Source organism: Chinchilla lanigera, unplaced genomic scaffold (genome assembly GCF_000276665.1).
Source record: "Chinchilla lanigera isolate Chin_1 unplaced genomic scaffold, ChiLan1.0 scaffold00005, whole genome shotgun sequence".
In the NCBI taxonomy this organism is placed as follows: domain Eukaryota; kingdom Metazoa; phylum Chordata; class Mammalia; order Rodentia; family Chinchillidae; genus Chinchilla; species Chinchilla lanigera.
Genome location: NW_004955406.1, coordinates 42,795,219 through 42,867,307, shown reverse-complemented (window position 1 = coordinate 42,867,307; position 72,089 = coordinate 42,795,219). Strand labels below are relative to the sequence as shown.

Below are 72,089 nucleotides of genomic sequence, written 5' to 3'. Positions count from 1 at the left end.
GCAGACACTAAATTTGGAGGGACATGAACATCTTCTCCCCCAAAATGTTACCTCATCAGGTGCTAGCAGGGTGGAGATCAGTGGCTGCACATAAAACCACCTGAGAGGTTTACAATATTAAAATGGGGTTCACTCAGAGATTTGGGTACAGTTATTTTGAGAGAAGTTCCCTGGGTGATTTTAATATTCAGTCAAATTTGAGAGCCACAGGCTTAGGTGAAGTTGGGTGAAATATCTTTCAATATAATTTCCTTGTCTCTTTCTCGTAATTCCAATTTAAAAGTGACCTTTTGCTGACTACACTTGACCCAGAGAAAGAAGCAGAGGATCTGTGTAGAGGACATGAATATACTATTTCCTGGAAAATTCACATGCTTTGAAAGAACAATTCCTTGGGAATTCTGCTAGTGTGAGTCTCCACTAGACAGTAATGCATGGTCCTTATGCCAATGGAAGCCAGCTTCTAAAAACTGACATCAAGGCTCACGCCCTGGAATATGGGATGCATATATTCACCTTAAGAAATCTCGTCTGAGTGACCAGCCAGCCTGATTTTCCACTGAATTGCTTACATTACTGCTCAAACATGCCAAGTCTCTGAGCTTTTTTTCCCTGAACAAACTCTTCCTTTCCCTAGAATATTCTTTCACCATTTTTGCCTCACATGACACTCATCACTTCTCTTTTGGGTGTCTAACCCTTACCTAATGTCTCAGATTTTTAACCTTAGATTTCACTTCTCCTATGATCCTTTTCTACTCTCCAAGACTAAATTAGTGCTCTTAACTAATGAACTGTTCGAAATGTCAATGTGAGAGAGAAAACCACCTCCTGGGGTGAAACTTGGCAACTCTGGGTTAACTGTCCAGCTAAGCTCCCCGAGGGAACTGACAGTTATGACCCAGCTACCTGCAGGTGCAGGTATGATGTAAAGTCAGCGGTGAGTAGTGGGCTGGGAAAGCTCCGCAGAGCTCCTCCCTCTGCCTTGATCACTGTTCACCTTCTTGAGCACTGTTCTGCTTCTGTAACCTCACTTTGTGCTGATTTCCAAAGGAAAATTGTCCCGTAGAAAAGAAACAATATAAAAATAGAAACAAAGCTTTGCTCAGGGCTCTCAAGGAGATGCTAGTCCCCTGCAGAGACACTGGCAGAGTAAACGTCTCTCTGCTCCTAAACTCCGTGCTCTGTGCGATCCCAGGCGTCTTCCTGCTTCAGCTGGAGTGCGAGTGAAGTGCATAGTGCATGCTAACAGTGTGCGGTCACTTTTCTATCTATTGGGACGGAGATTGTCCTTCCTATCAGCGTTGTTCATGTGAATTGGAGACTCACTCCGTGTCTAGCCATACAGAACTACTTACATTTGCCTAAATGCAAAGTGCTCCCCCTCAAAACTTTCATCTCCTATTTTATCTCTGTCCAAAGTGTTCTTTTCCTCATCTGTGCGTTAGGCAAAAATAAATGAAGAACTTACTCTACTTTAGGCCCTGTTCTCCAAATTGGAAAAATAGCTTTGATAAAGACCATTAATTTCTGTTTATCTTTTAGGCTTCACTCTAGGCCTCATATTATCCAAGAAGGATCTCCAGCTCCTCAGGTCCTGTCATACGCTCCTCTGTCACCTCCCTTAGACTCTGGATGATCCACTGCCAGGACTTCTCACTCAGATTCACTTATTTATTTGACTATATTCCTGTGTTTGTCTTCAGACATTAAAAACCTGTGAAGGTAGCCCTAGTCTGTTTATTGGCATATCCCCACACCTAGTTAGTGTCCACCATCACTTGGCACCATAGTTAGGACTCAAAAATTACTTGTGGAAAGAATAAAATGCTTGTGTAAAGATGAGCAAGGATTTAGACTTTTGAAGGTTGACTTTGAGATATCCAAGTGGGCTTACGCTAACCCAACCAGGCACGTGCAGTCAGAACTCGTGGGAGATGATAGAGTATGAAACGCAGGCTGAAAATGTCTGGCACTTAGATCAATGAGACCGTAAGCAATGAGACGGCTTCTCTTGGCAAATGCACATGGACAGAGAAAAACAAGCACAGAGCTAGTGGCTGGTGGGGTGGCTGTCTTTTTTCCTACAGAAAAGGGACTTGGCAGAAAGTGCTGTGGCCGTAGGTACCCTGCATATTCCACCTCCTCACACTGATGACTGTTCAAGGCAAACATGATGTGGTGGGGAGGGAGGAAGGAGGCTTTTGTTTTCTTACCACCGAGCATGCTGAGCCCTACAGGGTCAGAACTCCTGGAGAATCAGGATCCTATATCTAGTTCTCACCTAATGACATGTGGGGAGTTGGTGGAAAAGCGCCCCCATCTGTGCCCCTCTTTGGGGGTAAATTTGGACTGGGTTTTCCACTGTGCCCCTCAGAGTTCCCTGGTGTCTTGTGCTCGGAGGTGACCAGGGTGATAAAGCACACTTGACTGGTTCCCTTCGCTTCCCTGTCTCACTTCTTCTCCTCCAGTAGCATTTTCTGGAATCACCTCAGGGTAGAGAGACTATTTACACTCAGGTCTGCCTGGGGGAACCCAACTGAGGCAGAGGCCAATGAAGGAAGCGTGTACCAGCTAATTTTAACATTTGCAACACCAAGATGTCTGTGATGCAGGGAAGCATTTTAAAAAAGAGAATGTCCTTCGTCATGTCCAAACTGCACAGGGCTCTCTGGTGGGATCTGCTTGAGTGCTCACCAGGCAGTGCTTCTGCAGACAGAGAGGTAAAATCGAGAACGCAAACACACTCTTTCCCTGCCATACTGATGCCTCTGTTTCAGGAAGTTTCCATTTATCTCGTGCAACAGCCTGATTCTTGATCGTGCCGTCTTCTTCAGCTTTCGCAAACCAGTTTGGAGTTAATTTTCCTGGCTTGGTCAAGTGCTGTCTGAATCATTTACTAATTCTATAGAGTTTCACTAAGACATTCCAGTCTTCCTGCACTTCTGATAAATCATTACTCAGTTACAGCGTTCATTCTCCTTCTGTGTTTTCTTTTCATGAATTGTCATTCTTCCTAAAGATTGTATGGTGTGGTAAAACTGTATCTTATTCATTCGGTTCCTTCTGCCAAACATCTGAATCCTTTCGACCCAGGATTCTGTCTGAATATTTAAAACAAATATTCATTATTTGAACGAATTTTTTACCATAACCCACAAGCCATTCAACTTAAAAACTTTATCTTCCTTAAACATATTCTAAAATATATTTAATCATTTGCCAGACTATGAGTTCATACTACTACTCAAAGAGATGGAATGACTAGTTATATTTAAGACCTACGTCTCTATGGTCTTATTTTACAATAGCTGGTTGTTTCCCAACTTGATTAGGAGACCAAAAACCTAATTTCATTCTTATGTGTGCTGTAATATTACGTGTGCTGTAATAATGTCTTATTAGACACGACTTTATTTGAAATCTTCCAACACATACTCTTGTTTTAAAATTGCCCTACAGCTTTACATGGTTTTCCTGCCAATGGTGTCACACCCCTGTGGTGAGAGACGGGAAGCAGGTGTCTTCTGTGTAGACGTCCTCTCTACCCCACAGTGTGTTTGCTGCGTTGAAGTCTCTTTCTTTACCTTGCTGTCTTTGTACACTACATTCTTGAATCTATTTTTATGTTTTGCTTATAGTGTTAACCTTGTCTTAATAAATACAAATTCAAAAATAACCAGATTAAATTTTCATTGCAATAATCTGAATCTAGCCTCCAGTTACTGTCTTTTTTGCTCTTGAATCACCACTATCACTGATTCCTACCCCTATGTGTGGAGCAGACTGGGGAGGACCACCTGGGCAATTGTCTCCATTTTGGCTGAACCTGGCCCTATTTCCATGTATTGACGGATACAGAGCTGGCTAGGACCTTTCCTTATCCCTTCAATTGGCTTTAAGCAATGCATACTGTTCCTGCCAAGGTGCTGGTGGTAGTCTTTGAAGATGGTGTTTCCCTGGAACCCCACACCCATTGTTCCCTTGTGTGAGCCAGGAGGAGGCGGGATGAAGAGCCAGTGCTCCATGCTGTTGCTGTTGGTTGACCCAGCCTCAAGACAGAGGCTATGACTTCCTGGGCCTTGAAAGATCACATATCAGAGCTGAAGCACCGACCCCAAAATATTAGATACTATCTCAGCTACGTTATGCAGGTTACTCTTTCTGCACATCCTTCTCTGCATATTACAGAGGTGATTTCAGGCCTCCTACCTAGCCCAGCTCATGGCCCTCATCTATTTCCCAAGAGATTCTCACAGTCACTCATCCTCAAGCCACTTCCTTCTTCACAAATTAATAAAACCTAGGTTTGGGCCTGGGTGGAGGCCTTTGTTCTGAGTAGCCACCACTGTGCACCCCTTAGCTCCCCATAACTACAAAAATGCCTTGGCGTCTTTATTCTCACCGTGGGTGGTACTGAAAACGGTGGATTGGAATTAACTCACTAGAATTCCAATAACTTTCCCATGGGATTACAAATATAACTTCCTGGGCCACAGCGAAGACTAGGAAGGTTTGTCTATAGCAGAGCACTGGCCAGGTTTCACTGTTGGCAGAGGACGAGTAAACTGTTAGCAACATCTCCTACGACTGTCGCCTACTCAGTGTACATGGGGCTGCTTGTCCCAAGAGCGGTGTCTAATGAAGGTGCTCTTCAATTTCTTCTCCAGGCTCTCAGATTCCAGTCTAAATTCTATCCCTGTCTAAGGAAAAGGCTTTGGTCAAGTCACATTTGATGATTTAAAAAGTACCAGTGCTCATAGTTATATTTGTGATATTTCTTTGCACCTCTATTTTCTCATTTGTAAAAGCCAGATTGAACTCTATCACCCTTATAAGCTCTTCTGTAGTTGTAGTTTATGATGTGTAAGCCTCTTATCATTTTCAAGGCTAATCTATTGAAAACAAGCCAATAGCTTCATCTGCAGGAACTCTGCCCATGTCTCTGCTTTCTCAGTTCAGCAACCCGTCTCTAAGGAAACAAATTACCCTCCAAAGCCGTGGAGAGGACAGCCAGGGGAACCAGTATTTAGAAGATGGAAACAGCTAGTACAGAAATGATTCTGAGTGTTACTGGCTTATGTTCATGCTGACTAAAAGGACATTCAGGCTTGTGAAATTTTTAATCATAAGCAATTTTTATCTAATATGTTTTTAAATGAGTGCCCATCAGACAGTACAAGTGGACTTTTGGACAAAAGGTCTTTTCTCCCCTCTGGAAAACCCCTACAATAGACCAAAAAACACTGGTGCTTTCTACAGGATGGTAATGGGTGTTACCTTTTACCCTGCACCTCCATGACAACTGACAAACATCATTACCCTCAGTTAACCTCGTAGAGTAATGAAACAATAAACAAACTAGTGTTTGTTTCTTAGTGCTTCCAAATTCTCTCTCAGATTTTTAGGATGTTCTGATAAATTACCTAATAACAATTAAGAAATATGAATTCTCAACCTCATCGAATACTTCATTAGGTAATTTAGCCAGTAGCATTATCATTTGTAAGAATTTGGAATTGAAGATTTGGAATCACATTTTAGAAATAAAGTGATTTTGTGATTTCTGAATATAAAATATCATCCCAACACCAAAGAGCATGTTAAAGGTACAGATTCCTCTGTCAGAACCTAGTCCAAATACCTTAGAAGTCCTCAGTGAATCTGTATTTTCAGTGTTATTCCAATGCAGTCAGGTTCTCACCAATATTTGAAAAACTTTTGAGGATCTGTGAATATTTCACTCTTCAACCTTCTGTAAGACACTGTGCTTCAGTCTTCCCACAAAGAGCTTTACCAGTTCTCTCTGGACTAGAAATTGGATAATGCATTCTGCCTTGACTTGTTTTGGTATAAACCAACATAATTTGCTCTACCTGCTCTTTCCTCCCTCTCTTCTTGCTGGTGATTGAACCCAGGGCCTCATGCATACCACGCTAAGCATGCACTCTACCACTGAGCTACACTCCCAAGTCCCCATCTGCTCTTTTCAGCCAGTGACCCTACTGAGACCTTCCTTCCGGAACTACACAGAATGAATCTTTACATATTTGACAACTGCTAATGTTCTTCTCTTCTATAGATCAAGTATTTTATCCCTTGAATTAATTGCACAATGGATTCAATTCCTGTATTCTTTTTCCACTCACTGTTGGGTAAAACTCACATTGCTCATGCTTCTTCTGAAATAATCTGGGCAAAGATGACCTTAACATGGTGGAGTGGCATCAGCCAAGGGAAGGATAAGATTATCATCTCCCTTTTGCTGAACATTATGCTATATTAATGTGGCCCAAGAAAGCAGAAGTAAATGAGACAGTTTCTCACATGATCAGCTCACATTGGGTGAATTATGTTATTTTCACACGTGCTGCTCTTATATCACCTTAGCTTCCATAGTGAACGTATGTATTTGAACATTTGAAGGTTTAAAAAGTACCAGTGCTCATAGTTATATTTGTGATATTTCTTTGACTTAGAATTGACCTAGCGTTGTCCTAGGTAATATTGCTTTGGACCCTCCAACTAACTCTGGTTGTTGATCCCTACCTCATATTAACCACAAATTTAATATACATGCCAGAAAAATGCTAAGAGTAATGATTTTCCAAGGGCTCAAGTGAAAACAAAATGAATTTAGCTCAAGCACAAACTCAGAAATCGTGCACATACTTCATGGTAGTGTTTCATAGTTGAACTCTTTCTAAATATATGGACTTTAGAAAGATTTAATTTCTTCTCCCTGGAGCTGGGAAACCTTCTGACTATTATACTTAGCTAGTTTCTGGTATACCTGACTTACATCATTAAATTGACTTCCTCTCTCCCCCCATGGGTTTTGTTTGAAACTTTTGTAATAGTTCCCATAGGAAATAGGAACCAAGGTACACTGCACTTGCTTTTCAATTCTTCTTTTTCAGGTCCTTCCTAGGTGAAAAGTTGTGACAATGGCAAGTTTGAAAATTAGTTTTAAGTCTCTAATTTCTTTTTGGTTAAAAATAAACCAATATTAGAAATTATTATATAATTTGAGATTATATAGTGTGTGTGTGTGTACATATATATATGTATTTTTTTTTTCATTGCCAGGGATTGAACTCAGGGCCTCCCAGTGGCAGGCAAGCATTGTACCACTGAGCTATACTCCAAGCTCTAAATATGCTGTTTTAAAACAAAATTAAGAAGCTCTCTACTTTGTGGCACTCCAATAATTTCTGTGGTAGGAAGTTAGGCTTTGCACTCCTATATATATGACAAGATACTATTTATAATTCCAACTTTTTTTTATCCTATTTTATCCATCAGCTTCAAGTTTTTCTTTTCCTTGGATTCTTTTTGCTGCTTTTGGTTTTCCTCCTCCTCCTCTCTAACTTAAGCTTCTAAAGTAGTTCCTAAAGTTTCTCTTTTCTCCATTTCCCAGATTCAGATATGCAAGAGGATATAATGGGAAAGCTTTGAGATGAGCACTGCAACTAAGTATATCATTTTACAGTAAACTATACCATGCAGTTATAATAATGCTATAAATTATCAATGAATGTTAGTCTTGTTATAGAGAAATCGTGAAATAGGTAGTCCCTCCCTTTAAAAGACAACCAGAAGTAAAATAGAATTGTCTCAAATTCCTAATTTATTCCAAATTCCTAAATTAGCTCCACTAAATGTATGGTTTGGCTCTATTTTCTTATAGCTTGTGTCCCCTTCTTCCACTCTGAACTGGGTGCCTAGCTTCAAGAACTGGGAAGTCAGAGGCAGGTTAAGAGAGGAATATCCCCTCATCTCTCAGGGCAATGGCTGTCATTCTGGACCAATTCTCAGATTCACTTGGGAGGCATTTATTTATTCATACATTTAGTTAGTTAATTAGTCTATGGTGCTGGAGACTGAACCCATGGGCCTGCATATGGTAGGCAACTGCTGTACCATTGAGCTCCATCACCCCTCCTCAACCAGGGGAATTTTTTAAATAAACAAATTGCCATGCCTCACCTGAGAACTACTGAATCAGGTTAGTTGTGGGTAGGCTGAGACATTATGTAAGCTCTCTAGGTGATGCTGATGATTAGCCAAGGTTGTGAACCACAGACTGCCTTAGGAAATTCTGGTAAGTGACGATGAGAAATTTGAATGTTATCAAGAGGAAGTGTGCAACCCTAAATATAAATTTTTACAGTTGCTACCAGCTGAAACACATGTAAATGAAGTCAGTGAGAAAGGATTCAGAGACTGAACATGCAAACTTATCCCTACTGGATTTATTTTTTTAAGTAGTATATACCCCCCTGCCAAGGTTAAAAATTATGATTACATGGAGTAAGGTTCAGATTTAGCATGGTATCAAGAAGAAACGTCCGACAAACTGCTTCCTTGGTAACACCCTAGACCTGGATGTCCTAATACTGTACCACCTCCAAAATCATTATATGCATCCTGCTCTTGGTCCACAACCTCCTCTGCATGCAGATCACTCATTTGACCTCATTAGGACCTTCTGCCCCATTTCCACCCATGTTCCTCATCTACTTACCCACTGTGCCCCTCTTCTCTAATGGGTCACAGAGACACGAGCTCAATAACACTCCTCTCTCAGCAAGGCTCCTTTGCTCTTATTATCACCATTTCAAATGGATGCACCACCTGGTGGGATCTTTACAACTGCTTTCCTCTGTTCATGTGCTTTCTCGGCGCTTACTTTATACTTTATTTTCCTTACCCTTCTAATCCTTTCCTGCCTCCTCACCTCTTTCTTCATGAGAAGCCATCAGAGATATATTTTCCCAATTTCCTGCTACCTGTCCTTCATCCGTGCACTCCCTGTACTCCTACTAAAAGATGATTCTTCAACAGGAGTTCTTGGTCCTACTCTTTCCTGATCTTTTCAGGAACATTTTACTACAGTAATCCCTCTCCCTTGTCTGTTTATGCAACTGCTTCCTAACATCAGATCACTCCCAATGACATTTACAGGTGAAAAAGGTGTTTTTAAAGGCTTTTCTCTCTCACTTCTTCTATTCAAATGCTGGTCTAGCTAACATTCAGTGTCCTCACACTCACAGATGGCCTCTCTCCGCAGTGCCTTTCATGAATGTTCAACCTGCTTCAAGTTGGTCTTTGCCTCTCTCGTAGGTCGCCCATCATCCCCTTAGTGCCAGACTCTGGGGACATGTTTTAGTTCTTGATAGCATTTGACTTTTTATTGAAACAATGTTTCCATTTTGGTTCTGTGATTACGATCATCTACTGGGTTTCTACCTAGCTCTATGACCACTAAATCTTTTTGTAGTTTTTTTTTCCTGGTTTAAGATTTATTCTCCTCTATCTGGTTATTAAATGTTAGGTTTCTTAAGACTTAATCCTGGGTTTGTTTCACATTCTATTTATCTCCACAGGCAAGTACACGTGTGACCCAGAAGAATATGACTTGAAGAAATGTGAATCCAGCTCACATTTCTCTTCTGCATCCAAGACTCTGAGTGTCTTGTTCCCCACCTCCACAGGCACGTGTTCATCTCATGTCAAGCATCAAACTCTTATTCTTCTCTTCAAAGTTCGTTCCTTCCAGTGTTCCCCCTCTCACTGAATGGTACCACAGGCATCCAGTTGCACAACATACACATCCCAGAGTCATCCAGGACAGCTCGCTCTTTTTACATTCTAATATTTAATTAGAGATCCATTTATTTTTATTCTAAGCACCTCTTCTACCTGTTTACTTTCTCCATATTTTCTGCCACCATAACCCAAATTACCCATTAGCCCACTTCATCTTGAAATAATTCTGAGATTTTTGAATTAATTGAAATGACTCAGTAGCTTTTAAATTTATTTTTCTTCATTTTGTGTGGTTTTCATTCTAATTCTTTTTTGATGTCACATCAAGAATGATATTTTCAGGGCTGGGGATGTAGCTCATTGGCACAAGCACCTGCCTGAGAAGCACAAAGTTCTGAGTTTGATTCCTGGTACAAAAAAAAAAAAAAAAAGATATTTTCAAAACGCAGTTCCTATTTTGTTCTTCTTGGCTAGGATCATTTCTCCATTGTTTTTGAAATAATGGAAAAAATATTAGTATCTCCCCACTTTTCCAGTCCATGAGCTTTTCTACCCTGCCTTCTTCCATTGCCTTTAAATAAAAGATCAAAATGTTTAACATTCTTAAAATTTTAGTTCCCAGAAGCAGCAGTGTCTGCCCACTGAGTGTCTCTCTGGCTCACATTTGCCACTATCCCCTTAGTTTTCTTTATGTCCTAAGTCATGACACAGGACTGTAATATTTAGAGCAGAGAGGTGGCCAAGGTCCCTACGTGCAGAATTAAAACTAGATTTGAGAGCTGACTTTACCCCAAGTAAAATAAAAAAGGAGCATTAATGGCTTTGCCAAGTGAAAACAAACTGTGTCTGGTGATCTTACTAACAAGTAAAGAAAAAAGTATTTTTCTGTATCAACTGCTCCAGAGCAGATAGGAAGAGTCATTGCAGTCATATTCTTATTAAGCTAATGAGAAACCAATATCATTTGAATGAACGTTTTTCTTTGCAAAGGAGATATGATTGAAGATGTAGAAATTATAAGCTCTAAATGCTTCAGGTCTTTGAGAGTGAAATTAATCTCTACAATTTCCCCAGAAAAGTGGTATTGCTTTTAGTTTAGCCTTTTGGTAAAGAGAGGGCATTCAAAGGGTTTCCACTTGAATGTCCACTTCTGAGAAAATACACTCATTATTGCAAAAAATCAGTGTATTTAATATCTTTCAATACACTAACTTGGAAGGTATTTGGATTCTACAAATAGTGAAGTATGTATATTGCAACTATGTATTCCAGAATTGGCAAAAGGCCTACTTTGGTATAAACCTGAGTCAGAACTCCACTTGAAATTCATCTATCAGTTACAAATAAAATCTTGTCTAGCCAGCACCAGGGATATCTGTGGCCAGCGACCATTCCAATAACTGCTCTGGATATTAATTACAATAACCACATCCATCTAGTCTCCACAAATAAGTGCCATCACTTGGTCTTTCACCACTTCAAGATTCAACTGTCTCCACTGAATTTGAAGAGCATGTTCAGTGGTGGAATTTTCCGGTATCATCTCTTACCTGCATAGAAAATCTATTACAGAAAATTTAAAGAATCCCAGAATGTATTTCTAAACTATTGGGAAGGTTGTGTCCCCTGGACTACCTGGGACAAAATTAGGTGGCTGATAAATAGCTCAAATGAAATCCATTGCAGAATTAATAAATGTTATTAATGATTATTTGCAGAATTCAAATATCCCTTAGTGTTTCAGTAATCAGGAAAAAAATTATTTTTTTTGCTAGGCAAGTGCTGTATCACTAAGCTACATTCCCAGCCTTGTTTTTGTGTTTTCAATAGTGTAATTCTGCCATTGCTAAACCTTGTAAAAACTTTACTCAGACATGTTGAACAGAAACGTGTGTGTAGTGTGGTGGGGAACTCAGGAGTAGGGGCTGGTGATAAGAGGAAATATGCCAGGCACCGTCCAGGTAATCCAGAGCCCGCTGTCCAATAGAACTTCCTGCCATCTTAGGATCTAGATCTTCCCTATCCCATAGGACAGCTACAGCCACATGTGCTTATGGAATCTAGAAATTGGATTTCACTTCAACATAACTAACATACAACTAAATAGTCCTGTAGCTAGTAACTGTAGTATTGGAGAGCACAAAGTATCTATCAGAAGCCAGACAGTGGGTCAAAAATGCATAATCAGAAAAATGTAAGCATGTTCTCTGTCACTCCAAAAACTCAAAAATAGTACAGAGGGCACTAGACCTCTGGAAAACAAGTGAGATGGAAGCTTAAAAGATCTCACTTAGCTGTTAAAGAATGACTCTAGCTAGAATGCTGAAAAGTAACATATGAGCGTATTTTGTGAACACAAAGTACATGTCCGGGCTCAGAGAAAAGATTTGAAAGATATATATCAAAATGTGAACTTTGCAGGGTGTGATTATGATAACTTCTATGTTTATACTTCCTGTGTTTCTCAGATTTTCCCGCTGAACATGTATCAGCTTTAGTTTTTGTTTGTTTTAAATCTGATTGCTTCTCTGGATAGTATACTGAAATATGAGTGATGCTCTCATCCTTCCCGGGCCATTTCCTAATTCCTGCTCCTAATGCTCCTGATTCTTTTCTCCACCAATTTCCCTATTTCCTTCTCTAGTCAGTGATAGCTGGCTGTGATGAGCTTCATGGTTTCTTGAACAATACGACAAACCATATGGTAAAAAAGTAGAAGTTACCTCCAAGATTTCTGGCCTTTTATTTAGGGTATAAAGTGTGCAAGTGTTTTAAAAAATTGGGAGTCTGTAAAAGACAAGGGGAAAGGGGTGTTCAGTCAGCTTTCTCTAGAGAACAAAACAATTACTGGAGGTATGGAGTTTATGTATTCAGAGTACAAGCATTCTTCAGAATCTACGGGACATTGCTCTGAAACCCCCAAAGATCCCCAAATCCTCAGATGCCCAGTCCCCTATAGAAAATGGTGTGGTACTTATATATGACCTTCATACATTTCCAGTAGATTTAAGTTATCTCTAGATTATTGATAGTAAATGCTATGTACATAGCTATTATACTGCATTGCCTAAGAGATGACAGAAGTCCATACATGTTTGATACGGATGGGTTTTTTCCCAAATAGTTTCGATCCAAGGTTGCTTGAATTCACACTTCAGATGCCTCAGATATAGAGCACTAATTGTACGGGAGATCACAGGTGGGTTTTCTGATACTTCTGGGTCTTGCACAACCTCAGAGGGAAATGGCAGCATTCTACATCTGGGGAGCATAATTTACAGGGGCTGGGGTCTCTGCCTTGCAATATTCCCCCATGTCTCAAGTACAGTGTGGAATCACAGAGGCTGTCAACCCTGAAGGTGTCAAACTGGGGCAAGGAGCATTTCTATGATAACTATGGGGACCCAAGTATGTAAACAGCAACGCTCTGTGTTAGTCTCTTGGACTTTGGTACTGCCTTGGGCGACTGTGGAGACATGAGAAGAAAGGAAGTGCAATGTCCCACCATCTGCACAGGAAGAATTTTAAAATTTAAATTAATGAATCTATTAATATTTTTTTTAAAGGGAGAAACTAGCTAGTGGGAAGGAAAAGCAGTGCAGCTGCCATAGAAAGCAGTATGGTAACTCTTCAAATAGAATTATCCTATGGCCCAGCAATTCCACTTTGATGTATATATTCAAAGGAAGTGAAAGGAGAGTCCAACACTGATGTCCACAGTAACAGCACAGTAGCCAAAATGTGCAAACAAGGGTGCCTTAGCAGGTAATGGACTTAAAATACGTGGCACCTGTGCGCTGTGAGACATCCTGCACTACAAAGGAATGGTATGTGCTGCAGCATAGATGGGCACTGGTAATGTGCTGAGTGGAATAAGCCACTTGCTAAAGGACAAATGCCACATGCTCTGCTGACATGAGGTCTTGACTAGGCAACTGCACAGAGAGAAGTAGAAGCCACCAGGAGCTGGAGGAAGGGAGGGCTGTTGGATGGGTACAGTGCACACTTGGGATGATGAAAAGGGTATGCAGATAGGGAGTGATGAGAGCTGTATGGAGGAATGTAGTTAATGCCATTGAATGCACACTTAAAAATGGATGAAATGTTACTCTTTATGTTATACGTACTTTACAGCAATGAAGGAAAGTCTAAAAGAAGACTTCAATTTCTTTTCTGTTCTGAAGTTTTATTAAGTGAACTCAGAACAGCCTTTAGTCTAGAGCTAACTTAATCTTGGGACTAAGGCAACACCCCTTTGGGTTTCTACCTGCTGCCCTGTGTGTTATGTTATCTCTCCACTCTAGCTAGTGAGAACACAGATTATTTCCAGCCTTGTTGAATGGCAAGAATTTTTTGTCCATGTATTTCTGGTGATTATTTCTCTGGCCTTAGATAATTCACATCACAAGCAGGTAGTACTCAGCAAAGTATCCCTCTGCGGGTCCTTGAGCAGTACTCTCCTCTCTGATACTCTGCTCTGTAAATCAGCCACCTTGGCTATATCAAATTCCAATCTCCCTCAGAGAAAAATGGCTTGCTAGGCTGTTGCCTGGCAACTGTCTCCATTGTTTTGCTGTTGCCATGGTGAAGTTCTCCCATTTCCCTTCTCCCAGGGATCATCAGCCTTTGCTGCCTCTTACAGGATGTGATTCCAGGCAATTTGTAGACAGACTTCTGGAGCTCTTTCTGTCTTGAGCTCTCTCTGTTGAGTTCCCTTCCCAGAAAATCCCTGCAGTCTCACACTCTGACCCTAGATTTCTGTCTCTTTAAGTTTAGGGGTCCACTGTGCTCTGCTGGGGTTTCTCTCTCCTTGCTGGAATCCAAAAATCCACAGAGAAAGCAGGGCAGTTGTAGAAGCCAATAAATGTATTTGTCTACTCTCAGGGATCATAATTCTGGTCTGGTTATTATTTATATCTGAAAACAATTGCTTCATGTATTTTATATATTTTTCTTGTTCACGATAGCAAAGCTAACCTGACATTAGTTATGTCATTTGGCCAGATATTGAAATGTGAACCACCATATTTTTTATTTTTAAAATGTCTGTTCTTCTTTTTAAAACACATCTGATCTTTTTTATCAAGTCTTGGTCTTGCATAATAGTTTCTCCTCTTTGAACCTTGTACATATCCTTCATTTAAGGTGTTTTTTGATTTTTTTATTAGTCATGTTTCGTTGGACCGCATCTCTCTCTCCTCTAATTCTCTGTCTCCTCTTGTGGATTAATTCTAAAGCTTACTAGAAACTTGTCTTCTGTGGGAGTTGTTTCCACAGCAGTCAAGGGTGCCGCTTTGCTGAGGTCTTCCAGGGTGGTGAGAGCAAGTTTGACTCTGCCAGGGCCCCAGGGGTTTCGGTTTATATAAGAATTTATCAGGCCAGGTTTTCCACACAGACAGGTTCATGCAAATTTGTGTAAAACCCTCAGCACGGTTCTGAGGCGAGCTTCCTATTTCTTTTTTCTTGCACAATGTAGATTAGCTGACTGGCTTCTTTGCAGTCTCAGGGACTTAGTGAATAGGATAATTCTAGTTTCCAGTTTACAGGTTGGTCCTCAGATTTATTAAAAGGCCTTTTTCTAGGCGCCAGTATTCCCTCAGATCCAGAACCCAACATGCATTAAAACCATAGCCCTCGAGAAGTTTTCCCCCATTCTGGTTCCTTCATAGGCCACTGGGTTTAGCTCTTGCTCATTACATTGATTTTGAATATTTTACTCATTTCTTCTACTTGGGGATTTCCTTTTCTTAATTTCAATGTCAACCATGTATTTTAAAAATTAGTTGGGTTTATTACATTCAGTTCTATATTATCTTGTGTGGGGAGGGGAAGAGTCAAGCCCTGTGCAGCACACTGCTTTGAAACGCGTGTCCTAGAAGGGTGCCTTTGGCCTTGGAGCCAGAGTCTTCAGCTTCCAATGCATTTGTTATTTACCTCTTGCCTTCTTCCCAAGTCAATTTTAGGTGCTAGAATGTGAGTTATTGCCATCTTATTTGATTGTAGGCTCACACAAGGGTGCAGCATGGAGCACGTCGTTTTAATTTGTACAATCCAGGACTCCTAATGGACCACCAGCCTGACACGGTACTGAACGAGTATCTGTTAAGAGGAACACAGGAAGGTTTCCAAAATTTTATTAGGAGCTTTTATTTATTGAATTCAATTTCTTTAAAATAAAATGTGAGGCAAAATTTCACTCATCTTTTTTGAACTCAGGGTAATTGTTACTGAACTTTATAAACGACCCGTTAACTACTAGCTATTTTTCTCCTTTAATCTTTTAAGAAAATATAGTGCTCAGAAGAATTTAAGAAGAATGAATACCACCTCAGAGCCGGAGCAGAAAGTAATAAAATAAATTCCACTCTTTTCCATATTCCCTATTATAATTAAGCAAGTCAGGCAGATCAAGATGTATAGAGAATGACAGAATCAGCACTTAGCAACCAGCACAGGAAACAAAGCCTTGCAGCTGGGGCTTGGGGTCACGGGGGAATGGGTGGCAGTGCTCTCCGGAGGCTGTGACCTGACCACCAGGACAGCTCAGGGTCAGGAGTCACTGCACAGTGCAATACTGGGGCACGGGGACCCTTCTAGAAGGAGCAGACAGAAGGTGGTAGGCACCTTGAAACCTGTTCATGTCTCACCTCCAGGTGTGAGTGTCTGCTGCAGGGAATGCATAACATGGGGACTGAAAGGGTCTCTCTTGGAGTCCTAGCTGGACACTTCAGGAGCGGTTGGAAGCACTCTGTACTTCCTCACTTTAAGAAAATCCCTAGAGACTCCTAGCTGGAAATTTATGCCACTGGATTGCCCCAAATTTCCCTGAAAAAGACAAGACTTCTTTTGGCCTTCTGCAAAGGAATGAATCATTTGGAAAACTTGGGGCTCTGGAAAATCTTCAGAACATTTTTGTAAGAGGGAAGGCACAAAAGGAGGACTGGGGAGCGATGGGGAGCATGACAGTAATTTTAAGATCTTGAGGAGCACTGCAGGGAAGTTACTGATCTGAGTGATGATTTCTCTATCAGGCTCTTGGGAAGGTCAAAGTCGAAGGATTCAGGATTTCTGAGTGGGAAGACCCAAGGGGTGAGGGCAGCTTCCAGGGCCAAGTCCCCTGAGCACCCAGCGGGCAGCCTTGATGGTCTTGTTGCCTGGCTGAGGACAGAGGACAGTGCTCCACCCCATGACCAACTTCTCTTTCAGAAAGCAAGTCCAGAACAGCGTCTTAAATTTAAAAAAAAAGCCTCACAACGCAAATTGAAGAAAAGCCTAAAGTTCCAAAAGATTTATAATTTCTATGATTTTATAAGTTAGAAGAGAGTTTCTTAAGGTAAAGAAAGAGAAAGACCAGCAGTGACAGTGGGATTCCTTCAGAGGCAGACAAGAGAGCCCTTAAGATAGGTGTCTAAATTTCTGGGACTTATGTAACTAAAGATTACACTGACAAAAACATTACCTTAAAGGAAAGTAGAGAGGGCCCCCCTTCTTGGAAGAGTATGCACCAGAATTTGCGTCAGCTGTCTTCACACAAGACTCTTGAGGCTACAATTGATTGATTTCAGTACCTGCCCTGTGAAGCAAAAGTTAGAATTCATTCCAAGCTCTTGATTAAATCATAGGATCAGGTTGCTAATGCTAGGGGAAAGCTTTGAGAGTCCGTCCTCTAACGGCTCGAGTCTAACACACTTAATGTGAAGGTGAGGAGACTGAGGTCCTAAGAGGGAGGTGACTCACCTGTTGGACTTCGGAATTTGTACAAATATTAGCTCACTTAATCATAAGAATTGGAAACAGAGCAAGTCTTACAAAGAGCACTGATCTTGGAGCCAGGGAATCTTGGATGTGCTAACTCCTCAATGAGGACTGTAATCATTAGGTACCGCAGATGTGAACCAATAAAAAATAAAATAAAGAAATTGTAGGATAAATTTCCAGCTCTCCCATTTATCTCTTTATTGGGTTTGGATAAGTTAGGTCTCTTTGAGCCATATTCTTCTCATCATTAGACAAACCCAGTGACTGTCTTCTGTGCCTCCCCTGCTAGGCTGTGGGCAGTGTGACATGAGCCGACAGGTATACATGTAGGAAGTGTTATGGGTTTGTAAAGTGTTTACGGTGTGATATAGATAAAGTAATGAAGCTTCAGAAAGATCCAGTTAGTGAGGTAAATGGAGTCATCAAGAAGGTGTATGTATATTTCATAGCTGGGGCTTTAAAAATATTTAATAAGTTGGAAGGCTATAGACAAAATGAGAGTAAGGAACCTCAACTTTAAAATACAGGCAGAACCGATAAGAGCCCAGAGAGCTATCCAAATCCATAAATAGGGTCGGCCAGTGTCCTGTCTGGTATTTTGCAATTACAATTTCGGTTTCTAGGAAAAGAGCTTGTGAAGACTTCACAAACTTGATGCTACTAATTTTCATGTAAGAATATAAAATTTAAATGAAAGTTATTAGCAGATAATATTATTTCCCCCTGTATAACAACAAAATTAATCGTGGTGACCCTAATGATATGTACACCATGACATGTACCACAGTAATTCTTTTTTTTTTTTTTTTTTTTTTTTTTTTCTCCGGTACCGGGAACCGAACTCACGACCTTGCGCTTGCCAGGCAGGCGCTTTTGCCGCTGAGCTAAATCCCCAGCCCCTGTACCACAGTAATTCTTATACAGTGTAGTCAGCACTTAAGTTTTGTGACATGTGATAATGGCCTTGCTTATTGTGCAAATATTTAGAATATATTTCTACCACTAGATGGAGACATTTCTTTCAATTTGTAGATCTGATTTTGTTAGGTTGTGTTAGGGCCTTTATATCAGTTGCACATATTTTCTCTCTGGTTTACTTTTACAATGACTTTTGCCACCTACATTTTAATATAGGAAAATCGTGTCCCTAATGGTTTTTTTTGTTTCTGTCACTGTTCAAGTTTATCCAGTTGTCACTCTCAACTCTATCATTTACACACATAACAATAGAGAAGGAAATACATGTGTATTAAGTTTTAGATATTCAGTCCCCTTGGATTTCCCTTACACATATTATATGTACCCCTTATGATTAATTAAACTGTATGGTTTGATAAAGCCTTGCTTTTTAAAATTAATTTTATTGGTACATTTTAGATATACCTAATGATCACATCAATCATAGGGGATTTGTGCCTGTGCATAGTATCTATTGGTTTTTCTTTTTACCCTCAATCCCCTCCTCTCCATTCAACTTCTCCTCCCCTCCTTATTTACAAGAGCTTTGTTTCCATTTTTCCTTCTATTCTCTTTATTTTTCCCTTCCTTCTTATCCCCCTCCCCTCTCCCTGGTTCTCTTTCCCATTTGAATATTTTCTATGTTACAGTATCTATTAAACATTTTGGTCCTTATTTACCCTTTCAGTTTCTCACACCAGAGAAACAAGTGATATTTAAACATGTATGTCCAATTTAATTCACTTAAGAATATGGTCTCCAGGTGCATCCATTTATCTAGAAATGTCTCAAGATTCTTCTCCATGGCAGAGTAGTACTCCATTCTACAAAAACCCCATATCTTTATCCATTCATTCACTACTGGACATTTGGGCTGTTTCTAAGACTTAGTTATTACAAATTGTACTACTATTGGGCTTGCGTATATTGCTGTGGTACGATGCTTTTAAATCTTCCGGGATGATATCAAGAAGGAGAATAGCTGGGTCAAATGGAATCTCTAGTCCTAGTTTTTGAGGAATCTCCACACTGATTTCTGCAGTGGCTGCACCAGCCTACACTCCGACCAACAGTGGAGAAGGGTTCCTTTTCCCCCGCAACCCCTCCAGCATTTGTTGTTGGTTGATTTCTTGATAACAGCCATTCTTTCTGGAGTGAGATGGAATCTCAGTGTTGTTTTAATTTGCATCTCTCAAATGACCAATGATATTGAACATTCACATATTTATTTGCCAGGTAAACCTTGTTTTAAAAAATACATATAGATTAAAATCGTAGCTCGTGTGGAGATTAATGGCAGTGCTCTCAGCTGCGCTGTTATGTCTTGCACTTCTGAGGGTGAGGACAGGCAATTTCACTTGTTCCTCTTTCTGAGACATCAGAAGTTTTCAATCAAGATGACTGCTATTTTCCAGAAATTTAACTATGACATAGTGTCCTTTGTTTTAATAATTTTTCCACAATAAGTAGTTCCATTGTCTTAATTTGATTTTTTTTTCTACAATAAATAATGGTCTTTTCTGGTAGTGGGCTGGCATATTGTCCCACTGCAGTGACCTAAAACTAGCAGAAAGGCCCTTTTCTCGGAGTGGGACTTTCAGGAGGGGAAACCCCGCAGACTGCTGAGCGGTGTGCTTGGCTGGCTGAGTGTGTTTCCTCCGGGCCTCCTGCAGCGATCCGCAGACCCCCTGTAGTCTGAAGGGCAGCTGGGATTCCTAAGAGATCTCCTGAAAGTGCGGGCTTCAGGTCGATCTAAAGATTTTAGTCCTGGATATTGTATTTAAATTCCTATGTCTGCGTTATCAAAGATGTAAATTCTTAGAGCTTATTTTTAAGGAAAAGTTTTTCGATTTTTCTTCTTTCTCATTATTCAAAAGATAAAATCCGTAGCTTTGCTGGATTCCTTGCTCAAGCAGAAAATGACACTTTCTGTTTTCAGGGAATAATTGCTGGGGATTGGATGGGTAAAGGGAGGGCCATCGGAGGTCTGACCTCCACCTCAGGTGAGGGACAAGACTGCTGCTGCTGTGTGTCCCTCCCTGTTCGGGGCAACAGCGACACAAGTCCGTCTACGCTCCAGAGAGTCCACAAGGCCCCTGAAGAAAAAGAACTTCCTATGTGGCTGTTATGGGTTGTTCTGGGGTTGCATCCCTAGGATATAGAATTTGCTTAATAAGAGGAAGTCTGTAAACATTTGAACTTAAGGAAGAACGATTGAATCCCTAAAACCCTAACATTTGGTTTGGCAGGAAACGTGGTCTGAATCCGAATCTCATTAAAGCAGGCAGAGGTTTCTTCATGGGAGCTGAAGGCTCAACAGAGGGAAGGTTTCTACTTCTTTTTTTTTTATTTTTAGGGGAAAAACCCCCAACATTTCATAACAAAAAATAGAAGAAGAATAATAGTTAATATATTATGTATTGTTGTCATCAAAGTAGTTACTCAGAGTACAAGATATGGGCATAAAAATTCTCCAAATGATATTAGCACAAACCTTTCTTTTCAATGAGCTAAGAGAAACTAGTAGTATATAACTATCTTGTATTTTTTTCCTTTTCCCTTCCTTTCCTCTTTCCCTATCCTAGTTCCTCTTTCCTTTTGAACAATTTCTTCCCATTTCACAGCATCTATTGTACATTTCTGTCCTTATTTACTCTTTCAGTTTCTCACACCAGGCAGACAATGGGGGGCGGGTGTTTTTGCACTCTGAAGGATCCACAGTGGAGCCCTCTGCTCTAGGCCAACCATGACCTCCCAGACTGTTCCTCAGCGACAGGGCACTGCCACCCCCTGGTGGACACTTAAGAGTGACATTTGGGTTCCGGGAAGCTCCCAGGGCAGTGACTGGAAATGGGGTGGGGGTGGGAGTCTGCAGCTCAGCCAGACAGGATGGCCATCACCTCCGCTTTATCAAGCTGTCTGCATGCTGTTAGATTTTCCTTTCAAAGATGGAGAATAGGGAGTCCAAGAGAAATCCAGGAGTCTAAGCTGCCTATTGCCTGAAAGTGAGATAGGTACGGCAAAGAAACCCTAATATATTCTGAATGTGATCCAGTTTTCATAGAGGAAGATATGGCCCAGGTGGTAGATCTAATTTGTGTATCTAATTCTTAATTACTAAGGCAGTAATGCTGCTTACACACAACAGAACTTCCATAGTATTAGGATTAAAAAAACCAATAAAGGCAAATATAAGTATAAATAATATAAACCTGGGTGCAGTTTCAACAAAATTAATTAATCAAAAATTATCAAAAAATTAAGAGTCAAATAAGATTCCCAATGTTTAAATGTTCTACATCTCAAACAAAAAGAGAAAAATGAAACAACAAGCTCTCCAGATTAAGAAGTATTGGAATTACACAGCTTGCAGACACTGTTTGCAAAGGCAATTGTTATTTACTTAGGATACAAAATTCTTTTAATTTTATTTCCTTAGAAGATGACGTTTATATTCCTACTAGGGAGTGAGTACATGTGCTTAACCTGTCTTAATTCTTTTTATTGCCCCTTCTATACACCTCCCTCCCTCTAGCTCTAGGTCCACTTTCCCCATTTTCATTATTATTATTATTTTTTTAGTTTACAGTTGCTCCATATAATGATCACCTTCACTGTGCACAGTTCATACTTATACATGACACATTTTATGTTCCCTTCCCCAAGTTTTTTGGTCCCCTTCCCATTTGCAAAAGATCTATCTCCCAGTTCCCTTTTATCAGTCTTTTATTTTGCTCTTTATTTTAATTCATTTGGATTACTCAAATGAAAAAAGTCATACAACATTTAAACTTATGTGTCTGATATAGTTTGCTTAACGTTATGTTTTTAAAGGTATACACTTTCCTACAAATGTCTTGAATTTATCTTCTTTATAGCTGAAGTATTCCATTAAGTATAGATATCACATTTTCTTTATCCATTCATCTGTTGGTGGGCATACAGTCTACTTCTAGGATTTAGTTATTATGAATTGTGCCACTATAAAAACATTGATATGCATGTATCTCTGTAATATGATGCCTTTAGCTCATAGTACAACAGGTGGGAAGGTACCTAATAGGGAAATAGCTGGGTCAAATGGAATTTCTATTTTTAGTTTTTTTAGAAATCTCCATACTGATTTACATAATGCTTGTGCTAGAGTATATGCCCTCCAACAATGTAAAAGGGTTCCTTTTTTGCTGCAGACTTGACAACATTTGTTATTATTTGATGTTTTGATCATTGCCATCTTTTCTCATGGAAGATGGAATGTCAAGATTGTCTAAATTTGCATTTCTGTAATGGTCAGAAATGTTGAACATTTTTCATGTATATTGGTCATTTGTTCTTCTGGGAAGTGTCTGTTCCTTTCACTTGCTCATTTTTATTGAGTCTTTTATTTTTAGGAGGGTCTAATTTTTTGAGTTCTTTTACATTCTAGGTATTAATCCTCCGTTTGAGGAATAGCTGAAAGATTTTTTTCCCACTCTGTAGGTTGTCTCTATTACTCTGTTGTTTCCTTTGTTGCACAGAAGCTTTTTAATTTGACATAGTCCCATTTGTTGATTCTTGCTGTTATTTCTTGTACAACTGGAGTTCTGTCCAGGAAGTCCTTACCTACAACTATGAATTTAAGAGTTTTACATATTTTACCTTCCAGTAGGTAAAGTATTTTTGTTTTCATATTTAGCTCTTTGATCCATTTTCATTTTAGTTTCGGGTCCAGCTTCAATCTTCTGAGTGCAGGTAGTCAATTTTCCCATCACCATTTGCTAAAGAGCCTATCTTTGCTCCAATGTATGCTTTTGTGTCTGAGTTGAATGTGTCTGGGTTGTTTCTGCATCCTCTCTCTATTCCACTGATCAACCTGCTTGCTTTTGCAGCAAGACTATACCATTTTTATCACTATAGCTTTGTAGTATAATTTGAAGTTAGGCATTGTGATGCCTTCTGCTTTGCTCTTGTTACCTAGAATTGCTTTGCTATTCTGTGCCTCTTCTGATTCCATATGAGTTTTAGAATTATTTTCTCTAGTTCTGTGAGGAATTCTGACTGATGTTGCATTAAATCTACATCATTTTTGGAAGCATGTTCATTTTGACAATATTGGTTCTGCCTATCCAGGAACAGGAGACACCTTTCCATTTTCAAATGTCATCCTCAATCTCCCTTCTCATAGTAATGTAGTTTTCTTTGTAGAGGGTATTCACTTCCTTGGTTAGGTCAATTCCTTGGTATTTAATTTTTTGATGCTATTATAAATGGAATTGTGTTCTTAATTTCTTTCTTGATGAGTTAATTACTAGTGTACAAGTACACTATTGATTTTTGTGTGTTGGTTTTGTATCCTGGTACATTGATGAATTTGGTTATTAATTCTAGGAATCTTTTGGTGGCATTTTTCAGGTCTTCTATGTAGAAGATTATATAATCTGTCTATAAAGATGATTTGATTTCTTCCTTTCCTGTATGTATGCTTTTTATTTCTTTCTCATGTTTAATTGCTCTGGCTAATGTTTCAAGTGCTATGCTGGACAGAAGTGGTGATAATGAGCATCCTATCTCATTCCAGATTTTAGAGGGAAAGCTTCAGTTTTTCCCCATATAATATGATGTTGGCTATTGGTCTGTCAGAAATGGCCTTTTATCAGATTCGGGTAAAGTCCTTCTATACAAACTTTTTTTGAGGTTTTTTTATGAATGGGTGTTGGATTTTGTCAAAAGCTCCTTCTGCATTTGTTGCTATGATCAAGTGGTTTTTGTCCTTGGTTTTGTTTATGTGGTGTACTACGCTTACTGATTTGCATATGTTGAACCATCCTTGAAACCTGTGCTGAAACCTACTTGGCCATGATGTATGACCCTTTTGATGATCTGTCACATTCTCTTTGCCAATATCCTGTTGAGGATTTTTGCATCTTTGTTGATTAAGGAGACTGGCCTGTAGTTTTCTTTCTTAGTTGGGTTTTTGTCCAGTTTTGGGAACAAAGTACTATTGGCTTACAGAAACAAGATTGGAAGGACTCCTTCCCCTTCAATTTCATTGAAGAGTTTCAGGAGTACTGGTGTTATAATGTCCTGCAAGGTCTCGAAGAATACAGCAGTGCATCCATCAGGTCCTGGGCTTTTCTTAGTCAGTACACTTTTTTAAAATTACTGCCTCAATTTCATTGCTTGTCATTGGATCATTCAGAATGTTTGTGTCTTCACGGTTTAGTTTTTATTATTCATATGAGTCTAGGAATATGTCCATTTCATGAATGTTTTCCAATTTGTTAGAATACAATTTTTCACAGTAATTACTATCTTCTAATTTTGCCTTTTTCATTTCTAATTGCATAGACATGAATCTTTTTTTCTCTTTCTTTTGGTAAGTTTGCCTAAAGATTTATTCTTTCAAAGACCAAACTCTTCAATTCCTTGATTCTTTGTATCTTTTGTCTCAGTTTCATTAATTTCTTCACTGACCTTAATGATTTCCCTCCTTAAATCTGGTTTTGGTTTGGATTGGTTTTGCTTTTTGAGTATCTTGAAATTCACTATTAGGTTACTTGAGCTCACTTTCTTTTCCTAAGACGAGCATTGATTGCAATAAGCTTCCCTCTTAGGACTGTTTCCATCATGTCATATAGGTTCTGGTGTATTATACTGGTATTGTCATTTGATACCAGAAATTATTTAATTTCTTCCAGGATCCATTGGGTGTTTAAGAGTGTGTTATTAAGTTTCCATGTGTTTATAAATATTCTGTGGTTTGTTTTGTGATTGATTTCTAGTTTCAATGTACAATGGTCTGATAATAAACACGGGGTGAGTTTGAGTCTTGTATTTATTTAAGCATGCTTTGTGGACTAGTGTGTGGTCTATTTTCAAGAATGTTCTCTGTGCTGCTGAGCAGAATGTGTATTCTGTTTTTGTAGGGTAGGGTACTCTGTAGATACTTATCAAATCCATTTTTGCTAAGGTGTGGGTCAGCTCTGATATTTCTTTGTTAATTTTTTTTTATCTAATTGATCTGTCTCTCTGTGCAAGTGGGGTTTTGAATTCACCCACTACAATTGTGTTGGTATTAATTTGGTCTTTTATGTCCAGTCGTCTTTGTTTTACGAAGATAGGAGCTCCAGTAGTCAGTGCATATATGTGTTATCTTCTGTTACTGGATTGTTTCCTTAAATAGTATGCAGTGACTTCCTTTGCCTCTTCTGATCGATTTTAACTTGAAGTTTACTTTGTCTAAGAGTAAAATTGCTACTCCTGCTTACTTTTGAGGTCCTGGTGCATGAAATATTATTTTCCATCTTTTTAGGCTATGAATGTCCTTTTGAATTAGAAGAGTTTCTGGTATGCAACAAACTATTGGCTACTGTTTTTGATCTATTCTGCCACTTAATTGGGGGTGATGTGGGCATTAACAGCATTTTCACTGAAAGATGTTGATTTATTCCTGACATTGTATTCTTTTTCTGTTGGTGACTCCCTTGCCTTCTTTCCTTTTTTTATTATCTATTTGCCTTGCTTGATGAATTCATTCCATCTGAATTTTTTTAAATTTTTATTTTAAAGAAAATAGTACAAAAAAATGCAAAATACAAACAAAGCAAGAACATTAAAAATGATATGGGGTTTCAAACCAAATGATAGGGATTAACAGTGGTTGTTATATTGCATATTGTTATCTTCAACAAAGCTGCTCAGATTACCAGATGTAAGAATAGAAGGTTGATCAAATCATTAAATGGAATAAGAAAATAATAATTTAAAAGAACATTAGAGACAATACATAGTTTCAGCAGACAGGATTGTAGGAATTCACCAACCATCTGAATTTTTGGCTTTGTTGTCTCGTCTAGGATATTCTTGTGTATTTTGTGGAGTGCTGGTTTGGTGTTTGTGTATCTCTTATGTTGTTCTTTTTCATGGAATTCCTTTATTTCTCTATTTATTTTGAAATAATATTTTGGCAGATATGTTAACCTTGGTTGGAAGTTGTTTATTATTAGGGCTTAAATGCTTCAGAAGCTCCAGGTTCTCTTGGCCTTTAAAGTTTGTGTTGAGAAGTCTGATGTACTCTTAATGGGTTTACCTTTGCATGCGTTATTTTTTTTTTTACATCATTCCATCCTGTCAGAATGCAGTGGGGGACTACGCTGGTGAGGACAACACACCCACCATGCCCAGAGCAGGGTGGGATGGATTTCCTTCTCTTACTGACTCAACCCCTGAAAGGGCTTTCTGACAGAGCTGGAAAACCCTCACACTTTTCTCTGACAGCTTTTAAGGCTCTGGTTTTTTGTTGGACATCTGGAATTTTGAATAAAGATGTGTCATGGGGAGCATCTCTTTTCACTGTAGTTAGCTGATGTTCTGTAAACTCACTAACCTATCTGTTGAAATCTTTCCTCATACTTGAAGAGTTTTCTATTATGATTTCAGTAGTTTTTTTTTACTCCTTGTGTGTTGTCTTCTAGTTTTTCTCTAGTTCCAATTACTCTTAGGTTGGTCTTCTCAGCATCATCTAGTAGCTGTTGGATGAATTTTTCTTGTTCTTTTATCTTTTTAAGGGTTACTTCAGTAATTCATCATAATTTACCATTTCATCTACAATTTCAGAAAACCTTTCCTCACATTAGTCATTTCAGCCATTTATGAGTTCTATAGTTTTTTATTTCTGGTATTTCTCTCTGATATCTTTTGGTGGAGTCTATGCCTTGTGCAAATTTGTTATTCATGCTTTGAACTGTTTTGGTTAGCTCTTCTAGTTTTTTTATTTGTTCCTCCCATATCCACATTGGTCATTTTGTATAATTCCATGAACTTTCAGTTCATGTCCTCTTTAAATTCAGCAAGTTTTTTTTTTTTGCCTCTCTTTTAATCAATTCATAAATCTTCACTACTTGGCATTTGCATTGCTCCCTATCCATACCCTCTAGATTTGCCTTGGGTGAGTTGGGAGACCTTGGGGGCCTTTTCTTGCCTTGCTTTCCCATGTTCCTGTGTGTATATATACTTTTTTATCTTTTTGGTACTGAGGGTGTAGGTCAAGTACAGTGAAGAGAGATTGTAGTTGATATGAAGATATTTTTAGTTAGATTCTGCCTTCCAGTGATAAGTTCAGAACTTTATTTGTCCCATGGATAGTACTCACCCATTCAGCTATTTAATTTAAATGGTTCAAACCTTGTTACTGTGCTGTGAGAAAGGAATTACTACTGGTTATAATAGTATCAACAGATCCAATCATATATCACTTATATTGCATATGTTAAACTTTGCATTTATGCTTTATCAATAACCTTTACCTAATATACTTTATAGTTATTAGTAGTTAATCTGTGATATGGAAGGAACAGGGAAGGGAAAAAATGGAGGGACAGGTGAAAGTGGAGAGTAAATCAGTAGGAGGAGAGGTAGATACAAGAAAAAATAATAGGTAAAAATATTAGAGGTTTAGATTCATTGATGGTCCTTTTTAGTTGGAGTGAAGGGTTAGTGTTAAGGTTTTTAAAAAGTTATTTGTTGGAGTGAGGACAGGATATAGAAGGAGGGAGGTATAATTTGGGATTGAGAAAAGCCATGAGGTTGTCAGAATCTGTTGATACATTTGTGTATCTCTAAGGTATAGAAGAGGTGAGGGAAGACAAGGCACTAGGTAAAATAAAGAGCAAAAAGAATAGAATAGAAAAGACAAAGGGTCAATAAAAAAGATGGGAATGACAGAGAGAGGAGAATATAGAGAAAAAACTTGAAAAGAAAATTTTAAAAGTGGGAGAAACAAGTGAAAAAAATAGAATTGCAATGGAAGCTAGAACTGAAGAAAAGGATTAGGGAAAAAAGAAGAGAGAGAAAATAAATGGCACCTGAATCAAAGCACACACACACACAAAAAAAAAAAGACAAAGAAAGAAAGGTAACGAAAAGATCTGATGGGGACTGAGATCAAATACTCCAAGAAAAGTACTACATGCAGTCCCACATGACCACTATGCCATAGGCCTGAATCCACACAATTACCTCCTTGTCTTAGTTGCAGTCTGATTGCATGTAACCACAGCAATTTCTCCTCTTTGCAATTTTTGCCTCCTCCAGTCAGCAGGCAGAGTCTAATGGTCCCTGGGCTTGGCTCAGACTCTTTTCTCCTCAAGAGTTGCAGTGTATTTGATGGGCTTAGGCACCAGGCAGACTCAGTGGGCACCACTCACCTGTTTAGTCTTCCTTGGTCCAGAGCCCAGGGGTTGGGCTTCCTTTCCCTGCAGTGAGTGCTGGAGAGGATGCCACAGGTCTGTAGTGTTCACCTGTGTTTGGAGGGGGTGTGAGGGAGAACTGGTGGCACATGCAGAATCTGTCCCAAGAATCTAGCCAGGCTCCTTCATTCCCTCAGGCCATTTGGGCATTTGGGGCTACTCTCAGAGGAGTGGGGTTAGGGCAGTAGGACCAGCTGTGATGGCATTACCCACCTTTCAACTATCCAGATATTTTGTTTGACCTATGTGTATCTTCTTTCAGATTAATTTTCCATTTCAGGATGTAAGTTGCTCCCCTAGTTCAGAGTACGTTTATTTTCAGTGAATCTTCTCTGAATATCTTTGAGGTGAGGACTCCTCTAGTCAGCCATACTGGATCTCTGCTCCATTTTTTTCTTGGTTATTTTATATCTTATTCACCTCATAACAGCTACCTTTGAGTATTTATCTAAACTCATCACCATTCAATAGCTTGAGCATCTCTCAGGGGCCTTTCCACACAGCTCTCAGCCAGTAGAAAAATATATTTGAGTGCCCTCTGATTTTATAAGCAAGTGTCTTGTATTTGTTTGTCTGTCTGTCCAATCTGTAAACAGCTGCTTTATTTGAGCTCAATAAATTTTTCTTCTTTTTGCATTTTTTTACCTTTTTTTTTTTTTTTTTCCAGTACTGGGATCGAACTCACAACCTTGTGCTTGCCAGGCAGGCACTGTGCTGCTGAGCTAAATTCCCAGCCCCTCATTTTTTTTTACTTTTAAAGCATTTGTCTGTAATTTAATTTAGCTTTTGATAAATTCCATCAAAATTAAAGACATGCTTTTACCAAAGTTGCCTGCTAGTCAAAATGATTTTAAAATTGGTTGTATAAATGTAATGCATATTAATATGTAATGCGTTAGTGTTATGATCTGGTTCTCATAGGTCATCAGAATGGTTAAGATAATTAAACAAAATCCCTCAGAGTGAGGAGACCCTACTGGACAAGACTCCAATTGATGAAAAAGGAAGCAGCTGCCTAAAAATAGTTATACATTCCTTTTACCTATAAAACAAATTACATTAAACTCATTAATGGGAGGCCCCAATAATCTTCATAGCCTTATGGGAGACACCCAAATAAATGTTCAAAATATATTATTGTGATATGTTTACATTTGTCATCATCAAAAGGTTAAACTTTCTAGAAATAAGACAATAAAGTTTTCTGATCTAAAGATGCACTGATCCAAAACTAAATTAAGAAACAAAAGTGTTCATATGGCTAGGACAAGTCATTATTACTAATCTCAGGGTAAAATATTAAATGTATTCATGCCTTTCAGATGTACAGGTCTTCTAAAATGTAGAACTGGGATTGTTTATAGACATTTTTCTTTCAGATTTAGACATCTCACTTTCTCCTGTGCTCTAGCTACTCGTGACAGGAGGTTCATGTCAAGCCAACATTAAGTCACCAGTCAAATGATAACTTTTTTTCACAAAAACTTATGCAATGTGTATGCTATGTATGTGTACTATGCTTAGAGATGCATTAGACAATCCAAACAATGTCCCAAAATTCTTCAATCACATCCTATTAAAGGGCAACAAGTTAGATAAAAGTTTCATATGTACTAGATAGAGATGATTGACTAAAAGGGCTATTCTATACCAAGGTAGAGATTTAAGTGTGGTATAAAAATTTCATCATGATTGTCATGCTAAAATATTATGTATGGCTTTTAATCTCAAAATTTTCTCTGTAAAATAATATAACTGTTGTCTGAAAGGGATCCAACTAGAACATCCATGGTTGGTAAGAAATAGCAGTTCTTTGATTACACTTTATATTTCAAAATGCTTAAAATTCAGATAAAATTATAACAGTTAAACTCACTACTCCCACTACAGTGTAATGTCGTTAACCTTCTCTTCTGGATGTTCAACAGCTAAGGTTTGGAGACCAAAAACAAGAAAGTAGATGGGCTAAGAGGATAGCCAATATTTGATCTCCAAGGTCAACAAGAACCCAGGACATGAGGGAACTTTTTCTGCAACATCCTACAACTCTGGTGAATTACACAACCTCCTGACCAAGGAGATTGTTGAGCCCCAGGGGATGGAAACAACAAACAGTGTGCCAAAGGAGGGTCACTAGAGAAAAATCTCCCAAGCTTTCACAGAAAGCAACTTGGTCAAGCAAAGGCTATGACTCATGCAGGTGGCTGACACTGACAAAAGAACTGAGAGGTGCTATACCTGGTTCCAAAGTAAATCCTGAGGAGATTTAACTGATTTTGATAGATAACAAGAAGCTAATTTTTATTAATATAGGTCTCAATTTAACTTGGTCTTAAACATCAGCAAAAAAGTATAACCCCAAAAACATTTGATTCCTTCTACTGGGATCCACCAGATCAACATCATAAAAAGAATTTATAATGGGTAAACTTCAACAGGACTTTTAAGACCCATTAGATTAGCTCTCTGGAGGGGTCCCTGACTTCAGTTTCCTTTTACAGCAATCCTTCTCAGCTCAAAGCAGTTAAGATAGAAACTATGCCCAGTCTCCCCTAACTGTAGTTAAGGACAGCTCTTCAGAGAAAAAAATATTATAGACAGCTAAGTTAGTTAAAAATATTACAGGCAGTGAAATAGGGGTGGGCCTTCAGCACAAAAGACAATTATGGCCAAAGAGACATTCACCAAAGATCAGGCTTTAAGGACAAAAAAAAAAAAAAAACCACTTCAATCTATTAAAAATCAAATAAACAAAAAAGGGGAAGATGGTTACAATATGGTTACCTCCAAAACATAATTAGACCTTAATACTTAAAAAATTTAAAGCCAGCTGCATGAAGTTAATAACATGGGGTGGAGGGTATGCTTGTGTGTCAATAGACAAGGAAATATTGTTGTGACTGCCCTTGTGGAATATGTGACCGCAGAGAGAAGAACATCCCATCCTCCAGTGCATACATTCTCGAGGATAACCCTGGAGAAAAGCCAGTGCCACAAGTACTGAGATCCACCCACACTACAAAACCCATGACATGGAGGCAACTAAAGAGGACAATGCCAGAGGCTCGCATGCTGGTGACACAACAGTGCCTCCCACAACCTCCTAAGTACATTTGTTGCTATAATGTGCATCATAGCCTACATGCTATTTCAACTGCTCAATTACATAAATAGGAAGGGGGAGATGTAGGAGACCACCATGCTGCTCTGTCCTGAAAAACAAAGCCCTTGCCACGACCTGTCCCTGACCTCTCCTTCACACTATTCACTGAGCTATGTAGAGCTGGCTATATTGAAACAAATGTTCCTGGCAGCAAAACTGCCAGCCTTGCACACATCAAAACTCTGTACATTGCTGGCTGGAGGCCTCTGTGCCTAGTATGGCTACAAAATTTCTTTTCCCTATGCACTCTGCTGCAACCCCCACCCATCTCCTTGGCTGATACCAAGAGGAGCCATGAGCTTTTGGAGATGAGGCCTTTTGTTCCAGAGAGAACACTGGGTCATCCCAGAGCTCTTCACCTGCAGAATATTCTCTCTTTGACCTTCTTTGGCATCCATGTGCCATATTGCCAGGTAGGTTAGACTGACACTCTCAGCAAGGGTTGTGGTAGTGGATGGCATGATGGATGATCAATGTCACAAGTACTGGTGTAATTAACAATGAATAAACAGTCTTATGGGACCACAGGGTCAAGAGTATTTGTATCATTTCAACCTATAAAAGAAGAGACAGTACCTGGACACCATGAAGACTCTTCAAAGGCAATGTCTAGGTAAAAAACAAATACATAAATGCCTTTTCTTTTACTCATTTTAAGTTTTTCATTGATAAAAAATTATCTCACATGGGACCAAGAATTTTGCAACACATTTTAAATCCAAATTGTTTTTATAGACTGGGAATCCACCTATACATGCAGTTTGCTTGTGCCTTGCATATTCCAAAGATGGCTCTATTTACAGGGAAGAAAATACTGCATCTGTTGGTGCCTCAGTGGGATAAAGAAGGGAACCACAAGCATTAGGCTCCATAGAGAGGCCTTCTGCCCACCAGCCCCATTTCTGCTCTATTTTCTGGTCTCCACTCCATGTTTGACATTTCTAGTGCGGAAATTTCTCTTATTTTCTCTAGGAACGATGAGTCCTTACTCTGATGTCTCTGTTTGCATTTTGAAGGTTCTCTTTACTCTGTATCATCTGTATTAGGCTTGAACAGGCATTGTACCAGTCAATTTAATAAAAGCTGACCACTGCCAGTGTCCATGGCAATCACCAGGCCATAGATGGAAATCAATGGCTCATTCTAGGCAAGAATCAGCCTGTTCTTCTATATCTCTGAACAACTGGGCTCAGATCACCTACTAGAAACAGTGCTTTGGCAGGAAACTGAACTTAATCTAACTTATTGAAGAATGCTGGAGAGCAACAAACCACATGTGCTAGTTATACCATCAGAGCAGCTATAGGAAATTTTAGTAAAGAGTCAGGAGGTTAGAGCAAGCCCAATAAGATATTACAAGAGTGCAGCTAAGCACAATAAGCTCCATGTAACTACTAAAGCAAACAAAACCAGACAACAAATAGCACATTGTCTATTAGAACAAGGATGGTGTAACAACTGTAGTTTATGTGCATATAAATAGACTACAAAATCCTTTGTAGTTGCCAGGCATGGTGGTGCAGGCCTATAATCCCAAGACTCTGGAGGTCAAGGCAGGAGGATTGCTGTGAGTTTGAGGCCAGCCTTGGCTATACAGTGAGTTCAGGACCAGCCTGATCTGTATTGCAAGGCCCTGTCCCCCACAAAAAAAAATCATTTGCAACATTTTAGCCTTTTCCTGGCTACCTATATGCATTTTTACCTGAGACACATTTGCTTTACCTAAAAGTAAAATGAGGTAATTCTATAGTAATGAATTGGCATGTTACTGTGGCTCTTAATTTCACATTGGCCCCAAAACTTCAACATTTTTTACAGCTGGGTACAGATGGAGAATAGTGATATATCTATGTCAGGTTCTTGGGAGCTGTTATTTCAGGCTTGATAGAACAAATCATTACATTAAAAATAACACATGTGGTATGATAAAAAATATACAGTGTATGCTTAAAATATGGCCATTAGTGACACATTGCCTTTAATCACCCTCAAAATATTCCTCCTCACTTTGAACACACTTATTGTTTTTGCCACTTGCTGAACCATTTCTGGCAGTCCTCTTATGGGTGTCTTTAACTGTATTCTTGTGGCTGCCTCAGTGTCCTGAACTTATTCACAACGTTTACCATTCATCACCATTTTTGATTTGGAAAAAGACCAGAAGTTACTTGGTGCCAGATCTAGTGAATAAGGTAGATGAGGACTCTCTGTTATAGTTTTATGAACCTGCCTTTCTGTTGGATGGCACCTTGCAACAGCACTAGTGTACTTTTGATTACACCTTGTAAAGACACTCACAAAAGAGGACTTCTGGAGCTGCTTCAGAAAGTTGAAAGAAGAGTGGAATAAGTGTGTTTGAAATAAGGGGTAGTATTTTCAGAGAAACTAATGACAGCGTATCTTTTACTGTAATAAATTGTTTTTAATTTAAACATTCATATATTTTTATCATGTCTACATAGCCTTGATAAGAAAAGTAAAATATAAAAATCAAGAATGAGCTTATCTATTAACTTCATGTGAAATTTCCAAATATTCTCAATTTTTAAAATGATAAACTTCATCTTCCTTACTTATGTTGAATTTTTAATACAATTTTTGTTTTGTGTTTTATATTAATTTTTTTTAAAATGGGCTTTATTTTTTGAGCAGTTTTAGGTATAGAGCAGCATTGAGCACAGGGTACAGAGAGTTCCTGTATATTTGCTGCCTCCATACTTCCATGACCTTCCCCATTATTAACATCTTGCTCCAGGTGGTGCATTTGTTACAACAATGAACCTACACTGACCCACTGTTATCCGTAATCACTACCCATTATCATCCATAGTTCACACAAGGAATTATTCTTGGTGATGTACATCCTATAGGTTTGGACAAATACAGGAGGATATGGATCCATCATTGTAACGTCATACAGGGTAGTTCACTGCCCTAAAAGTCCTCAGTATGCTGCCTATTCATGGTTCTCTATTTCCCAATTCCTGATAACCACTGATCTGTTTACTGTCCCATACTTCTGTTTCAGCTAAAATGTCATATAGTTGGAATCATAGAGGTTGTAGTCTTTTCAGATTGGCTCATTCACCACTAATAAGCATTTAATCTTTCTCTGCATTTTTGTGGTCTCTCTCTCTCTCTTTCTCTCAACTCTTCCCATCCATTCCTATATTAACCACTTTGCTTTCATCAGAACAAAATCCCAACACCCTCAACTTTTAAGGAGGAGAGGTTTATTTTGGCTCACAGATTCAGAGGGTTCAGTCTATAACATGCTAGCTGTAAGACAGACATGGCCTGGTAGAAGGGCAAGGTGGAGAAAAGTTGCTCAACTCTTGGACAACCAGGAAGCAGAAAGAGAAGGGAGGAGCTGGGGACAAGAATATATTCTTCCCAGTCATACCCTCAATGTCCTGTCTCTTCTAACTAGGCCTTGCTTTGAGGTACAATACATGAATTCATTAGTGAGTATAGTTCCTGCATTATCCAGTAAACTTTCAAAAGCCTAATCTCTAAACTTCTGAGGGACATTTTAGGTCCAAATCATAATATCTCCTTTCCCCTTCTTCTATTATTATCAGTTTAATTCTTCTGTGATCTGAGAGTAGGTATGGTATTATTTATATTTTTAAAAAATTTATTATAGGGGCTGGGGATTTAGCTCAGCAGCAAAGTGCCTGCCTGGCAAGCACAAGGTTGTGAGTTTGGTTCCCGGTACCGGAGAAAAACCAAAACCAAAACCAAAAAAAAAAAAAAAAAAAAAAATTTATTATAGACCAAAATGTGGTGTATCTTGGTGAATGTTGCATGTGAATGTAAGAAGAATGTATTCTGCTGTAGTCTATACTTTATACTGTATCCAACTGACAGCTGGTGCTGTTGCATCCATGTCCTTGATAATTTTCTGCCTGCTGCATCTGCCCATTTCTGAGAGAGGAATACTGAAGTTTCCAACTCTGTTAGTGAATTCATTTATTTCTGCTCACAGTTTTGACTCCCATACATATTTTGAGTCCCTTTTGGGTATATATATGTTGATTATTATGTCTTCTTGGAGAACAAGCTCATTTATCATTATGTAATGTCCTTTTTTCTTGATCATTTTCCTTGGTTTGTTTTGTCTGAAATTAATAGAGAGTGCCCTATAATAACGAAATAATTCTAACACTACTTCACCTGTAGAGGAGCAAAGATAATGACTACATCTATTTCTCAGAAACCTTTGAGGAAAGGGAGAGAGAGGCAAGGAAAAAAGCTGAGAAACACTTTTGAAGTTTACAGTCTACAAAGAATTAGAGAGTGGGAGTGGCTTATATTTCAACTAGAGAGAATGTACACGAGTTGGGCTTATTGGAATACAAGACTTTGAGTGAGGGGCTGGGGATTTAGCTCAGCGGCAAAAGCGCCTGCCTGGCAAGCGCAAGGTCGTGAGTTCGGTTCCCGGTACCGGAGAAAACCAAAAAAAAAAAAAGACTTTGAGTGAACTAAGCATCAGCAGAGGTTAAGGAGAAACTCTCTAATTTGGCTGAAGAAACAGAGAAGTGTGCAAGACAGTAGTACTTGACTGGAAGGCCAGAGCCAGGTTTTAGTGATTCTTCAACCAGAGAGACTACAGCTCTGAAATTTACTCTACATTTTTCTAGAGACTTACCTACGCAAATCTTAACTTTATAGAAAAATTCCAAAAATAAGAGTAACATTGTTCATATCTACCTCTGAATATAAATCCATCTTCAGTGTGCACATTCAATAATGAACGGAGCCTAAAACTTAAAAAGAAGATGCCCTCCAGTCACAGGCACTAAGATAACCTGGCACCTATTACATTTTCTGCCCCGCAGTCCTCTTCCCTGGGAACTGACCTGGCTGATTCACAAGGTCAGTTGATTCTGAGATGAAATATTATTGCATCAGGACCCCATATCTCTGGTCACAGAAACTGACCTAAGGCTTTCTTGGCCTTGACTGTCCAATGCCAGGGTCTCTTCCTTGGAACTTGGGTCTGAGAAACTCCACTCTCATTCTGGATGTATCTCCTGAATAGACATTTAAAACATGGGATCTAGCTGTTTGTTGTGCCTCTTGCTATATCTAGACAATGTAGTGGAACAATCTGTGCAGACAAACACTCACACACACACACACACACACATACACACACACACAATTAGTCAGATACCCAGCAAAGAGGAAGTAGAAGAAAGTTGGAGAAAAAACCCTGATTGCCTTTCCAATGTGAATTTGGCTATCTTCATATCAGGGAAGTTAGTGGGTGCCCTATACCTTATGAAACATGCTGAACATAGATTATCTGGATCTGTGACAAGGAATCTGTATTTCTGAAGAAGTGACTCTGATAAACAGCAAACTTAAGGAATCTCGTACTGCTTTATAGGATCCTGTGTCTCTGTCAAATAAATTTTGTAAGTATACAAGACATTATGAGTAAACAGAAATGATAAGCAGTTTAATCTCTTTAGACCTTTGTTAAATATAAAAGATAATGGGTATATGAGCTCAGCATTTTTCCCAAGACATCCAAAGAAAATGTTTTAATGCTGGAAGATTATTTGTAACTATATGATAAAAGGGTAGAGTGTTAAAGATAAACCTCCACAGAAGTTGCAAATAGTTTTGGACACTCTTGTGTTAAGTTCTTTGAAGTATAATTTATACTGGGTAACTACATTGACTGCTTTTTTTTTTTTTTTGTCTTTTTGAGACAAGGTCTTGCGCTGCAGTTCAGGCTGGGCTTGAGCTCACTTTGTAGCCCAGGCTATTCTCCAGCTCAAAATGATCCTCCTGCCTCAGCCTCCCAAGTGCTGGGATTGCAGGCATGAGCCACCATGTATGGCGACATTTTGTCTTACTTTTTAAAATAAAATATGCCTAAAAGGTGGGAATAAAGTACTTTTCCTTACTAGGTCTATGAGTGCTTCTTTAAGCCCTCATCAGAGTTTGATAATTTTCCTTGAGATTATAGCATCCTCCTGTAGAGGAAGAGGATAAGTCTGAGAAAATAATAAGTATAAAGCATGATAATCCAGAAATAAAATAAGAAATGTTGATCAGGGAGTCAACGATCTATTTCAGAATCTAATATAATAATAAAGTAACAATGAAAACTCTCATAAAACTAGTTTATAAGACAATGTGTTAATTCTTACCACTGTAAGAATTTAGGCCATACCCTCTATAATTTCAGCATTAAAATTATCATGTGTAGTCAACAACAAAACAAGATCAGCATCATATATGTGGCTATATATGTGATCTGTCATTTGCTTAATTTTCTACATTGAACAGCCATAAGGGGTCAGTAAACTGAAAGAGTAGAAATGTAATGCTGAGTAGTATAAATATGGTTCCTTCCTTCATGGAATTTATATTCAAGTGTTAAGGCATAAAATGAAGCAAAACATAAACAAGGAATGATATATGATATGAAAGCTATACAGAATAAAATGTATGCAGAACGCAAAAAATATGCTTTTTAAAATTAGAGAGTGAGCGAGGAAGAGAAGAGGGAAGGGGAACGAAAGGGAAGGGAAGGGAAGGGAAGGGTGATGTGAGAGGAGTGGGTAAGATGTGGGGAAGAAAAGAGGCCATAAAAGTCTTCAAGTGGGGAACATATGGGATGAAATGGGCCTCTTGTGGGAAGGCACCCAGGAGAGAAGGAACCAAGAGAAGACACGTGTGACTAATGTTTACCGAACAAGAATACGGCAGGATAAAATGAATCTTCAGCGAGAGCCAGGGCCAGAACATGCAGTATTTGACAGGGCAGAGGAAAACCTTCAAGATTTCCCCTCTCCCTGAGATGATCCACCCAACTGTCCATGACTCCACCTCTGCTGAGCTCAAGCGTCCTGTGCCCACTACTCTCAAATGTCCAGCTGATTTATGGAGGCAGTCCCACCCCTAGAAAACTTCTTTGACCTAAAGAAACTACCAATCAGCCAGCTTACCGAAGACACTACTCACTGTCTGTGGGTCCCCTTTTCCCACACTCCGCTTGCCCAGTTTGGATCGTGTGGTGCATCACAATCTCTCTCGCAGATGTGTTTGCGTCACTCATCTCCATTTCTCTCTGCCGCACATGTGGCCTGACTTTGGGTGAATTCATCTGCTCTCTGTACACAGACTCTAGTACTTGAATTTTGCTGGAAAAAACCCACACAGATGGTTGATGGTTTTCAGTATAAATGAAGGCTTAGAAACCTTCTATTGGCGTTCAGTATTTCCTGTGGACCCTAAAATTTCTGTTAGATTACTGTGCCTTGCCTTTAGTCTTCTAAATCACAACGTATCTTTTTCTGCTATGCTGCATATGCAGGTGAAAATGTTCCTGTTAATTCACTGAGAAAATTGCAGCCAGCAGGGAAGGACTTTGTTATTTCCTATTATGAAATATGCAAACATACCTTCAACTTCACCTTTTAACCCCATAATATACATTGTTCTCTAATCAAAATTTATTCTTTGTATAACTTTGAATCAAGAAACAAAAAGCATGATTTTTGAAACAAAACAAAAGCAAAGGATTACAAACAAAGTTAAAAATCATCTATGACAGCCAGAAGTGATGACACATGTTTGTAATCCCAGCACTTGGGAGGCTAAGGCAGGAGGATCACTGTGAATTTGAGGACAGCCTGGGCTACAAAGTGAGCTGAAGTTCTTGCCTGGCAAGCTCAAGGTCCTGAGCTCAATTTCCAACACACACACACACACACACACACACACACACACACACACACACACAAGTGAGCTCAAGGCAAGTCTGAACTGTGTAGTGAAACCCTGTCTCAAAAAGTAAAAAAAATAAAAATAAAAATTCATTATGATCCTCCAGGATAAAATTAGAACCAAACTTATAATTAAAAAGGTAGAAAGGCTACTTAAATGAATATCTTTAACTCCCTAATAAACAGCATCGAATAAAATGCATGTGTAACAAGCTCCATTAAATTAATAGACGGCAGACTAGGGTTTTTGTTGTGTTTCTATGCAAAGAAAATACTTTTGCATGGATTGCACTCACAGCCCTTTATGGATACATGTAACCCCTAATATTTAAGTAGATTCATACAATTTTTACTGAGCCAGTAACATGCCAGGCACTTTTCTAAGCACAATGAATTCAATAATGAATAACACAAACAAAGCTCCTTGTGAAGAAGCTTGTGCTCTAGTGGGAGATACAGAAAATAAGGACATAAACAAAAACTATTTCAGGTAAGTAAATAGAACAGATTGGGGGTAGGGAGTACCACTAGCTCACCTGAGGCACTGGAATATCAAAAAAGAAAGGAAAGAACTTAGAAGTAACAAAAATAATAACAAAGACACATATATATTCACCCATGTTTCTAGCAGCACATTTCGTCATAGCTAAATCTTGGAAACAACCCAAATGCCCATCAACAAAGGAATGGATAAAAAAGATGTGGTATTTTTATACAATGGAGTATTACTCAGCCATAAAGAAAGGTGAATTCAAAGCTTTTATAGGTTAATGAATGCAACTAGAGACCATACTCTCAAGCAAAATAAATCAGACTCACATGTGTAAACATAGTATTGTCTTCCTAGTGCAAGAACCTGAAAGAGTAAATAAGACCCAAAAGGTACAAAAGATACTGTGCAAGGAAAAGAAACTGCTCAAAAGGAAAGAGCAAGTGGGATAGCGGAAAGGAGAAAAGAAGGAAGGGGAAAAGCTATATATGTATACACAAGATAGCTAAGATAATTATACTATTAATTTCTACTAGTTCATTGAAAGAAACAGTGTTTATACTGTTTGATCAATTTTGCATGCCTCTATCTGGTAATCTGAGCAACTACTTTGAAGATAGCAATATGCAATATAATAACCATTGTTAATTTCCTATCACCTTGTTTTGAAATTCTGTATTTTTTTATTCCCTTGGAAACATCATGCTTTCTTTGCTAAAGGTAGTCTTGAGTGTTTTAGAGGGAAAGAGAAGAGGTAAATAGCTCTGTAGGAGCTGATCTTTGTCATAGAGTTTTCCAAGAAAGAACACACTGTCCTGCAGCATTCAAAGCCAAGGCTTCCGGCTAACCCAGACCCAAGTTATGAAATAATTGGAGCCAGCAAAGATATTGCAACCCTCTTCCTGACTTGCCCCTTTCAGTGTCTTCATCAAACATGTGCTCTGAAGAACTTATCCTTCTATAAAATATTAATAACTATAAAAAAACATGTGACCTATGACCAAGTATTTCAGTATCTCTCATCTCCTTAGCATAGAAAGATAATAGCAAAATACAGTTTATACAAACAAAACTACACATGAAGGGCCTTCAGTAAAACTTCAAGAAATAGCTTGCACTTGGTATATGCTGGAGACTGTGGTAGATCTCAAGAACACAGTAAAGAAAAAAGACTTTGTATTTTATTTGGATGAGCAACAAACAGATAAAGAAATACATATTCAATAGACATTTTTGAGACTTGAACTCAAGAACGGGTCACTAGTTTAGTAATGTGGTAGTTAAGGGTGATTTTGTTTGAGTAATGGGAAAAGGACCCTAACTGAATAGGACCCAAGAGAGAAGGGCAGTGTGAAATCAGACGAGCACAGGCAAATTCGTCGGGGAGTTTCATTTGGAAGAGTGCAGAAGGAGGGAGACTGTGGGAAGAAAGAACTTGTCCTGGGGGAGAGAGGAGGGAAGACAGGACAGACCATCAGAACAAATGCCTGGAGCGGACAGGAGTGGGTGGAAAGGACTGCAAGCAGAAGGTCACTTTGGAAGAGAGCACAAGGCAGTTATGGAATAGCAGAAGGTGACAGCTTCATAGGTGCATAAATAGGTCAAAACTTTTCAGACTGGCCGGGAGATAGCTCAGTGGCACAGTGCCAGCCTGGCAGGCACAAGGTCCTGAGTTCGATTCCAGTACCAAACAAAAACCAAAAACCAAAAAGCTTTTCAGACTGTACATTTGGTTAGTTTCAACTTGTCAATACTTAAAGCCTTAAAAACGAAAACAAAAAGGAAAAGAAAATGAGTGCAGAGGGGAACTTAGAAATGATTCTCTGTAAATAAGAAACAAAAATTGAATCACCAGCTGATACGTAAGAAAAAAGAGGCAAAGCACAGACAGGGAATTAGGGAAGAAAACACAGAAGCAATTATCCTTTCACCTCATTTTCCTTTTAGAGCTTTGACTTACTTCTTCTTCCTGAAATGCTCTGTCCCCAGATTTCACCACTGCTATAAGCTGTGGCTCATTTCTTCTCATTTGCCAGGTCTCAGCTTAAAGGTCACTTTCCCAAAATGTCCTTTCTTGACCACCGCACAGTGATTCTTCCTCACAGTTGCCCTCTCTGCTGTGACGCTGCAGTCTCACCTTCGCAGCACTTAGTCTACTCAGCACTGACTTACTTCTTTATTCCACGTCCCCCTCAGTAAATCAGGGGCCCATATAACAGAACCCAGTCCATCTTATCCACAGATAAGTACTCGGTGTCAGCATGGCACCTAGAAACTTGCTACATGCTCAGTAGACTTGAGTGAAATGAGTGAATGAGGTACAGCCATGGAAGAAATGGAAATAATTGTAAAGGAGCAAATTTTTCTCCTCTTATTTGTAAACTGGGATAAAAGAGTGCTTTCTCTAAGAAAAATAAATGACAAGAAGTATATCATAAGTGGAAAAATATATAGCAGACCAGTTATTATTGAAGAAAATCAAACCATCAAATTGTCCATCTTTTTTTTCTTGGAAAATAAGAATTTTTAGTATAACTATGACAATTTTCTTTAAAGAAAGTATATTTAACTTTAATTTGATAATATAGAATAAATTACTTTTTTTTGGTACTGGGAATCAAACTCAGGGCCTCATGCTTTCCAGGCAGGCACTGTGCTGCTGAGCTATATCCCTGGCCCTGAATGAATTACTTTTAAAATTTACCATTATCTTAAAATGAATAAAAACATTTAAGTAATATCTACTGTACCTGCACTAAGTGAAACATACAACCACAACTATAGTGACAGCAATGGGGTAGAATTTGTTAATGAAGCCCTATTTTGAAATTTCCTCCTTAAAGTATAAATGTATAATATGAGGGAATTAAAATATCACAGAAGCTTAGGAAAGAAAATGAGCCAAGTGCCTCTCCTTTGTTTTGGCACAGGGATGAATTTCCTGTTCAATAAAATAATGGCTAGTAATAAAGCAATTTGATTTTGCCTCATTCTTGAAATTTTTAAATATTTATAGCACTTATCAAACATACATGATAGCTATCAACTTTCTGCTATACTTTTAACATTAAAACTTCATGTTGGCCCATTTTTGAGGCATGCAGCAATTCTAGTTGTCTTCCATTAGCTGTGAATATAAAAAGTTTTTGTTTTTGAACATGCTCTGGTTTCTTAATCAACTCATTTTCAAGCCTTACCCAATGTATTCTTTGTCAAAAAGGAGAAAAAAGACAAGTAAACTAAAATATGTCTCCTCACCTGAAGGTAAATTGATAAATCAATGTTAGTTTACAAAGACAAGTATCTTGACAGTCTCATAAGAAATAAAGGTATTTTAAAAAATCTTATGATAAATTAATTTTCTGAAAGAAAATGAATTACTTTATCACCATAACATTCATCAAAACGTACTTCCCATACACATATCTGCTTTGTCTATATAGTAGGCAAGGTAAAGAAGGTAAAGGAGAATGTACACAAAAAGTAGAAGAAAATAAAAATTTACCATCTTGCTGTACTTACCTCTAATTGATTTGGGGAGATTAACCACCCAACTTTAGGTTCTTCTCCAACACTTATCAATCATTTCTTTTTCTTTCCCACTGAAAGTCTGTATCAGATAATTAACTGAAAATTATGCCCTTTGCCTACTCTACGGCCCATCGCTTGCTAACAATTTTAGTTGTATTAATCATTAACTCTCATACGTGTTTTGACCCTCTCCTGAAACTGCGTTGTTTGAGTTACCTTTACCACACAAATCTTTAATCTTTACTTCCTGGCTCTTAAACCTTAGCTTTTAATAGAAGCATCTTGAGAGCTTGTTAAACCAGATTTCTAGGCCAGAGGCTCAGGATTTCTGATCCAGTAGATTCCACAGGTGCCTTATCAGTTTTTTCACTGAAAAATATCCTGAGTCACTTTTACAAGGTAAAGGCAAGTGCATCACCCTGTTCAGAAGTCTTCCCTTGGGTAGTGAGTGTAGAAAGTGAACCTGAGCAGAGGTCGGATCGAGAGGAGCGGCCAGGGATAACCACAAGGAATCCAGCTCAGCGCAAAGCATGGGCCAGGGCAGGGGTCGCTGGCAAAGAGCATGAAGTATAATGTATCTAGCACCATCTGCCATCTGCCATGATGTAAAATTTAAATTAATATTGACCCTAGACTGCAGGATAACAGAGTAGATCGTTCTCAGCAGACGGGGCTCAGTGCGTCCTCAGAGCACCACTCTTGGCTTAAGGAAGTTACAGTTTCGAGATAGCTTAGCCGTAGCTTTACAGTTCACAGACATTCTTATGTGATTAGCAATTATGTAATTCTTAGATATTCACTTGAGCATACACATTAATATTAAAAATATATATCTCACAAATACTGAATATTAGAAATAATCACACCTCAGGTAAACATCATTGGCTATGATACTTCCACTACGCAAAGCTCTAAACACATTTCTTAATAATCCTTTTACAATCTTTAATGTGAAGTTTCTGAACCTGAATATAAAGAAGAGATGATATATTGAACCACGGTCTTAAAAATCATCTAATACTGTATAAACATCAGAGAAGTCTTACCATGGTTTGAGTCTAGATGTCTGCCTAAAGCCTCATGCAGTCATAGGTAGGGCTTTCTCAAAGGTGGTTGAATCTAGAGTGTGTGATTGATTCACAGTGTAGTGTTAGGATTAAGGGTGCTAGGATTAAAGGTGGGTGATTAATAAATCAGTCCACTGATTGATTTGGCACTGCCCTAATCCTGATAGCCTGGAATAATGGAAAGGACAGAAAGAGGTGTATCTTCCCCCTCTGTCCACCATGAACAGTTTCACCTCTGCATTGTCACTCTGCCATGTCACCCTGCCTTAGAGCCAGCTGATTATGGACTGAAACCTCTACAAACTGTGACCTAAATAAATCTTTCCATCTTTAACTTTGAATGTCAGGCATTTTGTCTCAGCAATGAGAAAGGTTACTAAAACAAGTCTTGAGCATCCTTTCATAGAGAAGAAAAAGCAGTTGTTATATATAATTGCCAGATGTCCCCCAAAAGTCTCACGCACTTAAAGGTGTGGCTTTTGTGAGTGACTGGATCATGAGTGTGTAATACTAACAGAGTATGCTGCTTGGTTTATTGCAGTCCTGGGTACAGTTGGTGGACTACTGAAGAGAGAAGACCCACCTGAGTGTGGGTGGCATCAGCCAATAGGCTTGTAGCCTGGATGGACTAAAAAGGGAAGGAAGAAGGGAGTCCTGCTACTTCCTGCCTGCCATGCCCTTCTGCCATGGCTGCCTGCCTTGGAACCACCAACTATGGACTGAAACCTCCAGAGACTGTGAGCCAAAATAAACCTCTTGTCTTTTAACTTGTGGGTGTTGGGTATTTTGTCCTAGCATCAAGAAGAGTAACTAAGACAATGAAAAAGGTAAATGTATACAAGTGGCACTCAAAAGTTGGATCTGTAAATGTTGAAACACTTAAGAGATTTGATCGGAACAAGACTAAAATCTCTGTTAGAGCTCATGCTTAATAGAGAAAAGTAGTTATCGAGGAGAAAGAAATTTCAGCACTTATTAAATAAGTTCTACCTTTAAATAGTTTAAATAATTTAATTTCTGAAAAGATACTTATCAATATGTGCATAAAATAAGTGCAAATAATAATAAACAATCATAATTTAAATACTATCATTGAAAAATAAAAATAATGCATTTTCACAGTAAAATATTGAATATAGCTTCAAAGATAATGTTAACATGGGTTTTCATTGTCACTGAGGTTTTATGGATCACCTATCACAACATCTTCTACAGTAAAGTGAGAAAACTTACAAAGCAAGGTATTATTATTACAATCAATTGCAATTATTACAGTGATATTGATTAAATGTATTATACTTCTCATACCATAATCTAGGAGACCTTCATAGTATACTAAGATCACTCAGAGACTTGAGTCTATTAAACTTTATTTGAAAAGAATGCATTTTAATTATATACTTCAAATGTAAAGTTCCTTATAATTCAATGACTTTGGTGAAAATGTCTAAGTTAATGTAAAGTTTTATAGGTATTTTTAATGAGAAATATTGATTTGAAAATTTCACAGAATTCTGTACAGATAGTACAGTATAATGCTATGAAGAATGTCTGAAACTCTACTTATACTTTGAGGTTTTCATAGAAGAGAAACCATGTGATATTTAAACTTCTGTGTCTGATTTATTTCACTTCACATTATGGTCTTATGGTACATTTATTTTTCCACAAATGTCTCAAGTTTATCTTTCTTTATGGCAGAATAGTACTCCATTGTGCTTAATATCACATTTTTTATGCATTTATGCATGGACATGTAGGCAGCTTCCAAGGTCTTATCATTCCAATCAATTTTCTGTTAATGTTATTCTGTTAGCTACTATGAATTGTGCTGCTGTAAACATGGGTAGGCATGTATTACTGGAATATGGTTAATTCTTTTGAGAAGAGGAATTCTTGCCAAAAATACTTTTAAATTTCCAGATGTTTTATTTATTTATTCTTTTTTTCAGTACTGGGAACCAAACTCATGACTTTGCCCTTGCCAAATAGGTGCTATGCCGCTGAGCTAAATCCCCAGCCCCTAAATTTCCAGATGTTTTAATTTGACACTAAGAATCCACATATTTAATTATCACTGAATAATCCAACACAGGATTTAAATCAACTTATAGGAAAATGTATGCATCAGAAAATCATCATGTTGTGCAAAAATAAGCCCAACTCAGACAAGTGTTGGATGTTCTCCCCAGTAAGAGCAACTGTAAAAGGATGACAGGAAAGTAGATGGGAGGCTGCTATTTGACAAGTGGGAGGGAATATGAACATGGAGCAGGCAGGGAGGTGTCCAGGTGGTTAAGGGGGGGTGGTATATGACCAAAATATTTACATTCAAACCCCTCAAGACATGTGAAACTAGAGGAGATTGTCAAGTGAGGGGGTGATGGGGACATGAAAATGACCAAAGCATGTTTTGTGTGTGTGCAAGCCTGCCAGAATGAAACCACTAATCAGTATAGTCAATGCAAAAGAGGCAAGGGGAAAAAGAACTCTGTCTTAGCTACTTTTCTTGTTGATGAGACAAAAATACCTGATGCCCGTAGTTAAGGGAGGAAAGGTTTATTTAGGCCACAGTTTGTAGAGGTTTCAATTTATAATCAGCTGGCTCCAAGGCAGGGTGGTGTGGCAGACAAGCATTGCAGAGGAGAAACAGTCCATGGCAGGCAGAAGGTAGCAAGGCAAAAAAAGGCCTTAACAGTGTCTGTCAGCCCCTTTTATATATACTCTATTTAGGCTACTGGGATTAGGGCAGAACCAAACCAAGCAGTGGACTGATTTAGTAATCACAAACCTTAATCATAGCATTGCACTATGAATCATTCACACACTCTAGATCCAGCCACCTCTGAAAAAGGCCCACCTATAACCACATGAGGCTTTGGAGGGACATCTAAAAACAAGCTATAACAAACTCTAAGGAAAAAAATTGTTTAAATCAAACAAATTAAACCATTTCTCAATAAATCTCTGTCAATTTCCCAACATTCATGCTGGTTAGTAGCATTGCTATGGAGTGTTTCATTTTCATCTTTCATATGTGGAGCTACTGGTAAGAGTGTAAGCTCTGTGAACTTCAGTTTTATCATACAAAAAGTGAAGATAATAGTGGTGTTGTAGCTTATATCTAAAATGCTCCCCAAAAATCTCTGGTTCAGAAGTGGGGTTTTGGAAGGCAACTGGGTTTAAAAGTGGTGTTCTACTTTTCGATGAATCAACCCATTGCTGAGTTCATAGTTGAATGGACTTTTAGGAGATGGGGGCCTGATTGGAAGAGGAGGGTCACTTGAGGCATGCCCTAGAAGGATGTATTCTTGTCCTCCTCTTTCTCTCTCTGGTTCCTGGCTTCCATGAGGCAAGCACTGTTCCTTCATTTCACCCTTCTACCATGCCATTTCTGCCTGGGAGCCAGCCATGGACTGCATCCCTTCAACTGTGAGCTGAATTAAACCTCTCCTTTAAAAAAGTTGTAGGAATCAGGTATTGTGTCCTAGCACTGAGAAAGCTCATACAAGTGGCAATACAGAAGATCACTGCACACCTCATACTAAAACTCCATTCCACCCTTATCTTTTTCTGCTCTGAAAGACTGAACATCTCCAATCTTCTCTTGTCTCTTGGTTCCACCTAAAGGAATTCCAGTCCTTAATCTGAGGAAGATGCTAGTGAAACAAATTCCAAAAGCATTAGGAAACAGAGAAATCAGCTCTGATAAATGATTGAGAACAAACAAAATACTGGTTTAACTTCCCTGTTCAATATTTATGCTAATGTGAAACAGTACTATCCTATTGGTTTCTGCTTGGCAAATATTGCTTCCATACATCTAGGCTAAAGAATATTGCTATCTCTTAAAATTTTATTTAAATAACTTCAGAAAATCTGTACCTGTGATTAGTTGTCTTAATTTGTTGACCTGATAGTATTTAAACTGAGAAATTTGTTTTATTAAAGTTTAAATAGCTTGTGAGAAGAGAAACTCACAATTACACGTTTCCCTCTTTCTGCACCATAGTATGTATGACTGGTTTGGATTCTTTCTTGTTCAGAAAAAAGCTATAGAAAGCAGTAACATGGCCTCCTTTGCTGTTGTTTCTGCCCTTATTACCTGTAGGGAATCACAGCATAGGTGGATCCAGCATATAAGCTTTGATTAATTTTTTTTTAATCAAGGGAGATTTGCTAAAAGCAGGATAGAGAAAGTGTATTTAACCTCTGCCCTTTTGGCATATTTTTGTGTCTAGATATGATTACATCAGAACTGTAAATCAAAGCAAAAAGTGTGCTTCTTTGCAAGAAATATAGCTGCAGGAGAGGAAATTTCCAGTGGACCAGGAGCCTAGTCTGGGGCTCTCTGGAAGGCAGAAGGCTGTCCTCTGTGGGTGACTGGAAACCCTGATGAGGAAGAGTCACCACCTAAAGGGGAAGGCTCAGGAAAACCTGCTTTGGCCTAAGTGCATGCTCAGGCAGCTCAGAGGAAGGCTTTTTCCTGCAATATGGGCTTCTGTCTTAAATTTTGTGTCAAACAGGCATGTAGAAAAATGAGCCTGTGCCTGCTTATCTCATCTTGTTTAGAATATGTACAGTTCCTTGTTCTCCCTCAAGAAAAGTGTTGTAGTCACTGTTTTCAGGTAATTTCTCTTCTACCCCTCAAGAATATCACTGTGAGTAAAGAGTTGGGGTGTGGGAAAGGGGGATTTATTCTTAAAGCCAAAAGTCAAAGTCTTTTCTAGGCCTCTTCCATAGCAATAGTAATTGAATTCCAGTTTTCTGTTTTGTATCATTTTTCTTACTTGTAGTGCATAACGTTGGGTTACAACAAACAACCCATCCCATACTTTTCCATTGTAAATTTGTACTTTAGCATAATAGTAACTGGCTGTGTGCCTCAGTATCTGTGCCTGGGGATAAGGGATGTAATCTTTGTTTACCCACTTGTATGAGGAATGGCAAGGTGTGTGCACATATGCAAAACTGTCAACCTAGGATTTTCCCATACCACTCATCTGTTATGTGAACGTATATTTTACCACAATGGAATGTGGGTATGACTCACATTACCTGGACCTGGGGAAAGCAAAAATCCGTCTGTGCATTCACCCACTTGGCAAATGAATGACAAGAGATGTATATGAGCTTCAAAGCAGCTACTGGTGAGTTTTACCCATAAAATGCTAATTGCTAAATTTCTGTGCATTTGGGATTTGTCTTTTATAAAGTTTTCTTTTGATTTTTCTGTAGAAGTAGCCCAACTCAATACAATGGCACATGATTAAACCATATTTGCAAGTTTTGGAGGAGATCAAAAGTGAATCATCAGATTACACATGCACCGATGATGAAGATGATAATGACTTTAATGCTGGCCATGTGAGCCAAAAATTCCTGTGACTGAAATGGAGCAAGAACTATCCAGTGCAGACATAGGGAATGCAGACCTCCTTGATTCAGATGACAAAGAAAACAGCAATGTGAGTACATATTTGACTAGTTGAAATGTTGCAAAATGGCCATGCAACCAAATGGAATGATCTAATGTTAGAACTAGGTCCAAAAATACAGTGAGGATCTTGGCAGAGGTGAAGTCTATTGGACAGAATGTCAGCACTGCCATTCAATTTTGGAAATTGTTTATAACAGACAAAATGCTACAGAATGTGAAATACACAAATACTGAAATATAAGTAAGACATTTGGTATGAACCAATAATCATGCTCAAAAATGTATTGACACCTCACTAGCTCAATTGAAAATATCCATAGGTCTGCTATCATTAACAGGGTTTTCTCATGGTAATTACATGAATGTAAAAGATTATGGAAAAACAATAGTGTGGGCTTGAAGTTTGTAGAATAATAATGACATCGAGATTTGGTTTCCTTCAAAGTTGCCTGACAGTTTTGTTTAGTGACAAAACCACTTGGCAAGAAAGAAAAAGAACTGATAATCTGGCTGCTATCCACTCATTGTTTGAGAGATTAGTAGGTAACTGTCAAACTATTTATATACTACCTGAGTATATGACTGCTGATGAACACCATGTAGCATTTCATGGTTGGTGTACCTTTAGGCAGTCTATGCCAAAAAACCTTCAAAAGTTATGCCATTGTAGCTATGAAGACTTATTATGCTTTCAATTTAGAAACTGATCCTGGAACTCAACCACCTGGTCCTTATTTGTATAGTAATAACCCAACTGATGTTGTAAACAGACCTGTTGCTCCCAGATCCCAAACTAATCAGAATGAGACATTTGACAGTTAGTTAACCAGTTACCAACTGATACGTTTGCTAACAGAGCGCGAGTTGACCAGCATAGGAATGAACTGTATGCAGGAACAAAGCAGAAATTCCAAATAAAATGTGGCAATTTCAAAACAGAGAATTGTACAATACAATCTTTGGATTTTAGAAAGATATAGCATTGGCCTTATATATGGCAAAAAAAAGCAAACTGGTACTGCTGATGTCAACACTGCACCACAATGGAAATATTGATAGGAAAACCATGACAAAACAAAGCCTGAGATGAAAGCTTTCAACAACAAAACCAAAGGCGGAATAGATGTTGTTGATGAATTATGTAGCAACTATGATGTCACTCAAAACACAAAGCTTTGGCCAGTGGTTGTGTTTTTCTTGATCCTAATAGCGTGTGGCATAAATAGGGTTTTTTTTGTTTTTTTGTTTTTTTGTTTTTTTTTTTCTGGTACTGGATTTCAAACTCACAACCTTGCGCTTGCCAGGCAGGCACTGTGCCACTGAGCTAAATTCCCAGCCTGGTATAAATAGTTTGATACCTTATGAAGAAAACAAGTGCAACATATCATGGAGAAATTTTCTTAGTGGATTGGGATTGGAGCTCATGAGAGATTATTTACAGCAGAGGAAAAACAAAATATTTCTGCCCATGGAACTAAGCCAAAAAGTTGTAAAGCAAACTGGTGAGCTGTGAACAGGCAGGCACAGCATAAAAAAGACCTACTATGACAACAAGAAAACCAAAAAGATATCAACTGTGCCCTACAAGAAACTACAGGAAAACAAAACATACATGCTATCAGTGTAAGTGACACATGTGTGTGGAATATGCAGTTGTCATGTGCAAAGATTGCCTTGGGTATGACAGTTGAAGCAAAGCTTATTTCTGTGGTAGACTTTTATGTGTATTTACATGGTAGTTCACATAGATTTTTATTTCTGATGTTATCTTTTACGTTTTGCAAGCAAGTAAACAGCTGATATGAAAATATTGATGTCTATTGTAAGCACTCATTACATATTTGACATTTTATTTTATCAATATCTTATTTTTCTGCTATGTGTGCATTGTACAATATAGTAGGAAGCTCCTAATGAAACAGGAAGACAAGAAAGATGACAAGAATGGCCTCCCACACAGGAGAGTAAGTGCAGATGCTGTCAGTGTAAGGGAGGCGCATGTGTGGAACATGCAGCTGTCATGTGTACAGATTGCTGTGACTGGGGCTGGGGATTTAGCTCAGCGGCAAAGCGCCTGCCTGGCAAGCGCAAGGTCGTGAGTTCGGTTCCCGGTACCGGAGAAAAACAAAAAAAAAAAAAAAAAAAAAAAACAACAAAAAAAAAACAAACAGATTGCTGTGACTGTGAAACTTGAAACAGAGATCATTTTGTTCAAGACTTCTATTGGCATTTTCATTGTAGTTCATATAGGAATTTATTTCTGACGTTATATTTTAGGTTTTGTAAGCAAGTACACAGCTGATGTGAAAGTGTTGATGCTTATGCTAAACATGCAATACATATTAAGAATTTAATACTTTAATTTATTGATATTTTATGTTCCTCTTAACTACATATTGTATAATATGATAAGAACCTCCTGACAAAACAGCAAGACCAGTGAGATGCCAAAGAGCTAGGAAAGCAAAACACATGCGCTGTCTGTGATGCCTGTGTGTGGAACGTGCTGTTCCCGTGTGTGCAGAGTGTTGTGGGTGGGATAATTGAACTAAAGATTTTTTTGGTAGAGTTTTATTGGCATTTGCACTGTAGTTCATATAGGAATTTATTTCTGTTGTTGTTTTTTAGGCTTTCTCCACCAAAACACAGTTGATGTTGAAAATTTTGATGCATTTCAATAAATACTCAATAAATACTAAAAATTCGATACTTTATTTTTTGATATTTTTTCCTTTTAAGGACTCATTGTTTAATATAATAAAATTCATAAAATTGAAATTAATAATCCATCAATAGAAATATCCTAAAGAATAAATGTGGGTATTTACATCCACAAGAATGAGCTCTTAAGACAAAATTGGCAGTGTGCCTCATTAAAAAATGCCCTCCTCTCAACATTTGCATAACTTTTAGGTCCCACAAAATTTGAGTCTACCCTGAGAAATAAGAGTCTTTGAATCCTAAAGGAGATTCCTGCCTTTGGTAATATAACACTGGGACTGAGCTGCATATTTCCTGAGATGGAATAATTTCAGGGCATAGGTTGTGATTGGAGGACTTTAAAAATCTAGACTAGTTCAAGTGTTTTCAGATAATTCTGAAATGGACCACTTAATGATTTCAGTATGGTATGTCTCTAAAAACCAACAAAAAAAATCAGATATTAAGCAAAACTTTCGAATCTTTCTATTCAGTTCTCTTATAAGAAAATACTTGTGTTGGGAGAAAAGTAAAGGTCACTGTAATTTTTATATATGAAATATGTTACTTAATTTAATGGTCATAGAACTGTACCTTATTCTTTTTTTTTTTTTGGAAACAAGATAGTACTCAGCTGCAGTCCAAAAACATTAAATGAAAAACCCCAAAAGTAATCAATCTGTAAGCTTTAAACTGGATGCTGCTCTGGTAGTGTGATGAAATCTTGTGCGGTTCCTGCCTCCTTCCTGCCCAGGATGTGAATCATCCCTTTGTCCAGAGTAGAGGCTGAATTGTCCGAGGTCATTTCATAACCCTCCCCTCCACACCCCCTCTGTTTTTGTTTGTTTTTTCAGCCAAGGTCTCAACAATGTAGTCCAAACTGGCACTAAACTCACTATATAGCACAAGTTGGGCTCAAATTTGAAACAATCCTCCTGCCTCAGCCTCTGGAGTGCTGGGATTGCAGCATCATGCCCATCTACTATGTTTTAATGATCAGTGAATAAGGGTCTCTAACTGTTCATTTTGAACTGGACTGTACAAGTTAATTCACTGGTCCTGGTTTTAATATGTAGCAAAACCTTTTTATGTTATTCTATTTTTTCAATACTGGGGATAAAACTGAGCTACATACCCAATCCTTTTACTAATTTTTTATTTTTGAGTCAGTCAGTGTGTCTCTAAAAGCTCAAACTTGCAATTCTTAGATGTCTCAGCTTCCCTGAGTGCTGGGACTAAAGGTGTGTGCCACTGTACCTAGCTGGGACCTTTTCTTTTTTAAATTAAAAAAAAGACTAAATTAAATGAAATGTATAGATCTTGATAGATCATTATCTATAGTTTGAATTTCAACACTTACTACTGAACTGATTAATAATTTATATAGCCAGTGTTCTAAATCGGGCCAGCCAGGCGTGGTGGCACATGTCTGTATTCCCAGCATTCGGGAGGCTGAGGCAGGAAGATCCCTGCAAGTTCCAGTTCAGCCTGGGCTACAAAGTGAGTTCAGCCTGAACTGCACAGTGCAACCCTGTCTCAAAAAGACAAAAAAATCAAAAAATAAATCTTAGACCTTAGAACAGTTTATGTAACCTTAATAGAAAGTGGTCAGTTAGAAATGGGTAAAATATCATACCAATGATTGTTTAAAACTAACATTTATTCATAAGTTTTTACAATTTATATAATGATTCAGTAATGTGCTTATTAGCTTCATCCTAAAACTAACTTTTTTTGAGAAATAACAAAATATAGCATCATTCCTTGAGGTTATGAAAAACAGCTTTCTTTTATTTGTTGTTCATACAGTAGTAAACTTTATGATTAAAAACTAATTTTTTAGAAGCCAATTCTTATCATTATCCTGAAATAATGATGTTTCATTAAATAACACTATTGAATTCTTTCTTTCAAGTAAATAAACCTTGATTATCTTTAGTCTAGTCCAGTTCAATAAATATTGGAATTTATTTGCAATTACATTGCTTTTTTAAATTAATAAAAACTTCTCAATTTTATATTATACCAATAGGGGGATGATTTGTTCAGGGCTTATTTTTATAATTCTTTTTCTGTTTTTGTTTTTTTTTTTTGACAGGGTCAGTGGATCAGCCTGCCTCAGCTCCTGATTACAGGCATGCACCATGATGCCCAGCTATATGAAATGTTAATAATTACTTCACATAGTCCCTAAATCTTTCTGGGTATCTACATTCTTAGATATTTCATAACTGACACTTACAAATATGAGGTTATTTTTGTATATTCCCATCCAACTTGTTAGTGTCACTGTTTACCTAATATCAAAATATTTTAGTGGAGTTTAACTGCGTTATCTAGGTAGGTATACAGGCAATTTTTATATATAAAGCCTTTATTTTTCATGTTTATTCTAGATTTTCATTCACCCTTTGCTAAAATAGGTATTATGTCTCAATTTTTGTTAATCTCATAAATTAGGGAGTTATTGCTATTTTAATTTTTTTCCTTTGGCTGCTAGGGTGTTTGAATATTTTTTCAAATATTCTTGCTCAATTTTATTTGCCTCACTAAAATTTTTTCTTTGTGCGTGTGCTTCCATTTTGCACTGTTTTACATCATGTTTACTTAAAAATTATTGTTTACTTAAAAATTATTATATATTATACAATACGTGTCTAACCGTGTGTCTGTCATTTGCATAACAATGATTTATTTACTATTTGTTGTTTTTGTGTTATTTTGTTCATTAGATATAATTTTAATTTTTGTGTTGCCAAAAATGTCTATATTCATTATTTTACTCTGACTATTTCAAACTTTGTTTGAAGGTTTTCCACTGACCTCAGACCAAAGTCTCAATTATATTTAATATTCTTTCTCTATGTATCTTGACTAGTTTCTTTATTGGCTCTTTTGCTGAAAGTTTCTCTGTGGCCTTTGATTTAATTTTTACAGATAAGTTCTAAATTCCTTTATTTTTCATCTTTCTTTTGTTCTTAATAATGAAAGCATTTAAAGCCTACACATTTCACTGAAAAGTCTTCTGTTCTATAAGACTTAGTGAAAATTATTTTTTCATTCTTTTCCAAAATGTTGACACTTTTTCAATTTTATCTGTGACAGAAGTGTCACCTGGGAGTGTCTTTTAAACTTTCAAGCCTTTAAGATTTTGTTGATTACCTTTCTTCTTAATGTTTCATATTTATTCAAATAGACTTTTGTCACAATTCATACTTTGCAGTCAAGTACATGATATTCTTATGCAAATATTAGAACACTAACCTATGAAAAAAACTGCAAATCCATAACTTTGATTCTAAAAAGAACCCCTTGTTCCCCACATTTTCACCTCTGAGGAACTGTGTGCATCGTGTCATGGCTGTCTGCTCTCAGGGGCAGTGATGTAGTTATGTCACCATTAGTTGACACGTTCTGGAGAGATTAAGAAATCAAGACAGAACCAGCATCATAATGTTCAGAGTACAGGACAGCTGGCGTGTTGACTCTTTCAGTGATGTAAGGTTGTTTTTCTAAGACCTTGGTTGCTTTTGTTCTATTAAAACTGTCTGATTCAGGCTGAGAAGCATTGAAATCTTTAGTCAGAATCATTTTGTAGTTTGATGTTTACACATTTGTTACATCTTCTCATACATTTTGCCATTTAAAATTGGCATTAACCTTAAACTTGATCTTTGCATATCCTTCATTTTCTTTCTTTACTGATATGCAATGTCTCTTATAGGTAGCTCTACCCAAATCTCAACCCTTAATCTTTAATAGAAGAACACAACCTATTCCTATTTCATTTGTTGCCTGTACTTTATTTTCTTTGCTATTTAAGATTGTTATTTCCTTCTTAAAAAGGAGGATTGTTATTTATTTTGTGCAGGTTCATCCATTTGTTCTTTCAAAGATTAGTTGTGTGTTTCCTCCCACTTTATGAGTGTGTTGGTTACTTTTCTCTCATTGCTGAGACAAAATACCTGACATCCAGAATCAAGGAAGGAAAGGTTTATTTAGCTTACAGCTTGTAGAGGTGTCAGTTCATAATCAGCTGGCTCCAAGGCAGGATGGCACATGGCAGAGGGCAACAGTTCATGGTGGCAGAAAACAGTAAAAGCAGCAGGAGGAAAAGAGGGGGAGAATAAGCCAGGAACAAGCCTCTTTCCCTCCCTTATATTGTAAGCAGGCTACCCCCACCCCGGGGACGTGTAGCACTCACATAATTTCCATGCCCTTCTCTTGCACAGGCTCAGGATGAATACAAAGTAAGGACCCTGGCTCCCTCCTGAATCACTTAGTTAACCTACACTTCTCAAGTTGACACAATGAACAACATCCTAGAGCAGGAAGGGCATGTCCTTTTCACCCCAGAATGTAGAACTGTGGAATTACTTAGTTAAGCTTCTAGACTCCTCAAACTGACACAATATATCAACCAAAACAATGGGGAATAGATAAATGCAAATCTTTCCCTACACAGCTGTATCACCATTTGTGGTAGGTAGTGTTTGTATGTGGAGTTGAGTTGGTACGTGTACATAGCATACATAGCACAGCTTAATTCCTTTTATTTCTTCCTTTTTCTTGCCCTTCTCTCCCCCTCCCTCCATGCCTTGATCCCCTTCCCATTTGAAAAAGATGATTTCTTGGCACAAACGAGAGAGGAGCTCTGGAACGTGTCTCCTCTTCCTGCTTCCTTTTTCTCTGCTCTTCTCTAATGTAACTTCCAAGAATCCTTTTACTGTGTCCTGCTGCAGATGTCCTCAATTATATTGTTTGCAGAAATAAGACCAAAAAAATGGGATTTCTAATTACTTTGATGCCCCCAAACTAACTTTGAACTCTTTTTAATTTTTATCTTGGAAAAAATTTAGAATATATAAAATACACAAAAGTGCATGCATATATATATACAATGAGTACCCATAATTTCAAACTATGGGTAAATTAATTCTGTCAAATATTTCAAGGTTTTTTTTTTTAATATTGAGATAAAACATTACAGGTAAAGTGTTCATCAGCTCCCATTATTTCTATTTTCTTAAAGTCTCTTACTTGCGTCCCTTGTTATCACTGTCTTTATCTTTTGAGTCTGCCTTTGAAGGTTTTTATGTCCATGTAAGTATTCGTGAACTGTATGATTTTCTCTTTGGCTAATAGTTTCAATTTATGTGTATTGTATTACTCTGCCTCATGATTTGTTTTCTTCTTCGACATTTTGTTTTTCACAGGCATTATGCAAGGAAATGAAGTCACTGAGCCTAGGACTTTCTCAAGTGCAGTTTGCAAGAGAATTGCACTTACACCTCCTAAAGGTTAAACCACACAATGTTTGGGTAGACTTGGGCAAACAACTGCAACCAGTTTCCCCCCTCCTGCAACATCTCAGCTGAGTGTCCTAACTGACCAATGCGGTTTAGGATTTTCCACCCAACAAACAAATAAGTGCTGTGAAAACTTCCTATTAAAAAAGCCTCTCCTGGGTTTGCCTTCCGGGACACTGTGCAGGTCTGCCCTGACTCAGTGCTGTCAAATTCTTTGCTTCCCAAATAAATGCCATGTCCTCTTACCTCCCTGCCAATTTTTTAAATTAGTGAACAGTACGTGTGATGACCAGTGCACATGGTGTAGGAATCTATTTTTTAATAAGTCATTGAACTAATCACTGTCTAAAAGGCAACCATGGCAACTGGATTTAAAAAAAAAATCTTAAAATCTTTGTGTTAGTCAACTTTCAATCACGGGGACAAGATGCTGGAGAAAATCGACTCTAAAGGAGGAAGGATTTACTTTGGCTCACATTCTCTGAGGTGGCAGTCCATAGTTGACTGACTCCATGCTTGGGGGCCAGTGGTGAGGCAGAATGTCTCAGTGGGAGCACATGTTCCACTCATGGTGGCCTCAAGCAAACAGAGATAGGAAGGAGCCAGGGTCTGTGCCTCCCCTTCAAGTACCTGCCCTCAGTGCTGCAACTTCCTTCCCCCAGCCCCGCCTCCGAAAGACGCCACCACTTTCCAATGCACCACAGTCTGGTGCCCAAACCTTTACCATTATGGACCTTTTGGGCGACCCTTAATATCCAAACCATAACAGTCAGTGGCGACAACACAGGGTAGGAATTACCAGAGAAAATTCCAAGAGAAAAACTGAGCCCAGAAAATGAAGGGTGACATGTCAGTACCAAAATTAAATTTTCCATAGATCATTTACTCATACGAAGAAAGTTTGCAACTTCATGGGACCAGAGGGACAGAAACATGGCTTCTCCAAGGAACAAATGCTTATCACAGATGGTCCTAGAATTGCAATAAAAATGAATTCTGCTATCCTGGCTAGAGCAAACCATAAGTACACCTGCCTTTTCTCAGGTCCAGAGTACTGTAGGAAGGCAGCTGTCACATTGAATGGAACATTAAAAGTTAAAAAGGAACAGAAATATAAAACTGTAACTCTGAAAATTTGTGGCTACTGCCAGTCACTGTGAAGTCATAGCTCAAGTTCCCCTGCATAGTGGGCCAGGAAATCTCTTGCTGCACATTTGGCATGAAGTGTGGATCTCACGAGGTACTGCCAAGGCTGGTAGGTGGACAGCTGAATTCTCCCCAGGAGAAAGAACTCTCATCCTACACTTTGGGGAATACCACCAAATAGTTTTACAAAAGGAAATGTGCATCCGAGTCAAAGTCAAACAAACTCACAAAGAAATATGTCCCATAAAATAAGAACCTGCAGAAACAAAACTTGAAGGATGGGATAGTGACTACAGGGGCAGAAAAACGATTCAGGCTAGAGAATTTAATCAGTAAATTATTTGGCTGTTGCAATGATCCCACGGTACACACTGGAAGAAAATAGATCAGAAGGCTGCTGGAGTTTTGAAGGAACTGTACTATCAAAGGAATTAAGATCCTAGACTTTAAAAAGCCTTTGAATACCCAAAATGTTGTGAGTAGTAAGTGGGTTTGCATGCCCCAAGGATATATAACCACTGAAACCCACTTCTGATGGGGCCAAGGAGGAAAGCAGACCAGAAGAACCTGTGCAGATCTATAGCACAATAGCACACATGCTGGACATGGTAAGACTTGCAGATAATAATGGAGGAACCTGCGAAATCAGAACACACCGGACTCCTAAGTCCTTGTTGCATAGATAAACATGCTTGGACCAACAGAGCTAAACATGCTGTGAAAGATAATTTAGTCTAGGAAATTTGTCCCAGCACCATTTTCCTCATTTATAGATTGGTCTAATAAACAGTATGGAATGCTGTTGTGTGACAAAGCTTCTGCGACTGTTTTTGAGACATCTTGTCCTCACTTTGGCTATTTCAGGATTATGAGCATTCATGCCCTCAGGCTTATTTGAAACCATCTTGCAGGCGCTGCCTTAATCCTCCCTGAGGTCTTGCCAAAGAGGGTGATGACAGCACCCTTGAATAGTGTTTGCCCTAAAGCTATGCTTTAGAAAGACTTTCCAGTTTCCAGTGTTTCAGACTTCTCATTCTCATTGTCTACAGTTTGAGGTGAGAACCAATCTCACGTCCTGAGAGTTGTGAACACCCTGGGCTTTCTACATTCTTATTTTCACTTCTGTACACACATTGGCCAGTTCCATTCTGAGTGTGTCTCCTGTCTCTTATCAAATGTAGAAATAGTAACCACTTACACTATTAACTTTTTGCCAAGAACTCTTTGCTCAGGGCCACACATTGAATGCGTGAATTTCTAACTTTCAAGTCCTCAGGCAAGGGTGGCACCTAAGGTGCTTCACAGCTGCACAATCTTCAGTCTTTGTTGCTTGCCAGTGTTTCAGCTTCCTCTAACAGACACATTTTAGGGTTTTTCATAGAAAAAGTCATCTTCTAAGTGTAAGTTTCTTAGTCAATTTTAGCTGCACTCATGTTAACTCCAAAATAGCTGTGGCTTTCAAAAATGTTCTCTACATTTTAGGTTTCAGATCAACAGGAAGTGGTTGGAGTCTGGCTACAGTAGTTCCAGGATTCAAATCTAGTTTATCTCTGTTTCCTATGTTTTTATTCTTGGTCTAGCAGATACCTACCATGTGCTTTCTCCTGAAAAATAGCAAGTCAGAAGAGGACTGACTACAGCAAGCCACATAGCCTCCATCAACATCAGTGGAGTCTGGACTCAGCTCCCACCTGCTATGGTGGGAGGCACTGGAAAGTCAACCGGCAAAAGGTATCAAGATAAAGTTCTACTCACAGCAAGGGGGGAAGAGTTAAAAACATAAATTCAATCTATAAATGAAAGAAAAACAAAAATCTACCTTAAAATTGCAACTCACACAGGTAGAACATGAACAAATATCATGGGAGAGCACAAACAAACTGACATTTGGACAGGAATTCATTCCAAGTGAAATTCCTTTTAATAGAAAAGTATGACAAAGATATCAAAGTAAGTATGTTTGAGAAATAAAGGATTAACATCCATTAAAGCTAAGCCAGGACCCACAAAACAGAAGCAGTAGGTGTAAGTCACAAATAAATAGATACAAAGATCAGAAATACTAGTAATAAATAAAATAGCTATTTCAAATTACCATTTCAATTAAGCATTACTTTCGTAATGGACACATTTGAAGAGATATCAGTGTTCCTGGTAACAGAGAAAGAAACTGATTAAACCAAAAATAACTTCAAAACATTGGATGAGCCACATTTAGGTGAAGAAATAATTCCCTCCAAGTTTGTTTGAATCAAAGAGCTATTATATTATATTATGTAATTATTGTTGATATTATAAGTTGACTATAAATCTTTTTTGTGTGTGTACTGGGAATCAAACTCAGGACCTTTGCTTGCCAGGCAGGTACTGTGCCGCTGAGCTACATCCCCAGCTGACAATAAATCTCTGGACTCTTGACTTCAGGGTCATACTGTCCCAATCTGGAGGTTAAGAAGTGCTTGCTTCTACAGCCACTGTTTTCTGCACAATGATTTTTTATTCCCATGACCCCAATAACTAGGTAAAGGAAAGGTAAACTATGTAAAGAAAAAGGCCATGCCAGGAATATAGCTTAGTGGTACAGTGCCTGCCTGGCAAGCGAAAGGTTGAATTAGATTCCCGGTATGTACAAAAAAAAAAAAAAAAGGAAAGAAAAATAAAAAGGCTACTACAAACACTTACCTGTGTCTGACTTTAGTTTGCCATAAATAGCAGAAGCCGCAAGTTGGACTATGCCCCAGTTCTGACCCCCATTAGGTGACCGCTTCTGCATGGTGTACTGATTTTTTCCTCCAAACTCCTAGCTTCAATGAAGTCAAGAAATATAGTTTGTTTTTTTTTAAAAAAAAATTTAAACTTTAAAGTTTTTTGAACCTTTGAAACATCTCTGAGAAGGGTGTTAAGGGAGGCACTTTCCTTTTGATGTAAATTTTAGAATTAGTTTCTTAACATCTTTGTTATAAATATAAACTGATGGGTGGGAAACTGTCTTAACAATGCTGAGTCTTTCAACCCATGAAAATGTCATGTATGTATTTCTGTACTGTCAGCAAAGTTTTATAGTTTTCTTGATAGAGTTTTTCCACATTTTGCAGAAAGTATCTCTAAACATTTCATGTTGTGGAATGCTATGGTAAATGTAGTTTTAGCATTTATTTTCTAAGTTCTCATTTCTGGTACTTTAAAATTGTAATTGTGTTTATGACACAATAACATTGTATCTTATGACCTTGTTACATTTACTTAGTTCCAGTAGATCTTCCAGTTAAAGGTTTTCTGTACATACAGTCTACAAATAAATACAGCTCCTGTCCTTCCAATTAATTCATGGGCTTTTTCCCCTTGCCCACCTGTACTGGCGAACACCTCCAGTAAAACGCTCACCAGAAGTGGTAGATAATGTAACCATGCTTTGTTCTTATCTTGAGTGGAAAGTACTGAGGGGTTCATTATTATGATAAAGGATGCAGATTTATTGAAGATAGCTTTTCGTTAGACTAAGGTATTTTCCTTCTTAGTTTGCTAAGTGATTTTATATCAAATTGGTATTGAATTGTATTAAATAATTTTTCTACACCCACTGAAATTATCATGCAGTTTTTATTATGTGATAAATTATATTAATTTTTATGCCAATCCACCCTGTCACTCATTTCATTACTTGTATCATATCCTTACACACACAGTTGTGCACGTCTTCATAAGGAGGTTGTGTCACTGAACAGTTTCCCTGTGCAGAACTCCTCCCGTGCCCACACAAGAAGTACCGTAGCTCCAGGACTCTAGGGTATACTGTCTTAGGAGGCTACTGTGATACACTATCTTTGGTCCCAAAGTCATTATGTGACACATGACCACATTGCTTGGTTTACTTCACTAAAGTTTTGTTAAGGATATTTTCCCCCTATTTATGGGAATGTTGGTCTGCAGTTCTTTTATGATGTCTCAAACGAGTTTGAAAGTATTCTTTTTATTTTATGAAAGAGTTTGTGAAGATTGGTATTACTGGTTCTGTAAACGTTCAAATTAACCAGTAAAGCCTTCTGGGCAGAAAAATTTTCTTTCTGAAAGATTTTTTTTTTAAAAATTTCAATTTATTGAATTAATATACAGCTATTCAGGGTCTATATTTTTATTAATCAGGCTTGTTAATTTGTTTCTTTAAATACATTTCTTTATTTCATCCAGCTTGTTGACTTTATTGTCATAAAGTTGCTCATCCTATTCTTTTAGTGACATGCTCTTATTATTATCAGTTGAAATGGAAGTGTTCCACTGAGTTTTCCCAGACATGTAGCTTTTGGTTTCATTGATTTCTCTATTTGTTTTCTATTTCAAGGACTTTTATGCTTTATTATTTTCTTTCTTTTAAAAATTAAAAATGCACAGCTAATAGATTATTATTTCCTTCTCCTACTTCATTTACTAACCTTCTCACTTTGGGAAAGTACAGGTCAGCCTCCTTATAGAATTCCCCTCCAATTTCTTTCATCAGAAGCTTCCTCATAATTTGAATGCATAATCTGTACAAGAATATTACAAAAATGATGTTGAGTTCCTCTCACTGTGTCATATGAGGAAGAATGTAGTATGATTTGTTATCAGTTGTTAATTTTGAGCATTTGGTGAAAGTAGTGTCTATCAAGTTTTTCCACTGTAGAGTTTATATGTAGCTAGTAAGTATCTTGTGGAGGAGAAAACTGCAGACTCTATAGTTATTGTACTCTCATCAGATATTCACTTACGAATTTAACATCCACTGATGATTCGTGCCTGAAATAACTATTACTGTGATTTTCCCAGTGCTGATTTTTTAAGTAGTATCATACCTTTTCCATTCTATTATAACGAAGGAGCTTTCCTTCTCTTATCTGCTCATTTATAAGTATGGAGTCAAATTCTTATGTTATTCTATGTGTTATGATCCATTATTATCATTATTTATCTTTTACTATTATTGTCCTGCATTTATGCTGGCTTCTGAGTCTCTTTAACATGTCATTATCATTTTTAAGGACTTTTTTTTCTGGAACCCTTAATTTCTTATTCCTAGAAGATGTTCCAAACTCACCTACTTTTTCTGCCTCAGTCCTGGAATCAACCATTTCACCCAAGAACCCTTATTTCTTTCACCAGAGAAAAGTATTTAAAAATCAGAATTTGGGGCCTCATTGCCTCTAGGGTCTCTGAAAAGACATACTTCATATGCACACATACATATGTAATTATACACACACGTGTGTATAATACATATATACAGTATATACATATATATACAGTACACGTGCGTATACATAATACATGTATGTATGCATATATAATACAGTATATAGATTATATAGTATACACATACCTATGTAGTAGATGTTAACTTTATGTGTCAACTTGATTAAATAAAAGGATGCCTGGTAAAACATATTTCTGGATGTGTCTGCAGGGTGTTTCTGGAAGAGACAAACATTTGAGTCAGGAGTCTAAGCAGAGGAGACTACCCTCACCAATGCAGGCAGGCATTATCCAACCCATTGAGCATCCACCCAAATAGGTTAAAAAGGTGAGGAAGGGTGAGTTTCCGCCTTCTCTTCTTGAGCGGGAACACCCACCTTCTCCTGGCTCTTGGGTCTTGAAACCAGCAAGCAGCTCCCACCCAGACCCTGGGGTGGCCTATGGCTGGGACCACCACCAGGACTCTGGGTTCCTAAGCCTTTGCACTTGAACACCAGGGGCATTCCTGGGCCTCCAGCATGTAAACCACATTGTATTTCACTTCTTAGCCTCCATAATGATGCAAGGTACGTCCCATAGTAAATCTCTTATGTATCTAGACTTATCCTGTTGGCTCTGTTTCTCTGGAGAGCTATGACTAATAAAGACAGATACCCTCACATCTGTATCTATTTCCCTGTCCTCCTCCTCCCTGTATACATATGTGTATATGTACATGTTTTTATGTTTAAAATCATGGATTTGTGCTGATAACACAAGGTATGATTACATACCGCAGACTTCATTTAACAGTTTTTTCTTTTTTATAACTCTATTCAACATTAAGGAAGCTATTCTTGTTACTCACAATATATTTTCCTGTCTGCTCTATTTTAAAATACACACAAAATAGTGTTGGACTTACTGAGCAACACGACTATGAAAGACAAACTTACTAAGCAAATCCAACATTCCCTTATTTTTTTCACTTTTGATTTGTAATTAAACCACTGTGTTCTGAAGTTACTTGTTAGTTCAAACTCACCACCTCCTCCTAAACGTGGCCATGTTATTCATTTGAAACACAGTAAGGCTTTTTGCATCATATTATGATGTTCACTCTCCAATCTTCATTTATATAGCTATATTCCAATATTTTTAATATGTGAGATACAGGTTCTACAATTAAGAACCATATCATATATCCCATTCTCATTTTCCCTATTATTTCCACCTATTTCCCATCTAATTTCTAGCAACCAATCTGGTTGTTTCTAGTTTGTTCTTCGTTTCCAAATGACTAAAACATGTACATGTGCTTTTATTTCTTCATCTTTTGTATATGAAAGATAACACATGATATGGTCTTTTGCAGTTCAATTTTTAAACTTAGCAATATAGTCTGGAAACGATTCTGGGCCAGGTCTAGAACTGTTCCTCCTGTTTGCAGGTGTACTCTATGCCACTGTTTGGCTGTAACAGTTTATTCAGCTGACCTCTTATGAATGGGCACTTAGACCATTTCAGGTATTTTGCAGTTATAATGTTCTGATGAATAACCTGGTACATGTTTATTCTTGTGTTGTTGGAAATGTATCTTCAGGGTTCATTCCTAAAAGTGGGGTCACTGGTTTGAAGAGTAAATGCATATGTAGTCTTTCTAAATATAGTAGAATTCCCCACAAAAATAGCTGCAGAAATTGCCTTCCCACTAATAATCTATGAGTCACTTGATTTTCCACAACCACACTAAGAGAATGTATGATCATATAACCTTGAGAAAGGTCAAACATAAAATTACCTGTAAGAACACAAACAATTAATATGCAACAACAACAATAAAAACAGCCCTGCACAATCTTCCATACTATTCCCATGAGCCTTTGTTGGTGTATAGGGGAAGTTTGAGGAAAGCCTTCATGAAAAAGAAAAAAGAGAAGCTAGCAGCCACCCTCAGATTTCTCCAAAACCTTTGGCAGAAAGAAAAAAATCCATTCTGAATATGAAAATACCAAGATGGAGAACCAGTGGGCTAAGGCATCATCTTCAGGAAAGGGGCTTAAACACCTGTGTGCTGAGGGAACAGTCTCTGAAAGGTGTCACAACTGGAAGAACCAAAGGGCAAAAGCAAAGCGCACACACGATGACAGGGTGGTGAAAAGGAAATGAGACAAAAATGAAAATTTTGGGTCCCTTTGAGACACACAGAAGTCACACAACTCTGCTTACCACCAGCTCCCATTCAGGGCAGCCTCCGAGGGCACAGCAACCTGGAGTGGGGTAGGCAGTGGTTATGGATGAACAAATAGAAAACAGCCAGCCCAGGGGGAGACTGGGAAACAGGGAGAAAGTGGAGGGTCACTGAGCACGTTGGGGTCACTAACTACAAGATGAAAAGGTGAAAAGGGTACAGTGAGTGGGTAAAAACAGGAGCTGATTTAAGCACAGCAAAGGGGACATTAGAAGGGGCAAGAAAACCAGAAGTGAAGATGTTTAAAAGGCGTCACTCTTGTCAACAGTGAACCCATCATTCATTGATGATGCCACATTTTGTTTGTTTGGTTTTGGTTTTTCTCCGGTACCGGGAACCGAACTCACGACCTTGCGCTTGCCAGGCAGGCGCTTTGCCTCTGAGCTAAATCCCCAGCCCCAATGATGCCACATTTTAAGATAGTTGGGAGATAGTGGTACAGGTACCAAGTCCCTCAGTAAACATGGATGAGTAACCAGGAGTAGACTGTAATAATAAGCAGCAAATGGGTCATATGGGCAGCTTGATTTTGTAGACAAATCTTGCTGGACACAGGTATCTGTTGTTGTTTTCCCTTACTCTGTTGTACAGGTTAATTATTCCCCATCTGAAATGTTTGAGAACAGCAGCATTTCAGATTTTGGACGTTTGGATTCTGGAAAATTTATGTATACGTAATAAGATATCTTGGGGATCTTATTTTTTGTATTCATCTTTAGATGCCTAAACCAGTCCCCATTTCTTAAAGATTTCAGCCTTTAACTCACTGTCACTCATTTTTAAGACAAATCCCCATGCTTCTTGGTGACTTCATTATCTATGTGGCTCTTCTGAGGCCTCCTGCCTCCCAATAATCCTACCGTTTTCCTTCTAACCTCTCATAAACATAATTCTGTCCAACCCCATGCAGCGCAAACACTGTCTTTGTACTGTGTAGGTAATGTTATCCACGTTACTAACTAACCCCCAAATATAAAGTCACAGACATGATGGAAGTATAATCCGCTGTCATATGAAGACTGAAGAGGTATGCATGAACAGCAGACCGCTTTCCTTCAAGGAGCCATTGTTTTCCTAGATCTCCGCACCCATCTTTGTCAAATCTGTAGAGAGAAAGAGGCGATTGCAAATGGGAATGTTTATGGCCAGGGCTAGCAACTGGCACACATCTCTGTCATTGTCATGTTCAATCTTACGTCCATACCTAACTGCAAGGGTGTGGTAATAAGTAGCTGAGTGCACAAAAGGAAAAGGAAACAGATGGTAGGCAGCTCTGCTTCCTGTGCACTAATTCTGTCTCACTCTTGATGTAGGCCTATTTCTCACTGCTGAGAGGTATGATCAAAAACTGCAAAGAGTGTTTACTGTTTAAAAATGCATTACAGCAAAAACCATTAAACTCCCTGAAAACACTTCCCTTTCCTTCAAACTCACTAATCCTGTCATTCTTGCCACTCTGTGAAGCGGTTCTGGAAGTCCTCCTTGTGAGTGTCTTTATTTGCACCATGGTGGCTGCCTTGATGTCCTGAATTAATTCACAATGTCTACCTTTCGTGGTCATTTTGACTTTGGGGAAGAGCCAGAAGTCACACGTCCGATCTCACGAATAAGGTAGATAAGGTTGCACCGTGTGTGGAGAAGGATGTTCAACAGTTTACTTTACAATGTGTAACCTATGCTGGACTTTGAGCCTGACCAGGCCATGTGATTGTTCCGGAGGAAGTCTAGCAAAAGCATTAGTGTAAAAGGAAGTGAAAACAGGACTTTGGTCCCAGTGGAATGCTGCTAGGACAGCACGAGATGCTTTGCTATGTCTGAAGGAGGGATAACATGAAGGATAGGTAAGCCAAAATACAGTCCCTAGGATAGTTAAACTCTCATGTACTCACTAATCTGCACATTTCTCTTCCCATTTCCTATTTCTGTTTTTTGTAAAGACTAATAAGTAGCCAGAGAAAATTGCAATCTGGGATTCAGTCCCAGACAGTGGCTCTCCAGATACCATAACTTTGTCTGTTTTATCTGCTGCACCTCATTTTCGAGACCCGTCACCTCAGAGAAACCAGCAAGCCTGTTTTAGAAGCCTGCTTCCCACCGCGTGGCAGTGTGCAGCCTTTGCCCTACCTTGGCTCACACTCTGTGAAGGCCCACGCCAGAGGACCCTGGAACTGCTTCCGAAGGAAGCAAGAAGGATGGGGGAGTGGGCTCAAGGTATGGGGAAGTGTTTGAGGGGAATTAATGGCAATGGAGTTTCTACTGCAATGATTTTTAATACTCACTGCATACTTTGGTTACACCTCATATTGACATTTCAGTTCATCCTTGCTAGCAGCCCATGTCTAGTAACTGCTTGATCCCAAAAACGCATCCTTCAACTTTTCACTGTTTCTTGCCCTTCGTGTCCTTACTTTCCTTCTCACATAGCTTGGTTCATGGTCCATCGTTTTCACCATCCCTTGTATACAAGCTCAACTCACAGTCCTCTCCCATGTGTTCCTGTCTTGGTTAGTTTTCTCTCATTGCTGAGACAAAATACCCAACATCCAAAATGAAGGAAGGACTTATTTAGCTTACAGTTTGTGGAGGTTTCAGTCCATACTTGGTTGGCTCCAAGGCAGAAGATAACAAAGCAACAAGAGCAAAGGGGGGAATGGCAGCCGAACAGCAATGCAGCCAGAGCAAAAGGGCAGAATAGCACCAAGCAGCTTCTTTCCCTGCCTTACATTGTAAACAGGCTACCCCCACCTAAGGGACATGCAGCTCTCACATAATCTCCATGCCCTCCTCTTCCACAGACTCAGGATGTATATAAAGTAAGCACCCTGGCTTCCTGCTGAGTCACTTAGCCAAACCTCTAGACTCTCCAAGTTGACACAATGTATCAACCATAACAGTCCCCTCACAGTGTCCTGTTGGGAACACCCTCCGCCCCACCACTCACCATGCAGAAATACAGTGGAAGCGCCCACTGCTGCACTGGTGTGCGCGGCAGCTGTCTACATTCTCTGTATAGTCTTAGTTCTCCCGGTGTGACTCTCAGGGACTCAAAACTACATACTGCTGCACTTACTCTGGTAACCCCAATGCAGTACATAGCATATGGTAAACTGCACACAGCGCGCTCTATGCTTTTCTGAATAACTGTATCAGTGTTATCCTTGCTCCTGTATCAGCTTGCTGCCAGACAGGCACAGAAGACCCTCAAACGTCCTATTTCCAGAACTGGCAGGCAAGTTCAGAGAATATCTGAAACTGAGTGTAGTGGAAAATGCCTACGATCCTGTTACTCTGGAGGCTGAAGCAGGAAGACTGCAAGTTCAGGGACAGGCTAAACAATTTAACACGACTCTGAAACAAAAATAAGAATAAAAAGGCTGGGATGGAGCTCACTGGTAATGCTTGTCTAGCAACCATAATGCTCTTGGTTCAGTCCCCAGTAATGAAACACACACACACACACACACACGAATTTCCTAATATTAGGAACTAAAAAATTATTATTAATCTCATTAGTTGTGATGACTGTGGTTAGAAAGAAAAAGTGCCCCCGTTGTTGGAAATACACATTGAAGTGTCTGCAGTGAAATGCCAAGAAGCAAATGGAATTTAAAGTACTAATAACAAAATAGACAAAGCAATATGACAACATAATCATTGTCAGTCTAGCTACATGTATCTTCTAGTTCTAGACTACCATTTAAAATGGCAAATAAGAATATATTAAAACCCTAGAAGTTAATGTGATTGTCTTTAGGTAAATCATTAACAAATAATATCAAGATGATTAGGAGAAGGTATCACATGCTTGAGAAAGTACAGTATAGTATAATTTAAAAGTACCCAAAAAGTGTTTCCCATGAAGATAACCAAGGAGCAGCATTCTAAACTACCTATGGAAAACAGGAAGAGACTCATTTAGAAATAAAATGTTCACATTAAAGAAAATAAATTTCAAATACTACATGAGGAAGAAACTGTGATTATTTATTTCTACTTAGGGAAAATAAATTTTTATTTACATACCTTCTTAAATGTTACACATGTAAAAACAAAATATTCACCAGCATAAATAAATATAAATAATATTACAAAAATTTACAATTTGGCTACGAACATCTTCAGAAATATAGAATCTCATGTTAATATTTTACTATCTCTGGATATTTTGGGGGGTTCACTGTGTACTTCAGGCTGGCCTTAAGCTATGTAGCCCAGGTGGGGGTCAAACTCAAGGCAATCCTCCTGCCTCAGCCTTCCAAGTACTGGCATTACAGGTGTGCACCACTACACCTGGTCCAGGATACTTTTTAAAAGACATTAAATTAAAAATACCTCTCAAAAAGCTCTTTTCCTGAGGGAACAAAGTGAAGCAAAACAAAACAGATTGTTCTAGGGAAAAATTTCAGCTTATCTATCTTATTAGTAGTGGACTAAGAGCTGGCTCATTACCCGTTTTCTGTAACAAAGGGAGAAGCAGTCCTTCACTCTATGTTCCTCCCTTGCCATCAGCTAAACCAAGAAACACACATTCCTGGATCATTAACGTGTTATCCTTTAAAAATATTTTGCCAAAACCATTAGGATTCATTTTAATGAAATAAGTACAGATAAAAGTACTTTACATTTTAGGCATTATTTTAGAACGTGGTTCATGTTTTTGGCAATTTTGCTTAGACAATATGACATGCTTTTACTTTTGCTATCCAATTAATGTCTTTAACTTTTTATTTCCTTTTGTAAGTAAAATAATACACATCTAGTGAAAGAAATTCTGGATCCTGCTGTACGCATAAACAAATGTCTCTACTTCCCTATACTTTTAGGAAAGCGATCTTCTCCATTCTGTGAGTGCTTCTATTTTGAAGAGGCTTTCGGTGCACAGAGAATGTGACTCTGGATGGACTCCCATCCCCTCGTTTTGTTCACATTCCCAACACAGCCTAAAGACAACAGCAACATGCAAAGCAGAGTGCACTACCGGATTTATTGTATCTGTGCTGCTCCAGGAACTTATAACAAACTAGAACTATTCTGCGGAGGTGGGCAGTCTCTCTTAACTCTTCTTTGCCACGGTCAGCTAGCTGATGGTTACTAGCACCACAAGCAGAACTGCCAATTTTACACAGTTGTGTCCTGAAAGCAGAAAAAGAGAAGGTAAATTCAAAACGATTTTATTTACTGATGACAAACATCAGTTTTTAACTGCTATGTGATGAATTACTAGAAAGTTCATTAGTTTAGGCTGCAAAGCAAATGCAAAATTAGTAAGTTAAAAACTACTTCTGCGGGGATAGTTCAGTAGCTATAGCAACAATTAAATCATTTATCAACCTTAGATAAATGGTAGCCAAGTTAGACATTTAAAATAATCAAAAGTCAATGAAAATCCTCTGAATACTACATGTGGAAGAGATGCAGGATTTACTAAGAGATTAAGACACTTAGAAAGTTTCACAGATACATTTACATTGTTATTTTTAGGTACAGACATAAAAGGATGTCTTTAAAGATCTAAAATCATGACTTGTGAAGGGACCTTCACATAT

The 72,089-nt window shown here is 38.3% G+C and overlaps 1 protein-coding gene and 1 long non-coding RNA gene across 6 annotated transcripts in view; both read right to left on the bottom strand.

Moving 5' to 3' along the window:
• Positions 1-13,646: 13,646 nt before the first annotated feature.
• Positions 13,647-43,567, bottom strand: LOC102003942. 2 transcript variants are annotated; one of them, XR_259537.1, is made up of 4 exons: positions 43,417-43,567; positions 38,625-38,819; positions 17,012-17,125; positions 13,647-15,651 (listed from the first exon to the last, which is right to left on the bottom strand). It is a non-coding gene; the product is annotated as an uncharacterized LOC102003942 (long non-coding RNA). The 2 variants fall into 2 exon arrangements; XR_259536.1 differs by lacking the exon at positions 38,625-38,819.
• A 27,535-nt stretch (positions 43,568-71,102) lies between these two features.
• Positions 71,103-72,089, bottom strand: part of Cd55 (CD55 molecule, decay accelerating factor for complement (Cromer blood group)) — a gene marked incomplete at its 5' end in the record, with an annotated part of 22,838 nt that continues 21,851 nt past the window's right edge. For 2 of the 4 annotated variants that reach the window (XM_013502893.1, XM_013502896.1), the window contains 1 exon segment: positions 71,103-71,676. In XM_013502893.1, coding sequence (XP_013358347.1) covers positions 71,484-71,676 — 193 coding nt within the window. 4 annotated transcript variants of the gene reach the window in all.